Genomic DNA, 61466 nt, shown 5'->3' on the forward strand with positions numbered 1-61466 from the left:
GAGTTCAAACTCCTCATAATGATACTATTTTCATCTCCATGATAATAGTAAAATATGATATAAAAAAATATTAGTTGATAATGAAAGCTCCACTGATGTGTTGTTCTATGATGCATTCCAAAAAGTGAATATAGTAGATTAGCTAAAATAGGTCGGCACCCCCTAATTGGATTCTCTAAAAATTTTGTAGCTGTGAAAGGGGAGGTCGCTTTGCCCATCACTGTAAGGGTGGAACCGCGTCAGTCAACCATAAGACTCACTTTTCTGATTGTCAAAATACGATCAACTTACAATGCTATTCTAGGCCGACCTGGGCTCAATGCCTTTAAGGATGTAGTTTCCACTTATCACTTATTAGTCTGATTTCTAACTAAGTATGGAGTCAGAGAAATGTGGAGAGATCAAATGCTTGCTAAGTAGTATTTTTTAGTAGCCACAAAAATGAAAAGACTTATGAAAGCTTTACCAATTGAAACGCCTGATCAAGAAATAAAGTTGACATCAACAAAAATTGAGGGGAACCAGCCGAGCAACACATTACTATTTCTTTGGGTGAAGATCTAGAGAAGACTGTCCAAATTGGATCCTAGCTAAAGCTTGACTTGAGAAAAAAATTAATATCTTTTCTTCGAGCCAACACTGATGTTTTTGCCTGATCAGCTTCAAATATACCGGGTATTCCAGCTGATGTCATTGTGCATAAACTAAATATTGATTCGAAGCATAAACCAGTGCAACAGAAGAAGAGAAGCTTCATCCCAGAGAGATAGAAAGCAATAGATGAGGAAGTCGATAAGCTCCTAAAAGCCGAATTCATTAGAAAAGTACAATACTTGAAGTGGATTGCAAATGTTGTCATGGTCAAAAAAGTCAATGAAAAATTGAGGATCTATATTGATTATATCAATCTCAACAAGTCTACCTAAAAGATATCTTTTCTCTCCCAAGAATCGATCAACTTGTTTATGCTACTTGGGAACATAAATTACTAAGCTTCATGGATGCTTTCTCTGACTATAATAAGATCAAAATGGTATTTGAGGATGAAGAAAACATGACCTTCATCATTGAAAGAGGTTTGTATTATTATAAAATAATATCTTTTGATCTAAAAAATATAGATGCTACATACCAATGCTTGGTCAATAAAATCTTCAAGCAATAAATTGGCTGCAATAAGAAGGTTTATGTTGATGATATGTTGGTGAAAGTACTGAGTCAGATCGGCTTATTGTCGATCTGAAGGAAGTCTTTGGAGAACTACGAAAATATCAAATGAAGCTCAACCCCAACAAATGTGCTTTTGAAGTAACTTTGAAAAAAATTTTGGATTTTTTTATAACTCAAACACTACAAGAAAAAGGAGCTTTAGCAACAGCTATTAGCGACGGTAATTTTACCGTCACTAGTAACACTTTTTATTGATGGCAAATGGCGATCAATATTTATTTTGTTGTAAAAAAAATTATTAGCAATGGAATTTATGACTTTAGCAATGGCAAGTTGCATCATTAATAAAAAATAATTTTATTTTTTTTATTTGATTGAAGGATTATTAGTGATGGAAGATTCTTATTACCATCGGAATATTCTTATTAGCGACGGCCTTTAACCTTAAATTTTTTCTCCTCCTGATTTTCTCCTTCCGCCCCTCATTTTCCCCCACCCCCCTTCTCGGTTCCCTGTGCGCCCTCATTTTCCCCCACCCCCTCTCAATTTTTAGGTTGGCTCTCCCACTGGCGACCAACTCCTTCTTTCCCCCATCATCGGATCCTACTGCCCCAAGCTACTGGCTGCCTCCCTGAGCCCTTGACTACTGAATCCTACTTCCTTGAGCCTCTGGCCGCCTCTTCGAGCCCTCATCCATCGGATCCTGAGCCCCTCAACTACCTTTCGCCTCCCCGAGCTCTCCAACAGCCTCCCACCTCCCTGAGCCTCGGCCGTCTCTGGTCCTCCTCTTTTGCCGCTACCAGATCGGGCTTCCCTAAGCCCCCGACCGCCTCCCCGAGCCTTAATTTCTTAGTCGCCTCCCCGAGTATCTGGCCTGCCTCCCTCCGACCGCCTTTTCGAGCCCCCATCCGTTGGATCTCAAGCTCCTAGGCCGCCTTCCGCCTCTCCAAGCCCCCAGCTACCTTCGGTTTCTCTCTTTCCTCTCCACCCTCTCGTTCTCCCCTTACATCCCCCCACCTTGATTTTAATCTCCCCCTCCGACGATCGACGACCCCCCTCTCCCCCTCTTCTGGTTTCCCAGCTCATGCGCACCACCATCCCCACCGGCATCCCTATGCCACTTCTCGGTTGTCGCCATCCATCTGTCAGATTTCTTGCACCGCATCCCCTCTTGGTTTCCCAACTCACACCCTCTCCATCCACATGCCGCCGCCTCTCCCTTTGCCATCTTCACACCGTCAGAGTCCCTGTGCCACCATTCCCTTACCAGATCCATTCTCGTGCTCACAGCTTGATGGTCATTTCAGCTCTGTTTTTGGTCAAGTCTTAGTTTTTACCTATTGCTTCTTTGAACCTTCTCTCGCTAGTAGATTTTAGATCTGGAAACTCATTTTTACTAGAATCTGGATGTATTTATATCCAAATTTTAGATCTAATTATATATATGTTTAGAGTAATGAAGTGGGTAAGCATTGATCCCTTGATAATTTAATTTGGTGTAAGGTTTGATATCTAATGATGTTTTTGATAGATCATTCTAATGAATATCATGCTATCTTTAGAATCTATAGTTTTTTTTATTGATCAATAGGGTATTTATTCTTGATTTCTGAAATCATGTTGGCATTATTTTATCTTTGCAAATGTTCGTTAGTATTATCATTATGAATGTAGTTCCCTAGCACTATGATGGTGGCTATAAAATTTCTGATCATATATTCTCAAGTTTGTCCAATTATCTTCTGAAAAATCATAGATAGTTGCTATGATCTTATCGAGGGGCTAGTTAAGCAAATATTAAGCATAGCTCTGATGCTAGTAGTGGTGTTGCAGTGGGTACTAGATAGTATTACTTTCAAGATGTTAGTATGTTACTGAAACATCTGCATCAGCTTTTTAATTCTGATGGATTGTTCTTTTCATGGTTTTTGTTAACATGAGAAAGTTAATATATAAAGGGTGTTAGGCTTTAATTTTAGTTTCCATAATGATAAAGATTGTGTCATCTTTTGCATCAGACATAGATTGCTCGATTGTCTATTTATGAATCTTCACTTCACTTCAAGGCATTTGAAGTCTTATGATTGCTTTAAATCATTATATTATTCTCAAAACTAAAACTACTTATCAAATATTTTCATTATAGGCTCATGATGTCAAGTATATTTTAAAAAAAAATTTAAATCTGGGTTTCCTACTCTGCAAGTTGTATATTTAAATTTTTAACGTCAGTCAGAAATCAAGATCTTCTTCGATGCTATTATTATAAGTTATGAAATTCAAGATAAGATATCTACATAAATTCAACAATATACTATTTGATATTATCGTATTATGATTGTGAATCATACTGTCCACCTACGGATTCCCTACGCTGCACCCCACCCGATTCCCCAGCTCACGGCCCCATCTTCTCCTCTTCTTTATATGCCTCCTTCTCCTCCTCTATTGATAAAGTGAGGCAGCTTTGGGAGGTTTGTTGTTCCACAGACAACCGGTATGTAGCCATCGTTAGATGGAAATTAAGGAGAAGAAGACAATGTGGGAGGGATCTTTTCCCTAGGTTGGCTTCTAAATTTCTTTCTCAAGATTGGCTGGGTTCTCTTTCTCATTCTTCTTCTTGTCCTAGGTCTTCCAGGTGGGTAATGTAGGTGATGTTGTGCTTCCTATGATCTTTTATATTTTATCCTTAATACAGCTTAATATTTTATTTTGTGATTTTTTTTTCATGTAAAACATGCCCTATTATTCTTTTCAAAGCTACTTGAGTCCGAAAAAAATATCTAGGAGATAAAAATTCAATTTAACAACCTAATCAATAGGTTGGGAGTGTCTATAGCTCTGTATCATCAAATGAAATGTGTAGAAATAATCTGTTCAAAAATTGAAGTAGTATATCAAAATATACATCTTCGTATAGACATATATGCTTTCATATCGAAATTTATTAATAATATTTTATTTTTCTTCATTACAAGATGTTGGGATATCCAACTCTCATCCATCAGCTGCTGGAGAAGAGTACAGAAGCAGGATAAGGATGAAGAGGATGATAGTAGGGGTTCGAGATCGGGCCACTGTCGGACTGGCTCTGGTTCGGTGGTGCCAGAATTAGATGTTCTAAGCCACACGCATGCTACACTGATGTTCGAATGATGTGGGGTCACAAGTGACCCCACAGTCACATAGGGCAGTATCCGACTCTCAGAGCAGATAAGTCTATTAATAATTTTCTTTATTTATTTTAAATTTTTATATTTAGAAGCTTCACATGTTTAGACTTGAGTTTGAAAAAAAGATATAGGAGATAAAAATTTAATCTAACCATCCAAATAATAGGTCGGAGGTGTTTATAGCTTGATATTATCGAATGAAATGTGTAAGAATAATTTATTCAAGAATCAAAGTAGTATATCGAAATATACATCTCCATATCAATATATATACTTTCATATTAAAATTTATTAATAATATTTTATTTTTTTTTATTACAGGATGTTGGGACATCCGACTCTCATCCACCAGTATTGAAGAGGACATACAGGAGTAGGAGAAGGATGAGGAGGATCTTACATGATTTTTTTTGATATGTATGTAATTTTGATACCTATAAAATAGTATAAATTTATAAAATTATATAATTTATATTTTTAATATAATATAATTAATTTTATATTTATAATTATATTAAATAATTATTATTTTATTTATAATAAATTTTAAAAAATATTATTGCTTGTTAATATGATTAAAATAGATTTTAAAATATTTAATTATAAATTTTTTAAAAAAATTAAAAATTATTAGCGATGGCATCTGTCGTTACTAATAATTTTTTAAAATTTTTATTAAAAAATTATTAGTGATGACAGTAGTTATGATAATGGCCGTCACTAATAATTTTTTAATAATTTAATTAAAAAAAATTTAAAATTATTAGCGATGACTTTTTACCACTAATTATCATTATTAGTGATGACGAATTTATCATTATTAATAATGATAATTAGTGATGAGATTATTTTCATCAAATTTTTAGCGATGGCAAAATGACTATTAACGATGATAATTAATCATTGCTAATAATCTATTTTTTTATAGTGAAAGAAGAATTAAAGTTAATCCCGAGAAAATTTGAACTCTACTTGAAATGAAGCATCTGAGCTCTATTACAGAAGTACCGCAACTTACTGGATAAGTGGCATCACTCAGTCGATTTATTTTCAAGTCAACTAAAAAATATCTCTCTTTCTTTAAAATTTTAAGATAGATCAAAGATGAATGCCAAGCTATCTTTGACGATCTCAAGAAATATCTCAGTGCAGCTCTATTACTATCAAAGCTGGTTGAAGGTAAAAAATTATTCATATATCTGTTTGTTTCAGTTAATGCTGTTAGTTTGATTTTAGTTTGAGATGATGCAGGGATACAAAGAACCTATTTATTATACAAGCAAATTACTTAGAGATGTTGAAACTTGGTATTCTAAAATTGAGAAAATGATTTATGCTCTCATTACATTGGCAAGATGACTTCAATCTTATTTTCAAGCTCAATATGTTGTTATCTTAATCGATCAATCTTTAAAATCAGTTTTACAATGGCTTGATACTTTGAGTTGGATTGCCAAGTGGACCATTGAATTAAGTGAGTTCAATATTCACTATCAACCTCGATCTTCATTAAAAATCAAGTATTAGCCAATTTTATTGTGGAATATTCTATTCTTAATGAAGAAACAATCTAATTGGAAGGCTTGAAAAATATTGAGAAAGATTCTTACTGGATACTGCACGTCGATGGAGCCTCAAATTCAAAGAAAAGCGAAGCTAGATTAATTCTGGATAGTCCAGAAGGCGTTGTTACCAAACGTGCTTTAAGATTTAATTTTGACACCTCAAATAATGGAGCATAATATGTGCACTAATTATAAGACTTGAAATGGATAAAGAGCTCGATGTTAAGAAACTTAAATTTTTTACCTATTCTCAACTTGTCGTCGGTCAGGTACGAGATTAATTTAAAGTTAAAGATTATATAATATTTCAATATTTGCATAATGTGAAAGAATTATTAAAAATCTTTGAAGATCTAAAGATCATGCAAATATTGAGGTCGAAAAATACCCGAGCTGATGCTCTATCTCATTCGACCACATCGGGTTTCTTTGAACTTAATCAAAGAGTTTTTATTGAAATTCTTGAAAAGCCTAATATTGAGGTTTTGTCGATTATCCAAATTGAACAGGAGCCAAGCTGGATTGATCTATTAATAGAGTATATTACTAAAGAAACTCTATTAGCTAATCTGATCGAAACAAGGAGAATTAAAAAATAGACCCCATGGTATGTTGTTTAAGACAATCAATTATATAAGAGGTCGTATTCACTCCCGCTACTTCGGTGCCTAAGGCCGTCGGAAGCTGATTACGTCATTCAAGAAGTTCATGAAGAAATCTATAGCAATCACTTGGAGAGCAGATCTTTAGCTTATAAAGTAATCCGATAAGATTATTATTAGCCCACTATCTAAAAAGATTCAGCTGATCTTGTTAACAGGTGTGATCAGTGTCAAAGGTATGCCAACATTCAATATCAACCTGTGGCTGAACTCATTTCTATTATGGTGCCATGGTCTTTTGCTGTATGGAGAATGAATATTCTGGGATCCTTCCCAAGGGCTATGGGGCAAAGAAAATTTTTAGTTGTGGTTATTGATTATTTTATCAAATGATAGAAGTTGAATCTTTAACATAAATCACTAAAAAAAATATAGAATTTTGTGTAGAAATCAATTATTAATCATTTCGATTTGTCTCGAGTTGTAATCACTGATAATGAGTGACAATTTGACAATCAAAAGTTTAAAGAATTTTGTTCTGAGCTCCACATAGATCATAGGTTTACTTTGATTGGACATCCGTAATTAAATAGAGAAGTCGAAGTCACTAATAGAACTATCCTTCAAGATTTGAAGATAAGACTCACTGAGGCTAAAGATCTTTGGACAGAAGAACTTCATAATGTTCTCTGGGCATATAGAACAACACATCGGAGGCCAACTAAAAAAATATCTTTTAAACTCACTTTTGGAATAGAGGCTGTAATACTAGTCGAGATCGGTCTATCTATGATCAAAATAGAAAATTTTCATGAAGAAAGTAATTCAGATCGGCTGAGGACCAATCTCGATTTACTTAAGAAATTAAAGAAAGAGCCCAGATTCGCATAATAATTTATAAACAGAAAGTGGCTAGACATTACAACTCTCGGATAAGACCTAAAATTTTTCATAAGGGTGATTTGGTTCTCCGATGAGCTAAAATCTTGAAACCCATGGAACAAGGGATCGATTCAGGAGCTTATCAAATTAAAATTTAGATGGTACGATCATTCCACGAACATAGAATACTGAAAATCTTAGAATATACTATCAATAAAATTTTTTAATAAAAATCTTAGATTTTTATCTCAATGAAGATAAAGTTCTGGTCAAAGATTCTATCGAAGAATTCTTCTTCATCCAAACTAGATCGGTGAAAATCGATCAAATGAGGATGGTGATAAATGAAAATCTTATTTGACAATATCATATCGATCGAAAGAGAAAAATATCTATCCCTAACAAAGCCTTCGTGTCTGGCCGAATGAGGATAGAAATTCTTGTCCAAACAAGGTCAATGCATCTGACCAAATGAGGATGAAAGAAAGATCTAAGTATCCAAATGAGATCAAAAAAAGCCAAAATAAAGCTACAATAATCTCAACCAAATCAGCATAACTTGAAGTGGGACATCCAATTTTTGGATTGGATCTCACAATATGATGTAAGACACCCAATCTTCAAATTAGACCTCATAAGATGGTATAAGATATCCGATCTTTAGATTGGACCTCACAATACAATGTGAGACATCCGATCTTCAAATTGGATCTCATAAGATGGTGTGAGATATTCGATCTTCGGGTTGGATCTTATAATATGATGTGAGACATCCGATCTCTGGATTACATCTCACAAGATGTGTAAGACATCCGATCTTTGGATTGGACCTCAAAAGATAATATGAGATACCCAATCTCCATATTGAACCTCATAATATGGTGTAAGACAACCGGTCTTCTGATTGGGTTTCAAAAATGAAAAATCTGAAACATCTAATTTTCAAATCGGATTCCATAGATAATGAAATAGACTCAATCTGATGAAAAAGCACTCAGATCTATAAAATTGGGCTTCCATATATTGGCTTAAAGTGATTAATAACGAAGATTGTGGAAAGGCAGCATGGGTCGCAAATCCACAGATAAAAAGAATCCGACCTGTCGCTTCGAACTCAAATAAAGGTATTTTCGAGACCTTTATGGTGAATCTCTAGTTAGCTGATATAATTCAATTTATTTTAATGACAACCTTACATGTTAAAGTTAATCACATCAACTTCATTATTAGCTTAATTGAGAACAGTTAGTATTTGGTTACTTACCCAACTAAGGTTGGATTATACATATTTATAATTATCTAACTGAAGTTAAAAAATAACCATCTGTTGTGAATGATGATGTTTTTCGAGACATCAAAACCTAGATCGAGTCAATCAAGATCGGTATTATCTGAAGTAAAGAGAAAAAAATATTGACATTGAAAACTTCATTTCATTGATGTAAAAAATATTTACAGAAGTCCACATTAGGCTAATACAAAAGTTTGAAAGAGTCAAAAAGAAGATAGTTCAGGCTTTAGCCTGGGAGTTATTTGCTGGAAGAGCTGGGGTAGGATCTTTATCAACTGAAGCTGCTCGATGGGGACCTCAGTCGAACTGGCAGGAACTTCGATCGGAGGAACTTTAATGAAAAGAGTGGCAGGAAGCTCCGTAATACAGATCCTAGAGGTTGTCTCGGAAGTCACCTCGGCTGCTGCTGCTAGAGCTACTTTCATATTGACCTTGTTGAGATCAAGGGTTGGAAAGAGCTCGATGATCAAGCTCCTGTAGCTCAGAAAACCATAATCAAAAGCTCCTTTCAAAGCCTCCATGACCTCATCTTGAAGATCATCTGATTTTTTATAATCTTTGATGACCCTTGACATCTGCTCTTTATCTTTATCAAGCTGTCTCCAATATGAGAGGAGGGCTTCATTATGCTTTTCGATCATAAATTCGGCCTCCTTCAATTTGGCCTCCAATTTCGAGATCTTCTCTATCTGTTTTTGCAGCTTATCATCTCGATTGTTCATTTGACGCTGGTTGTCTAGAAGCTGCTTATTTTTTTCCTTGATGGAGTCCATTTTCTCTTGAAGCTGCTTCTTCAAGCCCTTTGCTATTTCATTTTTTTTGGCAGCCTTTTTCTCTGCTGCCTTTCCTATCTCTTTGGCTGCTTTCTTGGCCTCTCTCTCGATCTTGAGCTCCACTTCCAAGGACTTCTTATTTTCAAAGAACCATGTCAGGTGCTTATTGAGCAACCTGAAAAATATGATCGACTGCAAAAAAAAGAATATAGTCAGGTCGGTGAATAGCCGATGTGGAAAGAAGAAGAAGAGAATAGAAGAGAATAAAAACTTACATCCATGATACAATTGAATCCATAATTTATTATTTGCTCTAGGGAAAGGTCCCTCCTTCGAGCATCCAGATCTTTCTGGGGCATCATTGTACAAAGTAGGTCCTTACCAAGTCTAGGCATCTCCATAAGTGATGCCTTCACGAAATCAATTTTTTTCGATGAGAAAGATGGCGGGTTAACATCAGGAGTCTGGGACTTCAGTCGTTGGTCAGTTGGTTGAGCTGACTTGGCCGATGTTGGAGGAGGTGCTAGGGAAGATGCCTACCTTGGATGTGCAAACTCTTTTGGAGATGGATGAGCCACCTCAGCAGGTTGGCAAGTCGACTTCATCAGTGGTGCGATGGAGATTGGGGCAGCATATGCATCAATTAGTATTGCCCCAGGTGATGATCAGAGGGCAGCTGATCTCGAAGAAGTAGCAGTCTCCATACTCCTCTTTGGAGTAGGCTGGACAGTTGGATCCTACTTCCTTTTCTTTACATTTGCCATCCTTTTTAGGTCGAACTTCATTATCACTATTGTGCAAGAAAAAAGAATGTTAAAAAAGAAAAATAATAAAAATAATGAAGTAACAGAGAAAAAAAATTAATGTTGGACTTACTCTGGAGAGAAATCTGACTGATGCCAGCATCAAATAAGAATTGATCGGACATTAATAGGCTCAACTTGGATACTTTCATATCTAGAAGTTCTGTAAAAACCTCCTCGTCCTTAGGTAATACTTCATTATTTGAGTTTCATTTAGTTTTAAGCTTATGCCATTTACAGCTAAAATCCCATGGAACATCAGAAAAAATAAAGAAAAAAATGATTTTTTTATTTGTGTATTGAAGAAGAAAGAGCAGGATCAAATTTACATTTAGGCAGAGATGAAAAATACCATCAGCTTTTTTCATAAGGGTGTTTCTTTAGGATGACCAACACCCTAAAGAGAGAGATCCTAAATTCTATAGTAAAAAATTTACAACAGATGATGAATACTATGATCATCCTAATGGCATTAGGAGTAACTTGGATTGGATGGAGTTTATAAAAATCTAAAACATTACTAAAGAAAGGATGTAAAGAAAATCGAAGTTCAAACTGAAGTGCCTTATCGTAAAATGCGACACAACCTTCTGAAGATTCACTAACCCTATCATTCTGATCTAGAGCTATAAGCTAAAATTCTTTAGAAATCAAATATTTTTCTCTAAGTTTCTGAAGAACGAGATCAGTCAAGACAGATTGTTCGGTACTTGGACTGAAGTAATCCAAAAAATCTTTTATAGAAGATTCTGGATCCTCCCGATCTGAAGCACTGGCCTCAGCTATTGTTCGAGGTGAACTTTCCACCTCAAACTTGAGCAACAATTGAATCAATTGAGGTATCGGATTATCCTGACTTATTTCATTACTGCTATCAGAAGATATTCTTTGAAAAGAAAGAAGAAAGCAGAGGTGAATGGAAAATGCAAAGTGAATGAAAAAAAAGAGAGAACGATCTAAGAGAAGAAAATAAGGATTGCAGAAACCTAAAATCTTGGGTTTATACAAAAAAAAAAAGTTGAAGACGAAAGAGTCTACTTAGTAGGCAAAGAGGAGGATCTGAGGAAGCTTTTAAAAAACTTCTTTGCTTCATTCTTCTCTGGCTCTGGTGATTTTTGGGGGTCTCTTCTCCGATACCGATGATGTTGAAGAAACTCTGAAAAGATTTCAGTAGGGCTTCCGCATAAAGAAAATAGTAAAGTAATTTTTAAACGGAGTACAGATCTATTTATAGAACTTATCGACGATCTGAATTGAGTTGATATACCATTGGATCAATGCCACTTGTCAGTAATCTGACGATTTTGCAGAAAGCCATTTCGACGCACCTCTTTCTAATCGAGCCACACGGGCAGGATCCATGTGATAGCTAAAGCCACCAATTATGATATAACACTTGGCGCATGCACATCAGGGAGTAGCTATCCAAATAATAATGAGCATCTAATTTTTTAAATGCTTATAATTACTAAATCTGATGGATCATTTTTGAGAAATGGCATAGCGCTTTGAATGACTAAAAAATTAATACTTTTAATCATCAACAGTACAACACAATTATGGTGACAATACAAGTTAGATGAAATCTCGTGAATGGACTTTCTATATTCAATGTGAAGAAAGAACTTCACTTCGATCTGAAAAGTGGGAGGTATGTGTTGGTACATATAATCTGACCTCATCATCTAGACAGATGGCGACAGATATTATCTGAATCATAAATATCTTTTCAGGTCACATCTATCGTTTACCAATCTACTTCTTTAGTTTAATGTTTGGTCGGCCTAACTCGGTCAGAGCTGATCTGTTCTTAAAGTATAATACCCATCTTAGCCTTTTGCTGATCTATGGTAAATTACATTGGTCTTTGGCCGATATGATTATAAGATGCTAAAGGGGAATGTGGTACTCAGTTCAGTCAATTACTGTTCTAATCTATGTCACATTGGTAAGATGCCGATATACTTCTAAAATAAAGATGATTATCTTGCAACTATTATCCAGCTCAGCATCAGCTGTCTTCCAACTATATTACAGCCAATTAACACATAGACAAATGCCCCACGATCTCTACATAGTTGGTCATTTTGTTATAACAAACTAACGATCTAACAAACTCTCTTAATGGCCTAACAACTTGAGCAGACCTCCTCACACCCTCTATATAAAGAGGAGTAGAGTACCCTCTACAAGGTAAGTTAGAATTGATAGAATTAAGACTCTGCCGAATCATTTTCAGCTCCTCTACTAAAGAAAATAAGAGTTTTCTCTCTTTTTGTCCACAATTTCCTCTTTCATTCTGTTATTCTCCTATTTTCGTAATCTGTTCTCAAGGCTCTATCTGACTTAATCATCGTAGGATCTTAAACTGAAGGGTATTCTGTTACTTTTGGGATTTTCTTTGCAGGATTCGTTGTAGACTTTGTCGAATTCAAATAAGGAGCAGTGCAGTTTAGTCCAATACCAATCTCATCATCTATCTTCCAAAGCCTTGTAGCAATAAGTGTGACAAGAACTGCGATAAGCTAATTGATTTGAATCTTTTAAAGTTAGATATTTAAGCTTCTAATTAAAAAGAGATTAAGCAAACTTTGTGCTCGCACAGCAGTTATGCGTGATGACAAGTTGTGGTTGGATCAGGCTCTTGATTCTTGGAGATGAGATCTCAAGGTTGTATTTTCTTCATTGAAGAGTTGAAAAATCGAGATCTTCCATGCCCTGGATCCCTATGCCGATGAGAGATACGAGATATTCACTTGGTTGCATTAAATGAGGATAAACTTTTGACAGTGGCGAACAAGGAAGAGAGAATGTCTCATGGTCAGAACTGTGTGTTATGTTCACAACTACCGATATTTTCCTCCAATGCACGTTTACTAGATCCTTATGGCTCTCACTTAAATTTAAATGCAAAGGGTGAAATATATTGTTTTAGAGCTCATGATGTGCATAATGGGATTCTATCTTTATATATGCGGATAGAAATATGAGAATGCAATGCAAGCACATCATTTATTGTAATTAAAATAAATAAATGGAAGTAAAGCTCGGCACCTACTAATAGGTAGGCATGGAAAATTATTTTATGTAAATAATTGCATGATGAAGATCGGCAAATTCATTATCTAAATAATATTAAAAAAATTATTTACAAAATTAATATATTTTTTAATTTATTTATCAAATTAATGTAAATCTGTAAAACGTCATTTGAAATAGCATTTTACAATGTCACATCATCTGCCACGTGGATCCAAAAAAAAAAAAATCATGTGAAAATGCCATTTGGAATGACATTTTCAAAAACGCCGTTCCAAATGATATTTTCTGATTTTTTTTAATAAAAATTTTTTTTAAAAAAATCCCAAAAAAGAAAAAAAATGCCATAGAAAATGGCGTTTTCAAAAATACCATTTATTCTGACGTTTTCTTTGTTTAAGAAGCACAAAAAAATAAAAATAAAAAATAAAACCAGAACTCACCTCATAGAGAACCAGAACTCACCTTGGCGGCGAGCTCCAACATTCCCTCCAGCGTCTTCCTTCTCCTCTCCGATGGCACGGTGGCGAGCTCCGACGGTGGTGAGCTCCTTCTCGCTTTTCTCCTCCTCTCTCTGCCTCTTCTCTCCTTCTCCTTGGCTCGCCGACGACGGCCGGCCGGCGGCGGTCCCGCGCGCCCCCCACACGTCGTTGGCCCGCCGATGGCCCTGCGGCGGCCGCCCCGCCCCTCCCCTTCTCTTGGCCGGCCGCCCCATCCCTTTGCTCGGCCGCCCATCCCCGCGCCCTTTCCCCTTGCTCGGCCAGCGGCGGCTGGCCAACGGCGTGTCGGCGGCTGCCCCTTGGCGGTGGCACCGCACGCCACCCCCCCTTCATGTCCTTGGCTCGGCGGTGGCCGCCCCTCCCCACCCGCCCCCCTTCTTTGGCCCTCCCCCCTTGTCGGCAGGCGGCGGCCCCCCAGCGGCGACCTCCCGACAGTGGCCCCGCGCAGCCCTGAGCAGCCGACCAGCGACGGCCCCCGACGGCGGCTCATGTGGCCTTGTAGCGGGCGACTGACGGCAGCCCCACGAGGCCCTGTGGTGGCCAACCGACAGCTGCCCTGCGGTGGCCCCCCGACGGTGGCCCTGCGTGTCCCCTCCCTTCTCCTTGGCCGATAGCAGTGCGGCGGTCGGCCAACGACAGCCCTGCGGCGGTCGGTCGGCGGCGGCCTTGCACCCCACCCAATGTCCTTGGCACGTTGGCAGCGCGGCGGTGGCCACCCCCTCCCACCCCCCTTCCTTGGCCCGATGCGGCCCTGCGGTGGCTGGTCGGCCCCCTCCCACTGTAGCGAAAATTTAGTGCAGGGGCAAAATGATAATTTTAAAATTTTTTTAAAATTACTATTTTACAGTAAAATTATTAATTAATCTCATTAATTAATACTAATTAATCTTACACTAGGATCTAAATATGATACAACAGCATGCATTTAAATTTGAAATTCAAATTTGAATCAGTAAACCTTTTACAGTACTGTGTTCAGAACACATCACCTTTTGCGGGTAGTCGATCACCGCAATCTGATCACCGTCGGGGGGCTCTGATCGTCACATCACAGCCACACAAATGTCTGGCCTCTGCGGATCATCCACACGAAGCTCCCTTCTGATCAGCTCCTCACGAATGCTAGTTCGTGATTTCACCCTTTGATGGCAGATGTTGATCGAACTCCTTCGATCGATATGTGCTGACTTCTCGGATGCTCTGGATTGTCTGCATAGTTGCTTGAGAGGCTGATGGATTTCTCCCTGAAATTTGGTGGACTCACGACACTCGTGGCACACCAATCTCACTTCCCGAACCCTAGGCAGAAACCCTAGGGTACACACCAAAAACCCTGCGCCCAATTTTCTCTCTTTTCTTTCTTTTTCTCTCGAAAGGTTTTGGACCTTCACCTCACACACAAGCCTTCCTCACGCCCCAAAGTTTCTCTCCTAAAATTTTTACACACGTCCCACATTTCTTCTCTTTTTAAAACAACGTCGAACGTATCTTATCCGCGTGAGAGGATAAAGATAAGTGGTTGCACATTTGAATTCAAATCAAATTTGAATTCAAATAAAAACCAACTTATCCCTATCCTTTTGGGTGTGAGAAGAGAAGGGGTGTGGCTCTTTGTGCGTGAAAAATGTTTCACGAGAAACCTTTTCTCGTGTAAGTAATGTGGCGCACAAAATGGATAAGGATGAAGGGGCAAGTGATAAGTTATCCATTCAAATTCAAACATGCTTTGAATTTGAATGGCTAACTAATTATTTTATCCATCCATATGGCGCACAAATGAGGGCGTGGGGAAGGGTTTTGCATGAGAAAAATTTCACGAGAAGTTTCTTCTCGTGAATTCAAATGGGTGCAAGGAAGTTGGGTGTCGTAGGGAATTTAAAACAAGGTGGTTTGATTCAAATTGAGCCAACCTAGTTTAAAATAGGTTAAGCATAATTAGACCAGATTAAACCCAACATAATGAGGCTTAATTAGGCTCAATAAAATCTTAATCAAATTAGGAATTAACTAAACCTAACTCCTGATCAAATCAGGGACTAAACTACCTTAGCGATTAGGTCAACATTTAACCTAATCGGGTCAATTCAAACTGAATCCAATTCAATTGAACTTGATCCAAAAATAATTACTCAATCAAATTGAGTTAATTAGTGATTAAATTACTAATTAAACCTCTCATAAATATTGAGTCCAAATCCGATGGGCAATCAGGCATCAGAGACCATCGATATGAAACCCTGATCAAAGAGTTCAAATTTCAAATTCAAAATTTGAAATTCAAAATTTTTGACCCCGGTATCCAAAATGTGTGGAACTCAGGATCAGAGAATCTTAATTCTCAATCATAGAGTCCCAGATAGATAAGACTCATAATCAGCCATCAGATCAGAAAGGAACCTCTAATGTGTGTGACCCCGTAGGTTCGAACCTAAGCCGGTAGCACAGGAACCAATTCCTGTACTAATCGAAGTGACCATCTAGCAATGGTACCCGACGATCGGATAGGTCGAATAATCGTAATTGCAACATTCAGAACCTACGTGAATATGGTTACCATATAATTCATCCCTTTTGACCCCTGTGTTTAGGACGACTCAGGATTAAACTGTCAACCCTGATGATATCATCCGAATCGTGCTCAACTCAATTAGTCCTGTGACTCCTCACTAGGACTACCCTGACCAAGGTTTTGCTAAATTGAAACACGACTGTACACAGCTCCTAAACTGGAGTGGTCAATCTCATCTTGACACACGCACCGACAAGTCAAGTACTTGACTACACCTAGTAGCCTTCCGTCATTGAATTAGAAATTCAGATAGTCCAGTGCCTAAGTACAATGAGTTGCTTGCAAGTCACCATGGCGGTCTCAGGTCGGAGGGACATTTATACCCATATCCCATCGGAGCAAATCTTGACAGCAGAAATAGCTCCGGAGTTGGTCACGTTCAGTGCAGATGTACCATTACATCTCACCTGTATGCCATACCAGTGTCTTCACACTCTTTGGTTATGAGGACAACCAACCCATATGGCACACAACGACCTATGCTCGATAAACGTTATCATCCTTGGTAATAACGTATCATTTGGTCACGAACATGTTTAAGGACTAAGCGACAAATCCTCCTTTGTCGAGTCTAAATAGTCCTAAGGACTTCACCACAACACAGGAGTTCATTAGAAGATGAAACATTTGTGATGAAAAAAATATCAAAATAACTTTTATTTATTTATAATTCATATACTAATACAAAAGGAGCACAACCGTCAACAGGCTGACGATTGGCTTTGGGACACTATTCCCAACAATCTTCCACTTGGCCTAAAACCTATCGGTGCAGTATCTAATACCCATCTTCGACTTGTAGTCGTTGAACTCCTTCACCACAATGGCTTTAGTGAATGGGTCGGCCAGGTTCTCCTTTCCGTCGATCTTTTGAAGGTCGACGTCACCTCGATCCACGTTCTCCCGGATGAGATGGTAGCGGCGCAGAATATGCTTCGTCCGCTAGTGTGCCTTTGGTTCCTTCGCCTGAGCAATGGCTCCAGAGCTGTTGCAGTAGAGCAGAACTGGACCAACAAGGGAGGGTGCTACTCCGAGCTCGGTGATGAATTTTCTTAGCCACACCGCTTCTTTGGCAGCATCTGATGCAGCAATATACTCCGCCTCGCATACTGAATCAGCCACAGTGTGCTGCTTGAAACTCTTCCAGCAGACAGCCCCACCATTAAGGGTAAAAATAAATCCTGACACACTCTTGCTATCATCGCGATCAGACTGGAAACTAGAGTCTGTAAACCCTATAAGTCTCAAGTCTGATTCACTATATATAAGCCACTGGTTTTTAGTATTTCTTAAATACTTCAGGATGGTTTTAACAACCTTCCAGTGATTCTCTCCTGGATCAGATTGGTATCTACTCACTACCCCTAGTGAGTATGCCACATCTGGTCGTGTACATGTCATGGCGTACATGATAGATCCCACTGCCGAAGCATATAGAATCCTACCCATACGCTCTCTCTCTTGAGGTGTTGTCTGACAATCCCTCTTCGAGAGAGAATTTCCATGGCCTATCGGTAGATAACCTTTCTTGGAATTTTTCATGCTGAACCTTTTCAGCATAGTATCAATGTACGTGGACTGGGATAAGCCAAGCAACTTTTTGGATCTATCTCTATAGATCCTCATCCCTAGGATGTAGGAAGCTTCTCCCAGATCCTTCATGGAGAACTGTGACGATAGCCAAATCTTTATTCCCTGTAATGCAGGGACATCATTCTCGATTAAGAGAATGTCATCCACATACAATACAAGAAATACTACTACTGGACCATTAGCCCACTTATAAATGCAGGGCTCTTCTCCGTTCTTAACGAAGCCATACGTTTTGATCGTCCTATCAAAACATATGTTCCAACTTCGAGATGCCTGCTTAAGTCCATAAATGGACCTCTGTAGCTTGCACACCTTAGACTCATCTGTGGATGTGAACCCTTCAGGTTGTATCATATACACCTCTTCGTCCAGCTCTTCGTTTAGGAAAGCTTCTTCACATCCATCTGCCAGATTTCATAGTCCAGATGGGCAGCTATCGCAAGCATAATCTGAATGAATTTGAGCATTGCCACAGGAGAAAACGTCTCGTCATAGTCTATACCATAACGTTGACGATATCCCTTGGCAACCAGATGGGCTTTATAGGTCTCCACCTTTCCGTCTGCGCCCCTCTTCCTTTTGAAGACCCACTTACACCCTATGGGTTTTACTCCTTCGGGTGAGTCAACCAATGTCCACACATCGTTGACCTTCATGGACTCCATTTCGAATTTCATGGCCTCTAGCCATTTCTCAGAGTCAGGTCTCTGCATTGCATCCATGTAGGTGATCGGATCCTCATCATTTTTATCAAGTTCGACAGGATCACCATCCTGGACCAAGAAACCATAGTATCTATCCGGTTGATGTGGTACTCTACCAGACCACCTTAAGGGTGCATAATCAATGGGCTCCGGATCTGATCTAATCAAATTTGGTTCAGGTTCAGTAACATGTGTCGGTCTTTCCACCTGTCGAACTTCGTCAAGTTCGACCTTAGAGGCAACAATTTTTTCACTAAGAAACTCCTTTTCTAAAAAAATTGCCTTAAGGCTGACAAACACCTTTTGCTCATCAGCAAGGTAGAAATAATATCCTTTGGTCTCTTTTGGGTACCCAATAAAATTACACTTGTCAGACCTAGGTCCAAGCTTGTCTGTAATTAAACGTTTAACATAAGTCGGACACCCCCAAACCCTAAGGTGCGAGAGTACTGGCTTACGTCCTATCCATATCTCATATGGCGTTTTGGCTACAGACTTACTCGGAACTCTATTTAGAAGGTAACAAGCTGATTCGAGCGCATATCCCCAGAGGGAGATCGACAGACCAGACTCCATCATGGATCGAACCATGTCTAACAGGGTTCGATTCCTCCTTTCAGACACACCATTATGCTGTGGTGTTCCAGGAGGAGTCCACTGAGAGAGAATCCCATTCTCCCCTAGATACGTCAGAAACTCATTGGAAAGGTATTCACCTCCTCGATCAGATCGAAGAGTTTTAGTACACTTCCCAGTTTGTTTTTCTACTTCATTTCGGAATAGTTTGAACATTTCAAATGATTCCGACTTATGCTTCATTAAATAGACATACCCATACCTAGATAGGTCGTCTATGAAGGTTATGAAGTAAAAAAATCTACCTCTTGCACTTGAGCTCATGGGTCCACATACATCAGAATGTACCAGACCTAAAAGTTCACTGGCTCGCTCACCTTTTTCAGTAAAAGATGACTTGGTCATCTTTCCAAGAAGACAGGACTCACAGGTTGGAAGTGATTCACAATTACTAACTTCAAGAATTCTTTCTTGAGCCAACCTGTTTATCCTGTTCTTATTGATATGACCTAGCCTACAGTGCCAAAGGTAGACTTCTGACACATTATCTATTCTAGAGCGTTTACCGAAGTTTTGAACCACATTAACAGACTGTGATAGTAAGTAAATTTTATTATTTAATTGTCCAACAAATATTGTAACACCATTCAAAATGATATTGCAAATATTTTTTTTTATTAAAAAATCATAACCGTACATGGCCAAAAGGCCTACAGAAATAATATTTAATAAAAAACTTGGACAATAGTGACATTCACTCAGAATTACATTATGAGAATTGATTACAAGACTCATGATTCCTAAAGCTAGAACTGGAACTTTGCTTCCATCTCCAACGTTCAGGAACCTCTCACCTTCATCAAATCTCCTACTGACCTGCAGACCCTGCATCGAATTACAAATATGATAAGGGCTTCCGGTATCCAATACCCAGGCAGTAGTATCACAAATCGAAAAGTTGCAAGGAGTTATCATATAATTACCTTGCTTCTTCTTTGGCCTGTTCGGGTCCCGGGAGGCAATGTATTGAGGACAGTTCCTCTTCCAATGCCCCTGCTTCTTGTAAAAGAAGCACTCCGCCTGGCTCTGGTCGTGCTTGCGCTTCTTGGTCTGACCCTGTGCTACTATCCCAGCATAAGATTGCACCTTCTTATTTTTCTTCTTCTTGTTCTTCTTCTCCTTCCCAAAGGATTGACGACGAGAAGAAGACCCTCCCACTACATTCACCGACTCCTTATGGAGTTGGTGATCCTTCTCAAAGTTCTGCAGCAACCCCAACAATCCGTGGTAGTTTACTGCAGGCTTTGTCATTCGAAAATGAGTAAGGAATGGGAGGAAGGACTTGGGCAAGGAATTAAGGATCGCATCCTTACCGAGCTGCTCGTGTAGAGGAAAGCCCAATTTGCTTAGGCGCTCAATCATCTCGATCATGTACAGTACATGATCAGTGACTGAGGCCCCATCCCTCATCCGAGCATTGAAAATGGCACAACTAGTTTTGTGCCTTTCAACGTCGTCAGGCGTGCCAAAGGAGTCGTTCAACATTTGAAGCATCTCCTGTGGCTGGGCGTTCTCAAACCTTCGACTGAACTCGTCATTCATTACTGCCAGCATAATACATCGAACGGTGGTGCGGTCATTGAGCCACTTCAAGTAAGTGTCTCGGATCGCCTTACTAGCGTTCGGAGCTGGCTCCTCAGGTGCTGGATCCGTTACTACATAAAGGATCCGCTCATGCTCAAGGACGATTTTTAATTTCGATACCAGCTATCGAAATTGGGTCCCATGAGCTTGTCATTATCTAATAATGACCGAAGCGATAGGGTAGTGGCCATAGCTGCTTAAAGAAAAATGAGACCTCTATTAGTACATAAATTAATACTAAAGACTTGGATTTTAGTCTAAAGTTTTTCTCAATATTTTTACGAACTGGTAGCCTCATCCTCCGATTCGAGGAATTACTTTAATTCCTTAATAGGTACTAGAATCCACACAGACTACACATGAGCCCAACTTTGGTTGGTCAACCCATGTGCATCTATGGGTAGGTTCTTAACCAGTTGTTTCTCTAAACAACTTCTAGTAATTGATTTTGCCCCAGAACCTAATCAGTAGGCTTTGGCCTCCACTGAAAAGATCTGGTTAGGTCCAACCATTAACATGACTTAATTTAGTGAATCGGACCAATAAATGATCAGGCCCGATTTTGGCCGGCCAACCTAACCACCATCAGAAAGACTCAATCAAATTATCATATTATGAATAATAATTCTATTAGCCAATGAGCACCAGGCCTTTGGGCCTCCAATGATCATTGAACTAATAGACTCATTATCATTCACTTAATGGGAGGCTATGACTTAGTTATCATTATAACTTAATCATTTTAGGGACCTAATAATTTTGAGAATTTTATTAAAGAATAATAGAGAAGAAATCATCCAGCCAATTTCAATCCTCCCACTAACTTCACCAAGTCAGATTAAAAAAAAAATTTAATTAAAACTGGCATTAGGAGCACCTAAATCAGTCACACTGATTTACCTAATGACATGGGTAAGCTCTAATCACCAAATGATCTAATCAAAATCTAACTTACCAGATTGGCCAGGTAAGTGAGATCAGTGGTGGGGATTTGCCATTAACTCGTCAATGATCAAATCAATGCGAGTAGCTCCCGCTTAAGAACCACTGGTCAAAACTGCCGAACTTACCTTAGACACCAATCGGTTCATTAGTTTTAATTTTGATCAACTTAGTAAATAGGGCTCCACCGCGTAGCCATGAATTAAGTCCATCTTGGTCTAGTTAAAGACATGGACCCATTCAACTACAACTATTGAAGTTGAGTCTAGAGTATCCTTGACCTAATCTAATTCAACTTTTGATTAGATTTGATCAATTACTCCATTTAGTCTATTTTTTAAGCTAACCTTAGGTCTAACCCAATTATGGACCTAATTCATCTAACCCATTGACCCACAAGTTTATGCAATTGTCTTAGGTCTTAATTCATAATTCTAGACCTACTAGACAATACTTAATTCTTTTAATTAAGTACTTGGGCTGATGGGTCAGGATTTGGCATTTCGAAAATAATTTTCAAATTTTGAAAGATTTTATTTTCTGTTCACCAAATGTGTTGACTCATTTCACAAACGGATCAGCACATTTTATAAACAACAATTCTATTTCTCATTTCATAACAGAAAATAACTCAAAATAAATCATAAATTTTCTTTTAGATCTAATCTGACACATTCATGATAAATTTCTTAATTAAGTCCTTTCACTGCTTCATCGGTATGGGATATAATTACATCGGCATCCCTACCGTCATAGGAGACCCCATCGAATGGAAAGAGAGGGCCTTTAAATCCTACTTTTCTCCTATGACCGGACGGCCATGGCAACCAACCCAATTAGATTACTTGCTACTTGGATCAAGTATATCTAAATATACCAATTTCAAAATTTAAATTTTAAATTTTAAATTTCAAATTTTAAATTTTAAATTTTAAATTTTAAATTTCAAATTTGAGATTTCAACCAAATTTCAAATTTCGAATTTCCAATCTTTAAATTTTAAATTTTAAATTTTGAATTTCAAATTTCAAATTTCGAATTTCAAATTTGAGATTTCAACCAAATTTCAAAATTTGAATTTCAAATTTTAAATTTCAAATTTTAAATTTCAAATTTGAGAATTCAATCAAATTTCAAATTTTGAATTTCCAATCTTTGAATTTTAAATTTTTGAATTTTTGAATTTGAAACTTCTAACAAATTTTAAATTTTAAATTTCAAATTTAAACTTATAAATTACATCTTAATCTACGCATGCATATGTATATCATATTCTAGAACCATGCTCTGATACTATTTGTAGCGAAAATTTAGTGCAGAGGCAAAATGGTAATTTTAAAATTTTTTCAAAATTATTATTTTACAGCAGAATTATTAATTAATCTCATTAATTAATACTAATTAATCCTACACTAGGATCTAAATATGATACAACAGCATGCATTTAAATTTGAAATTCAAATTTGAATCAGTAAACCTTTTACACTACTGTGTTCAGAACACATCACCTTTTGCGGGTAGTCGATCACCGCAATCTGATCACCGTCGGGGGGCTCTGATCGTCACATCGCAGCCACATAAATGTCTGGCCTCTGCGGATCGTCCACACGAAGCTCCCTTCTGATCAGCTCCTCATGAATGCTAGTTCGTGATTTCACCCTTTGATGGCAGATGTTGATCGAACTCCTTCGATCGATGTGTGCCGACTTCTCAGATGCTCTGGATCATCTGTACAATTGCTTGAGAGGCTGATGGATTTCTTCTTGAAATTTGATAGACTCACGACACTCGTGGCACACCAATCTCTCTTCTCGAACCCTAGGCAGAAACCCTAGGGTACACACCAAAAACCCTGCGCCCAATTTTCTCTCTTTTCTTTCTTTTTCTCTCGAAAGGTTTTGGACCTTCACCTTGCACACAAGCCTTCCTCATGCCCCAAATTTTCTCTCCTAAAATTTGTATGCACGTCCCACCTTTCTCCTCTTTTTAAAACAACGTCGAACGTGTCTTATCCGCGTGAGAGGATAAAGATAAGTGGTTGCACATTTGTATTCAAATCAAATTTGAATTCAAACGAAAACCAACTTATCCCTATCCTTTTGGGCGTGAGAAGAGAAGGGGTGTGGCTCTTTGTGCGTGGAAAATATTTCACGAGAAACCTTTTCTCGTGTAAGTAATGTGGCGCACAAAATGGATAAGGATGAAGGGGCAAGTGATAAGTTATCCATTCAAATTCAAACATGCTTCGAATTTGAATGGCTAACTAATTATTTTATCCATCCATATGGCGCACAAATGAGGGCGTGGGGAAGGGTTTTGCATGAGAAAAATTTCATGAGAAGTTTCTTCTCGTGAATTCAAATGGGTGCAAGGAAGTTGGGTGTCGTAGGGAATTTAAAACAAGGTGGTTTGATTCAAATTGAGCCAACCTAGTTTAAAATAGGTTAAGCACAATTAGACCAGATTAAACCCAACATAATTAGGCTTAATTAGGCTCAATAAAATCTTAATCAAATCAGGAATTAATTAAACCTAACCCCTGATCAAATCAGGGACTAAACCACCTTAGCGATTAGGTCAACATTTAACCTAATCGGGTCAATCCAAACTGAATCCAATTCAATTGGACTTGATCCAAAAATAATTATTCAATCAAATTGAGTTAATTAGCAATTAAATCACTAATTAAACATCTCATAAATATTGAGTCCAAATCTGATGGGCAATCAGGCATCAGAGACCATCGATATGAAACCCTGATCAAAGAGTTCAAATTTCAAATTCAAAATTTGAAATTCAAAATTTTTGACCCCGATACCCAAAATGTGTGGAACTCAGGATCAGAGAATCCTAATTCTCAATCATAGAGTCTCAGATAGATAAGACTCATAATCAGCCATCAGATCAGAAAGGAACCTCTAATGTGTGTGACCCCGCAGGTTCGAACCTAAGCCGGTAGCACAGGAACCAATTCCTGTACTAATCGAAGTGACCATCTAGCAATGGTACCCGATGACTGGATAGGTTGAATAATCGCAATCGCAATATTCAGAACCTACGTGAATATGGTTACCGTATAATTCATCCCTTTTGACCCCTGTGTTTAGGACAACTCAGGGTTAAACTGTCAACCCTGATGATATCATCCGAATCGTGCTCAACTCAATTAGTCCTGTGACTCCTCACTAGGACTACCCTGGTCAAGGTTTTGCTAAATTGAAATACGACTGTACACAGCTCCTAAACTAGAGTGGTCAATCCTATCTTGACACACGCACCGACAAGTCAAGTACTTGACTACACCCAGCAGCCTTCCGTCATTGAATTAAAAATTTAGGTAGTCCAGTGCCTAAGTGCAGTGAGTTGCTTGCAAGTCACCGTGGCGGTCTCAGGTCGGAGGGACATTTATACCCATATCCCATCGGAGCAAATCTTGACAGCAAAAATAGCTCCAGAGTTGGTCACGTTTAGTGCAGATGTACCATTACATCTCACCTGTATGCCATACCAGTGTCTCCACACTCTTTGGTTATGAGGATAACCAACCCATATGGCACACAATGACCTATGCTCGATAAACATTGTCGTCCTTGGTAACAACGTATCATTTGGTCGCGAACATGTTTAAGGACTAAGCGACAAATCCTCCTTTGTCGAGTCTAAATAGTCCTAAGGACTTCACCACAACACAGGAGTTCATTAGAAGATGAAACATTTGTGATGAAAAAAATATCAAAATAATTTTTATTTATTTATAATTTATGTACTAATATAAAAGGAGCACAACCGTCAACAGGCTGACGATTGGCTTTGGGATACTATTCCCAACACCCACCCCCTACCTCATATTTCAGTCTTTTTGTTTTTTATTTTTATCTCATTATTTTTTATTTTTTATTTTTATCTCATTAGATTCAAATTTTATTTAAAATTCGATTTGATCCTAATTTAAGAATTTTAAAATATATTGCATTTCATGGAACCGTAGACCCGTCAGTTGATCAATATAGGATATTCTACGGTATCCATATAAAATATATATTTAATTATATATTTTTGTATGGACATCATAAAATATATACATTGGTCAATTGATTGTCCAGTTTGGATAGTTTAAAAATTATATTTAATTCTGTAGGTAATTACATTATTCGAATGATATGCAGAGAGTTCGAGAGAAATTTCGGACAGTATTTTTCTTTAGTTCTCCTCACACATTTTCAGTCGTGTGGAGAGAACTAAGAAAAAATACTGTCGAAATTTTTTTCGATCCCTATTGCGTATCGTTTGATTAATATAATTAACCTATAAAATTAATACAATTTTCGAATGGGATAAGACCTATCTATACCTATTAGTTGATGATATGATGCATTTATCATGTAAATCTTTTGAAACGATAAAATAATTACTAATACTAAATTTTTTTATTTGGATTTGATCATAGATTTCTTTGAGAAAATGGCCAGTACTCAGGTTCGTCTACTATTGTATTATGATGGTATAATACAGAATGATGAAACTAACATACAGTACAGTCACTCTGCAAATTGGATGATTAGAATATCTTCATCATTATCACGTCAAGAATTATTGGATTATTTATATAGTAGTATTCCTGTAGACAAAGAAAAATATGAAATAAAATTGAAATGGAGATCTCCTAATCTGTCGGGATAGTTAATGCAGAGCAAGTATATCTTAGTTCCAATTGATGACGACCAAAATATCAAAGAAATGCTGATCTTTCCTTTGAAATATTCAAAATATCAATTTTTAAAATTATATATTAAAAAAAAAGATGTACCGAGCTTTGGATACTATAATCGGTTTTTAACCCAAGCGAACAATACTGTTAGGCCTTCCTCGCCTTTCGTAACTCCTATAATGCAAACCGATAGTGTTGAGGCCATATTTACAAAATAATATACTACTACTACCGATCCTAGTTGTCCAATTATTCAAAGTCCTATAATGACTTCTCCTATGTCTTCTGCAATGGTGACTTCTCCTTTGGTAGAAGTAATAGTAAGTATGGAATACGATACTCATATAGGGGACGATGACTGGATAGGCGGTGGAATAAATTCTAATAATCTAGGCTTTGAGTCAGATGAAAGCGAGAATGAAGACTATTAGATGGATGAGGACAGTAGCAGTCATGATGATGATGGTGAAGATGAGGATGATGATGAAGATGTTCAGCCTAATATTAATATGGAAGAATCTCAACCTCGTTTGCACGAACTTTCATAATTTTTTAACGATATAAATTTAGATGATGGTGGTTGTGTTAGTGCTAGTCAAAGATTGAACTCTGACTATCAGTTTTGAGACTCCTCGATGATTGAATTTTCTAAAGATCTAATGTTTGAGAGTAAAGATTATCTAAGGAGAGCTGTTAATCTTTATCACATTATGAAGTATCGGACATACAATATAATTCAGTCACATTCAAAATTGTGATCCGTACAATGTGCATCATCAGATAATGTTCAAAATTATAAATGAAAGCTTCGTGCTGCATTATTGAAAAAATATAGATATTTTCAAATTACAAAATATAAGGGTCATGATCACTGCCGCTGTCCTAGGATTCTTCAACACACTTCAACTTCAAGTAGTGGAAGAAATTAAAGGCTCCGAAGATATATTTTCACCATTGTTTTATGTATTTCTGTGGGATTATATTTTTAATGTTGTTTAATATCCAGAGATGAACTGAATTGTGTGTTTAAGTTGTATTATGTGACAATATTATTATGTTTAAAATATATTTCTCATAAAATGAATGGCTATCATATTTCTTATTTTTTAATATATTTATGATAATATCATTATTTTAGATTCATTAGCGTATTATGGCTTACGATCCACGGCATCCCGACCCTCGAGACAGCAGTATTCTTACATTGTAGGAGCACCATCGATCATAAACTATTTTAGATGGCGGCGTAAGCATTCCAATCCTACTCTTACTATTTAAATTTTTTTTGAAAAGTCATATACGTTATCTAATTATTATATCTTATTGCAGGAGCCCAGACACCTTCGTCTACGATGATCAGATGCTGACTTCTGGAGGACAGAGGACATCCCACATAAAATGCTAGATTATTTACGATATCTTGGATTCTAGGGAGTGTATCGGATTGGTCATATACAGATGGATATTGATCTTATTACTGCTTTGCTTGAGAGATGGCGTCCAGAGACACACATATTTTATTTTCCATTTGGTGAGACGACCATCACGTTACAGGATGTCAGTATTCTTACCGGACTATCAGTTGATGGTGATCCAGTTACCGGAGTTGATCCCACGCTTACCATTTTGGAGTGGCAGGCTTTGTGCTTACGATTGCTAGGGTTTGAGTCCGATGTCCAGTTTTTCAATTATTCATGACTTAGGATAGAGCATTTGGATGATCGTTATCGATATTTTCATATTGGAGATGATGCATCAAAGAAAATGGTGCAGCAGTATGTTAGGGGTCAGGTGCTGCGGTTGCTAGATGGTGTTCTATTATCCGATACTTCATCGAATAAGATGAAGTTGATATTTTTATCATTATTAGAGGATTTAGACTTCGCTTATAGGCTCGATTGGGGCAGTGCAGCACTAGCTTGCTTATATAGAGCTATGTGTCGGGGTTCTTATGCTGATCAGAGCGAGATTGATGGTTATCTTATATTATTACAGATATGTGAATTTAAAATTTTTATCGTTATCGATATTCTATTCTGTATATCATATATGATTTTTTTTAAAATTTACAGATTTGGATATGAGAGCGTATGTCGACTATCAGTCCATTACGACGACAGTTGCTCGAGATGTCACCAGAGCAACATGATCCTGATGTTCCATTCAGACTAGATGGACTATTGAGATATAGGTATAAAAATATTACTTTCTTTATTTAAAATTTAATATTATTTTAAATTTGATAAAATTTATTTAACATGAGTAGACTATGAAGCAGATGGAATGTTACATTCAACGTCATCACGTATCGACGAGAGTGGCACGGATTTATAGGTGCCAGCTGGATACATTAGTTGATACATATAGATGGATAAATTTGATTTATTTATAAATATTATTTTATAGTATTCATAATCTATTAAAATTTTAGCTTACTAATTTTTTTTATTTTAACTCTATCAATTTTTGTGGGAGACATATACAGATGAGATATTGGCTATATTACCGCAGATGTGTACAGTTGGACATGATATATGGACTGCTAGGGTGTCACTTATTTATTTTGATGTGGTAGAGTGACATCTTTTTGATCGTGTCATACGGTAGTTTAGCCAGATTTAGAGCATCCCAGAGCAGTTTGATACTAGTCAGAGACTTCATCGTATTGATCGACGTGAGAAAGCTTGTATTGACTAGCGTATCAGACATGTAGAGTACATCACTATTTGAGATGCACATCGAGATCACATAGTTCATGGTGATCCCATTTTGAGAGGCCGTCCATATATCAAGAACTACATGGCTTGATTTCTTAGCATTACAGTGCGAGTCATTGGACAACCTCGGTATGCAGTTCTAGGGATGAGGGTGAGAGTTCTGCTGTGCGTCTTTTGGTAAGACCACAAAAATTATACTTTATATCAATATCTTTATTTCTAATAATTTAAATTAAAAAATATTTTATGTACTTCTGTTATATTTTTATTTTATATTTTATAATATATTGTTAATTTTATTTTTATTATGTAGACTGATTCTATATCAGGTCTTATGTTGGATGCTTGTCGTGCTTTATCTATGGTTGATAAGGACGAGTGGATCCGCATACTGCGTGAGATAGAGAGAACAAATTCGAAAATATTGATGGTGATTGACGTTGATCCAGATAGCTATGCGTCTTGGTATGGGACAGCCGATGCACCACATATGAGATATACGCCGTCATCATATGTTTCACATATGCCATCACCGCATATTCTGCAGATGTCATCACTTGATCTACAGATGGCAGGGCCTTCTTCTTCCTATATGGCCCGGATGACATTATCGGATACCAGTTGGTCACATAAGTATGACACTTTCTTTTTAGGGCCATCCGTATATCCAGATGAGGAAATTGAGGGTGTCACTCAGTCCGCAGATGCTCTGACAGCACAGCAGACCATTCCTGAGAAGATTGAGGAGGTTATTCCTGAGCAGCATGACTAGTAGACCTCCACTGATATGGAGGAGGAGCCATCACAGCAGATACAGGAGCAAGAGCGGCTGTTGAGGACCTTCCTTAGAAGGTCCAAGCAATCATGGGTCCCACAATGTCCTTGTGGAACTTAGTATTTTTTAGATTTATACTTAGTATTTTTGAAACTTTTATTATACTATTTTTTTATAATTGATATTTTTTATTCTATTTTATATTATTAATTATTATTTTTATTAAAGATTATTTTAATTTTAAGTGATTGGATGTTATGCTTTGTGAATATGGATATACATAGTCTCATGTGTCTCAGAAGATTAGGAGAGAAAAAGTTATGCTAAAAAGGCTATAGAAATTATAATGCAAATAATAATAATATGTCGAGTAATTTAATTATATTTTTTAAAATATTAAAAAATAAATTAAATCAGATAAGTCAGTAGGGCATGAACCGCTACATACAGTACAGTATGGGTCGGTACAAGTCGATAAGGCATCGGTACGATATGGTATTTTTACCAACCGCTCGATACGATGCGGTTTGGATTAGTACATTTTCACTTGGTACTTCATGATTTTTCTCTTTCTTAAAGTATTTTCCATGTAAAAGTTTGTTGTTCCTATTCTCTTAGTTGTTTGATTTTTTTACATTTATTGGGTTGTTATTTGCCATTGTACATTGTGCTTGTGAAATATTATCAATACCTTACCTAAGAAGGGAAAAAAGCACTCCTTCCCAACAAGTAGTATCAGAGCTATAATTGGTGCGTATAAGGTATTTTATAAAATTTTTAAGTTAGTAATGGAGATAAATACAAATAGAATGGTGAGCCTAAATGGTGATAACTGAAGACATGAAAGGGCGAGATGCTAGACTTACTTTATTGTAAGGAGATGCATGCTCCTTTGGAAGGTGATGATACCAAGCCTAAAGATATGACCAATGAGAAGTAAAAATTTTTGAACTGGTAATGTGTTGGCTTTATTCGATAACGGTTGGATAACAATATTTACCATTATGTAGACAATGAAACATTGGCTACCATACTTTGGAAGAAGCTTAAAGATTTGTTTGAGAGAAAAACTATTAATAATAAGATTTATGTGTTTAAAAAACTTGTTAATATTATTATAATATTATATTATATTGATATATTACTATATTATAAATATATTATATTATTTTATTATTATATATTATTATATTAAAAATATTATATTACATTAATATTTTATTTTAATATAATATAATATAATATATATTTTATAATATGATTATATATTAATATAGTATAATATATTATATTAGTATATATTATTATATATAAAATCTTATATTATACAAATATTATGATATAATTATATTGTAATATATTATTATAATAATATAATATATTATATTATATTAATATCTTACATTTTATAATAAAATATATATTATATTATTATTATATTTTAATATCATATAATATTTTTTATAATATTATAATATAATATTCTATTTTATTTTATAATATATTATATTAAAATATAGTATAATAATTATATTATATTATAATATAATATATTAAAATATAATATAGTACATTATATTGTAATAATGTATTATAATATCTGATATAAATATTATTATATATTATATTATATTATTATTATGATATATTATATTATATTTTATATATTATTGTATTATATTATTATTAAATGGTGACTTTAATTTTTTTATTTTTATTTTTATTTTTTTGTGGTGGTCACCGCAGGTATGTTTTTTTATTTTTTTTGAGTATTTAATAGATGAAAATGCCAAAAGAAATGGCGTTTTTAAAAATGCTATTTCGAATGGCATTTTCAAAAACACCATTTCCTATGATATTTTTTTTTAAATATTTTTTTGAGATATTTTTTTATTAAAAAAATTAAAAACACCATTTGAAATGACGTTTTCATCATATGAAATTTTTTTTTTTTGTCCATATGGTAGGTGACGTGACATTAGTTTGATAAATAAGTTAGAAAATATATTAATTTTGTAAATAATTTTTTTTAATATTATTTAAGTAATGAACTCGAAGATTGGCCTTGTGGCAAGTATGAATGTAAAAAATAAAAAATAAAAATAAACTTTTTAATTATATAGGTGATCCAACGAAGAAGAAAGATAATGGCCATACATAGCTAGGGTAATCTAAACGTGTTAAGTGGTGGATGAGATTTGTCCAGCTGTGTTGTGGTATTTACGCCGTGCGGAAGATAGGAGGCCTGAACAGCTGGACCGCGCTAGATGGTACGATGGCTCATGTTGGGTCCCCCCAGCCCCCCCGTTAGATTTGGGCCAGGTATGTCTGTGCCTCTGTCTCCCACCTCATCCTTCTTTTCCCTTCTTCTTTGGTTAAAAATAAAGACCATGAACAACTAAAGCATGATCTGTTAACCCTCCGAAAAAAGAAAGCTACAAAATTGACCAAATGTGAGATCACTGTTCTTAGGCTAAAAAATTGACCAGTGTAGTTCAAACCTCCCTTTTGCCCTTGTACGGAAAAGAAAAATTGAATAAGGAGGCATATATTCATTCTTGGACTAAAACATCTTATAATTTTGGTGGCCTTTTGTATCTGGGAGGCCACCCATAACTATATTGCAATATTTGGTGTCCGTGGGGTAGTCCCCGAGTGTGGCCAAAATGGTCAAAAACAAGATAGGAAACAATGTCACCAATGGATTATGATTCCATTTCCTTGGAACCCAGAAGAAATCTTGGTAGTTATGGTCTCTAACTCTTCGTACAGCTGTTCGAGCATCCTTGATAGCAAGCTTCTCAACATCAAAACCTTCAAGGCAGATGGAACATATTTCTTGGTAGGTTGGCCAACTCTCGACAACTTTGTTCTTATTCTAGAGTCAGGTGATCTTATGTTACTTGCTCTCATGCGTAAAGTGAAATCTTAAATTTGTTTATGAGCACTTAGTATTTAGGTACCAATCGTTTCAGTTGGCGTGGTCTATATATAATCCCTTTTTTGACAAAATGGCCCTATGATATTTTGTAGCTAATTTTTTTTATAATCTCTCTCTCTGTATATATTGTAATAATTAAATATTATATAAAAATTGATCAATTTTTTAATTAACTAATTTATCTAGTTTCTATCTAAATATTATGTAAAAAATATTTATCTAAAAAAATATAATTTTTTTTATAAATTTTTTATTCATAAAAAAATAAAAGGAATAATGCATTAGAGAAATACATTTTCTTTTGGATAATTTTTTAGAAAAAAGAGCGCCCCAACAGCCGCCCCCCGCGGGCCCTCACACACACGCGCACACAAAGAGAGAGAGAGAGAGAGAGAGAGAGAGAGAGAGAGCTGGTTTAGGTGGTGGCAGTTTGAACACGTCCTGTAGCACTTTTCCATGGAGTATGTTGATGCATTCCGTAGTCCACACGGCCGACACACAAGTTGGTGGAAGGGGAAGGGAAGGCCGCATTAAAAGAAAGTCATGCATTCCGGTTAAAAGGAAGCCGCTTTGTTGTGGGACGCAGAATGTGACACCTCACCGATTCCATCCTACCGTATTCCGTCCGCATTTTGGAATCTTGCCCATCGGTCTGGCCTTTATTTTTGCAGTACTAATCGCCAGCCGTCGAACTAGACTTTAAGTCCAAAAGCTTGCTCCTTGTACTTACTGTTGTTGTTATCGATCTTGCTTGTTTCCATTCGTTCTCGTTCCTTCACCCTACCACAAAAAGGGAAGGCTTTGAAGCCCCCCCTTAATTTCTCTTCTTTAGTTTCCACTCTATTCGTCCAAACCCGCTCTTTACATACCACGATGATACAGAGGTGGAAGTGAGCGGAAGAAGATCTCTTTGGAGCTGGTAGGTGTAAACTTTATTCCTGCTTCTCATGGGTTATCCGGAACAAAGGGTTGCCCCTAGATTGCCTTTTGTCGGTGAAATTACGCTTTTTTTTTTTTTTTTTTTTTTTTAATGGTCTGGGATTCTTCAGTCTTATGATCATATCTGGTCCCAAACATTGGTCCAAGTTGGCGCTCCCGAGACTTTTCTGTAAACCAGAGCTGGAAGGGGAGGCAATCGTACTGGTAGGATGTAAAATTTCGATTGTTTTCGATCGAATTTTGACTGTTTACGATATCAAAGTGGACAGCTCTTGCACCGAGATTGGTTTTTGTCGGAAAACTCTGCTCAAAATTAGATTTTGGATCTGAGTGTTTGGTTTTGGTGGCAATTCTCGATGCTTGCGATTTTTGCTAATGGGGCACAGATGTCGGTAAAGAGAACTAACTCCTTGTGTATTTGATTTCACCAAATTTCGTATATTTGTGATGCATCTCTGATCGCTTTGATGGTGCTTTCAGCTGGATGCTCTGTGGTGAATGTTGGTATGCCCTACTAGTTATTTTTATAGATTTACTACTCTGTGTAGAGGACTCTAATGTTTTATATAGATTTTAGTGGGATGGGAGCTGGGGTGGATGGTTAAAGTTTCCATGTGATGTGGGGGGACAGTGATAGCCTCAAGACAGCTATTTTGTCGGTTAATCTGGCATTGGAATCTGAAGGTTTTGGATCGAGATAAATACTTTGGTGGCAAATATACAAGTAAAGGTGCTCGGAAATATGTGCAGGAATACTATATAGAGAATTCTCTAGATCAGATCTGATTATTCTCTGCAGTCTGTGTAGATGATATCCGCGGATGGTTTCCTTTGGACTTGGATGTCCTGAATTGAGTGGACAAAGGATATGGGCAAGTGATCCTCTCGCTCTTTATTTTCTTCTTTAAATTTGCTAGTGGTGTTGATGGATTTGATAAATTCTTTTGGTTTTCTGTTCTTACAGAAGAAGTGAGTGGTTCCACAGGAGGTTTTGATAGTCCCAAAATGAATTCTTGATTTTTTTTTAGTTTTTCTTTTTAATTTTTAAGGTTTTGGGAATACAGCAATGAGTTCTGTTAGCGTCTATAGCTCTGACATGATGACGGAGGCCAGTGATAGTCCAGAGAAAAAGCTTTTCTTTATTAGCAAATTAGATTGTTTAGATTTTGGATTTGAATCAATATTTGACTGGTTTTTCTGTTGCATGAGATGTGTGAGAAGAGGTGCTGGTCTATGAAGAGACTTCTGTGGATGGAACTTGATTTGATGTAGGTTCGTTGATTTTGTTGGTTTTTCCAGTAAGATGTGACATGAGTGCAAAGCTGTTGACCCTGCCGATTTTCATATGTATATTCTGATTCTTAGTGAGTGGGTGACATCCGTGTCCTGTTTCTATGAGATACAAGAAAAGGTATTTAGAATGCTTATTAAAGGTATAATTTGATCACTTTGATTAGAGTTTCAGCATAGCTTCATGCACTTTGTTGATGCTTTTGGACTATCCACTGACTGAGAAAACAATAGGATATAGAAAAGTTCATGCAGGCAACCACTGGGTAAAAGTGTGGTGGTTGAAGATAGGCAACTTCCTTTTAGTGCTGCTGTTTGTTCACTAATATGAGGGATAGCATAATCTCTAATGGCATGTTGTGTTTAAGAACCTTTTCACTCATTGGAGGTGCTTTGATGAGTTTTTCTTGTGTTTGTTGTTTTTGTGATCAGGGAAAACAGTAGTTAGAAAGAACCATACTTTTTGAAAAGATAGAAGTATGTCATGTTAATGCATCAGTTACAGCCTCGCTAAAGAACATTGACAATAGAAATAATGTCTATGATGAGTGAGTTGTTACCATTCTTCCATTAATAAAAATGAAAGGATAGAGAAAGTTTATTTTGAGTCACATATGATGAGCTTTACTTGGTGGATTTTATGTATGTAACATTGTGTATTTTTCTTATGTCTATGGGTACTCCAGTTAGGAGATGAATTAAGATTCTTTTGTATTGGATATGTTAATACCAGAAAGGATAATGGCTTAGAAACTTTGTAAAGCAGAATTCTTGTACTTTCTTTACTACCACCCACGTTTACAATTCTTATGAATTTGTGCATATTGTGGGACCCTCTTGAAAGGGTCTTTAGATTTGCCTTCGTTCTTTGAGCGGCCAAGGTAATAGAGCTTGGATAGCTTTTGCTAACTGTTAGTTTTTCCAATCGTTTGACTATGTGTTCTTTTTCTTGTACATGGGCATGCACGTTTGACATTTCAGCCATTCATGAGAAACTATCAGGATAAACTTTTATTTTTACGTTAATTCTTTTTTTTGGGTTAAAAAGAATGGTAATGCCTTCACCATTTCATTAAGAGAATGAAGTGGAACATCAGAAACAGTGAGAAAGAAACGGAAGGCAAAACAAAAGGCATCCCCTGAAGCGAACCTACATAGGGGGAACTTGAATTATTAGTTTAATTCTTTCATGCAATTTTTCCTATTTAAAATTTCAAAAGCTTCTAGCTTGTTGGATTGTAGTTTTTATACTTTGATCTGCCTATCTACTCTATTTGGTAATTTATGAATTGCACTTAGTTCTCAACTGTTTCCTTTGCAGAAGTTGGGACTTTGTAGTTTTATTTACCATAAAAAGATAATCAGAAAACCTTTTGCTTTCAGAAGATGTAATATTTCCACCAGTACCTTAACCTGCACGTCGTTCTCCATCTAAATATAATCAGGATCTTCTTAATAGGTAATTTATTTTGAATCCAAGGAAAATATCCATATAATATTTCTAATGATCTTGGTGATTCATTTGGATTCATCTCTAACATATCCTTTTATATTGTCCAACAGTAGCATATGGTTAAGACATAATTGGCTGGAGGTAAAAGATATTTGATAGCTGTATGGAGGCTAAAATGGAGAAGAAAAAGAAAGTTCTAGAACTACGAGAAAGACTGGACCAGACTCTTGCTTTGCCTGATCTTGCAAATGAAGAGTTAATCAAGTCACTCGTCAAAAATCAACTTCTACGCTCCTCGTTTTCTGGCATGAAAGGTTGGGATTTTATTCAATGCACCTTCGAACTGCAACCAATTGTGATAGAATTTCTGTAATAGATTTACAATTTTATTTTAGTTTTTATTGCTTGTGTATGGTTCCTTATTTTCCATCTTTCTGGGCTAGCAAGAATATTGTCACTCAGACTTTCAAGTAAAGACCATAATGTTATCCAACTGGTTACAGATAGATTTTCACTTATGTTTTCTGTGAAATCCATAGAAGCAATATTATATTACCTCTGGTGAGTATTGTCTTCATAGATCAGCTAAGATTTGATATGGAGTAGCAGTAGTAATACAAATTCTGAATTTAAATATATGATTTTTATGTTGATCTGTTCCATATTGAGGTTTCTCCTTCAGATGGCTGTAGTTGCTAAGTGTTACATATCTATCTCATGAAATTGTCTGATGCACTAATTTCTTTTCATATGGAGGCTGTAGTGCTTAGCAACATTATTCCCTCATGATGTTATATATTTTTGGCATTCTTTAAATTTCTTTAACTTTGTGCTGGACAGGAGACATGGGACCCGTTGTAGAAAAGCGGGCAAGAGAGGTTTCCAATTTTCTTGAGATGTTGAGAAGTGCTTCAGGTGGAATGGAGCCTTTTAAGACTCGTGGGACATCACAGAGTGATTGGAAGGTACCAGTCTTATTTTGTATTCGTTCTTTCTACAAAACATGAATATTGAATTCTTGCAAAATTTTAAATTTAGATTATTTGTTTCATTTTAATTCTTCATTATCAGCAGCATCAGATGTGAAGTCCTTCTACATGATCCAATGAAATGGTAGTATTAGTGCATCTGCTTTGATGCATATAAGAAATAATTTGATGATTTAGACTATAACTATGGAAGATTTAAACCCAGTGTACTCCTAGAAAGTTGATCATATATTCATTTAGAATCTGTTTTTCTTATCTATGAGTCCCGATGACCCCCACTGAGTCCAAATATTTAGAACCATTGCAGACTTACCAAAAGAATCATCTCCAAGACATGACAAAAAGACTAATTCTGTTAAACAATGACCAACAATACCCGTATATGACTATGTTAAGGAAGGAAATAAGTCAACGGCATTCATCCAGCTGCTGCAAAATTGTTTATCCTGGAAACCTGGAGAATTCTTTTTTCACACTAGCAATAAACTGTGTTTTTCCATTATAGCTTTTGGCACTTCATCTTCCACTTAGGCTCCCTCCTAAATTAGTTATCTAGGAAAAATTGTCATTTTCCTCATTGTCCTAATCTTCCCATTATGTTACGTCACTCTTCATTCCTATAGTTCACCTTCTTCTCTAACTATAGCCTGTTTATAGCTCCATGAAATAAAGCAATACCCTTTTGTGCATGTGGAAAAGCCTCTCATCCTCTCCTATATGTTCTACCTTATCCCCCTTCCGTTCTTCCATTTCCTTTAAGATTTGCATATCTAAGTTCCTGTTAGCAACTCTTCTTCTGATATCTAGTCGTTGTGATATGCTCCTGAACTGTTACATTTTTCATCGTTCATACCGGCATGATTGTATCTGATATTCATGAGAGTCTGTGGAGGATGCATACATGAATGTTTTCAAGTCATGAACTTGTTTTCTGTCCATTGGTCATCTGGTACTATCATTATTAGCATGGAAGTGTCACTATTCTTTTTTGTTCTTTTCATCATTCCAAGTTACATGCTGACATTATTTATTGGTGATTTTGACGCCTTCCAGATAAAGCAAGATACAGATCATTTTCGTGTGATGTATCGTGAAGGTCCCCATGGCACTCCATTTCATACTCTTCTCACTGAAGGTTATGTTGATGGACCTATTGATGTCTGTAAGTTGAAGCTTCAGTCTTATGAGACTATTGTTCTTTGGCATTTAGTTGCCAAATAAAGCTGACACTAAAGGATATATAATCCTAATGCTCTTTGTTTCTCATAGGTTTATGCGTTTCATGGGAGTCTACTCTCTATAAAAAATGGTGAGTGGATGGTTTAACATGGCTGGCATATTATTGATTATTTATATATTTTTTTGCCTTATGTATAATGTTGCATTTTCATGTTTTTGCTATTCATTTGCTTTTCTCTTGTAGTTTTCTTTAATTAAATAAAAGACTAGAGTTCTTTGAGATGACACATAATATTAAAATTTTAATTGGGTGTTCTTGGTTATCAGCCTTTGAGCAACGTCAACTGTAGCTTGCTTATTTTTTGGTTTTAAATTTTATTTAGAACGAATATTATCTTTATGCCAGCAGCTCTTGTCCTAGAGGACTTGAATAGGGGTCAAGCAAATTGCTTTTCTAGATCTCAACAGTTCAACAGATTAGTCTTATTGAGAGCCATATTGAATCATTGAAAACGAGCAAAAAAATTAGCTGACTCCAGATTTTACTATGATATTGGAACTTTATTTGTATATTTTTAAATTAGGGTTTTTAGAGTCCTTTCTTAAGTAGGACTTGTCACAAGAGTCCTACTTTAGATACATGTTGTGTTGGGTAAGTCATAAAATCATTAGGATTTGGTTTTTGGGTATTTTAGGTGTATTTTCATATAGAATTTTGTGTGGTTCCACTTTTTTCCTTTTAGGAAAGCTTTTGGGGTTTAGTGACTGGATTATTACGAGCCCTAGTTTACTTGTTGGTCATAAAAACGATAGAGTGGTCCTTGGCTGTCAGCTGGAAGGTGCTCTATTTGAAATAATTGGTTGAATGAAAGAGTTATGTTTGCCAGGTTTGGCCCTTCCTGTCCCCCCTAATCTCTCTCTCCTCTCTCTCTTCTTTATCTCTCATTTGTTATCTTCAATCTCTGCTAATATTATGTGCCTTTTACTCTTACAGATCTCACTTTACTCTTGTTTTTGCGATTACCAGAAACCACCTTTTCTGAGTTGTTTTTTTTAACAGGACAGTAGGCTGTTTTCTTTCTTTTACCTAAACCCTTTCTGATCCTCTGATTAGGTCCACCTGGCCCTCATAGGCCATCCTTAATTGTTCCTATATTACATATTCTTATTTGTCAAATGAGGAGCCTTAGAACAGTTTATGTGGATAATACTAGTGAATCTTGGAATATCCCCCAAATATTTCTATCCTTTAGGCCTTGTGGCACATTCTAGCAAATCTGTGTAGATATTCTATTTGTATCATTGTGTTAGCAGCAAATTTAGCAGGCATAGTTAAAAAATAAAAATTAAAAAAAAATTAAAAAAAATGAAAACAGCTTGGCGTGCATATTCTGATCTAGTTCATGGCCTATTAGAAAGTAAACCAGACATGGAGATGGAGACTAGGGTTGCTGTTGATGCAAACAAATTTGATGCTGTGGTCCTAGGTGAAGCCAAGATTTGTGGGTTTTTTTAAGGTCCAATCAAACCCTCCTAGAATTGGCTAAGGATTAATCTATGTAAGTCATCCTGTTACCTATTTTAACTTGAATCAGTTGATTAGTTGATTCATGTTTTTGTTCTTCAGTTTTTTATTGGGTGAAGCATAAATTGTACATCTTAATCATCATTCCATGCTATTCTATCCAGAATAGGCTAATATTTCATACCACTCACAAAACCTATAGAACAATTACACAAGGTGGAACCACATTGTGCAGATCAGAGTTTATTTCAATATATTTAGGGGAGTGGAGTCAAATCCTGTTTTGTTCTGCCCCTCTACATATTTGTAATTACTTGTCTTTAATTGGTGCAACTCCTAGTCCTCCTTCCATGTACTTGTTCCTCATCCTACTCTTCCTTGTTTTACCATGCATCGATTGTTTGACATGTTCATCTTGGACCTTCTTTATCACCGAACAATTTAAACTCCAGGTCCAGACACTTCACACTACTTCCAAGATCTAATTGATATCTGAATTTTCATTTCCTTATGCAATAGTTCATTTTTAGACTTCAAGATACTTCGGTTGGGCTTTCATAAGCATATGTTTGTGTGCCTCATGCTGAGGTGATGCAAGAAGTTCTTGCACTTTTTGAGCCAGCAATGCTCCCAGCACATAAGTTTCTCACAACTGTATTTATATTTCCTATAAACATTAAGAGAGCTAAACCCATGTGAAAGAGATCCAGCAATAGATTTGTACCCTAGTCATCATAATATAGTAATCTTTTTCTTTTCTCTTTGAAGCAACCATGTAGTGCAACATGGATATTTCGAACCAAAGGCAAATAACTTCATATTAGATGTCAAACCTTTCTTAACCCCTCCACATGATGATCTGGTTTTTAACAATACTATAGGAAAAGATTATAAATAACTGCATATTGAGATGCCAGCAGTGCTTGAAGGGTGATATGCCCTCAGTTAATTCACTTGTTTTGATAACTGGAACATTATTACAGCACTTGGGAGCAGTTTGGGCATTAAGCTGACTATTGACTAAAGATCATAGCTTCCCAGCCCATATGCTGAACAAGTATCTCCTTTTTCAGGTGGCCACAGTACAACATACCGACATTCAAAATTATCATGTCCACCTGTTTGCAAAAAGTCAGAATTGGTGAAGAAATATCTTTAGTAAGGTTAGTTATGCTTTTTGTTGGTGAATAATTTTGGAGTCTTTCCTTGTGCTTGGTTCATCTCAAAATTTGATGTATTAATTTTTGTTCTTTCACTATTTGGAAGAAAGAGTGAAGGTTGCCTGGCCAGTTTCTGATAGGGAGGCTCTTCTGCACTATTTTGAAATTGAATACTTGAAGGAAGATCTCATTCTTGTGCTAATCAACACGGTAAAATCCCAACATTTTGCTCATAGTATTTTTGAACCAATTCATTGATTCTCATGTACTTTAAAGCTTAACAGTCTAAGCTAGAAAACGATATGCTCATGTTGTCTATTCTCTTGTAGATTTCAGAATCGGAACATATAGATATAAGCACTCATGGGTTCAGTATAGATGGAATTCCTGAAGCAAAAGATATAGTGCGGGTGGATTTAGTTGGAGGCTTCATTTTGCAAAAAGCTAGTGCCAACAGAAGCTATTTCAGGCAAGTTGCATTACTAGATTGTCTCACCATCTAACCACATTCTCTCAGAAGATGGGATATGCTTGTAAGGTTATACCGAGATAAATCTTTGGTGAGGCTTACTATGGTTTCCAGTTTCATCACTCAATCTACATCATTTTTAACCTGAGGAAATTGCAATTTACTGTCACTGTTTTTTCTCCATATTGCTTTCAGAGTAACCATACTTGAGGACCCCCCTGTTGTGTGCATTATTCAGGTGGCATGATGAAACAACCATTTGCAAGTCAAAATAGCTAACCATCTCAACTATCTAAGACTAGGTATCTAGAGACAAACGCTATATTTATCTATGATAATTCTGCAAAAACTAAGCTGAATATTAATTACCAATAATAAAATTGTCATATCTAATTGGCTTACAGGGTCTCGGACAAAGATCCAGCCATGACTGAAGTTTGGAAGATTTTATATTGCTTAATTAGGGACCATCAGTTAATGTTTTTGTCTAGCTTCCTTTCTGCCAATGATGGAAGAGTAGAATAAACACTAACCTATTGCTTAATGCTGTGAATTGCTAAAACCATTTAGCACTTTTTTTTACCAGCATGCATATATTTCTTCAAGAGTTTGTGTTTATTTGGAGTCCTTATTTTTGTATTTAAGGTTTTTGTAAAAGTTAGATAGCCATCTGGTAAAAGTCAGGGATTCACAGTAACAAAAGAAACTCTTAATTTAACAAAAAATTTAGATGCAGTTTTGGAATTTTTACTGGAAAAATGAGATACAATAATATATGAAAATCATGTATGGTGGGTTCCATTTCTTTTATCAAATAGAGAACAAAAGGCACTTGTTTTCTGTATCATTTGCATTTCAGGAAGTCATTAGCAAACCCTGAATAATTGAGACCCTATTTGTGGTTAATTATAGTAAAATACGTCAAAGCCCTGTTATCAAGTAAAGGGAAAAAACTTTAGTCAACAATTCTGAGAAAATTCTTGATTCAAAAGAAAATTATGTAAGGAATACCATGTATTACCTAAATAAGAAAACTAAGCAATAGATTGCAAACTTTTCCTCACTTGTTGCTCTAGGCAAGCATCGATGGCAAAATATGAAATTTGTTATAATGGTACATATATTGTTGAAATATGCATTCAAATGTTTCCTCCACCAAAAAAAAAAGAAAAAAGAAACATGCATTCAAATGTTCTACATCCTGATAGACATAAGGTCGAAGTCAAGTACATGACGCACAATATGGAGGCATTGGTTTAAGTGATTGATATGCTTTTACTTGTTTGCTTGGAGGGGTTTCTAAACTGCACAATATTGTAATATAGACGCCCTTTTCACTTTATATTTTTATGCCATATGGGGGAAATAGGGCTCATTTGTGTGCTGCAACCACACTAGAACCTCTCTCCAATTCTGTTAATGGCTATAAAGCTTCCACCCTATCTTAGATCCATTGTCATTGCTGCTGCTTTTATATCCATCCTAATAGTAGTATAATAAAATACAATAATTTAATGGATAGAAACAAACTATTCTAGAATATTTTAGTACTACTGTCATAGGATCTTCCATACCCAAAACCGATCCAAATATCCCCTTTCCTAATCCCATGGTTGCTCCTGATTGTAGGAATTTGATGGGATATTCACAAGAATGCAACAAGGATCTTCTCTCTCTCTCTCCCTCCCCCACCCCAGCACCCCCCCCGCTCTCTTGTTCTTTTCTTTTGGGGGTGAACATGGATACTTTTCAATGACCAACTGTACCTGCTTGAGTATACATTCCAGCTTCAATATCTTGCTTGCACTCTTGCACTTGTTGACACCTCTGCCTTCTCCACCAAGTATCATAAACTGTTACTGTTATTAGTTAAATGGTTATGTTGTATTACTATTTCTGATTCTTTTCATCTTATGTTGCTAAATGTGCAGCCATTGGAAATGTAGTTTTCTTTTTTTCCAATTGTATGTCAAAAAGTAGTACTTTCGAAAATTGCTTAGTTACCATATTCTCTATCTACACATTGAAGCAAAAGAAACAGTCAGATTAACAGAAGAATCTGCTCTCAAATTTCTGTGTTCTCATGATATTGTTCTCATATCTACTTATGCTTGAGTCTTCTAACCTCTCTATTTTACTCCATAAGTTTTATGTTCTCTATTTAATAGTTGTTATGGCCAATGAGACAATATTTAACCTTGCTGAAAGATGATAACTGTGTGATAGCAAAGTTATATGGAAAAACAGCAGTCATTTACTTTTCAAGTGTATAGAACACTGAACTCTCAGCAATGGTAAACTTAACATATTAAGATGCATGCTGGTTTGTCATTTATTTATTTCCTGCTATTAGATTTTTTTTTTTTTTAAATAAAAGCAACTTCAAAGTGAAACTAGTTAGCAGCTGTACTTCCTTGATGATCTTTTATAATATTACAAATCAACAGCCATACCCTAGTTTTAATATTTAGTTTTTTCTTTTTAATCTTCTCTTTAATTTAGATCTTCTAGTTGTCCAGGGCTATAGCAAATATGGACATCAAACTGGATTTTGTGCCTCCATCACTTATCAACTTCATATCAAGGCAGCTACTGGGCAGTGGATACAAGCTATATCAAAAGGTCTTATTTTCATTTGTTTAATGTACAGCTAGGGTACATTTATTATTGTTATCTTGTATTATATGTTCCACGTTTCAAAAGAGAAGAAGGGGGGTGGGGGGGGGGTAACAGTTCATCTTCCAAAAATAAAATAAAGCCAAAGACACGGTTGTACCCCATAAAGAATATTATGCCACACAATGATAACTAAGTTTTTTTTTTTTTTTTTTTGTATATATATATTACAATTCAATATTGTTATCATGAATTTCAAGTCAGCACAGGTATATTTTTTCAATGCTTACCTCAAGGGTGGGTATGGTTGCAAAGAAAATTAAGTGGAAATCTTTTTTTGGGGGGAAAAATTAGTTTTTCATTTGTTTGTTCAACGGTAAATTGACAGATTCTTGAGAACTTCATTAGTATGTCTTCTGAAAAAATCTTTCTACGACATGGAAAAATTTTCCTTTTCCTTCTCCATATTTTTCACCTATAGCAGAGGCATAATCTAGTAATCAATAACTGTCAATATTGCAGGCTTTTGCTACCAATATTTGGCATACATTCACTTTTTCAGTGTTAATCATTTGATGCTGGAGTCGAGATCATTGAGAAATAAGCTAGTAAAAATATGAACATCCTTTGCAGGCTGTTGGATCTGTGGCCACCAGTGATGATGATTACCGCAGGGCGTTAGAAGGACCAATGTATACTCAGGTTCGTGAAGGCCTGGATTTACACAACAAATTCAAGACAGGTTTGGTGGGAACAATTGGGGACAAACCTACAGGCCTCATCCCTGCAGAACATACGGTAAAAACCACTGTAGAAAGGACACCAGTAACAGAGAGTTCATTTGTCTCTGAGATTGTAGAAGAGGAGGCAGAACAGCATCAATGTTTGGAATTGGATCAAGCCACTAGTGCCCCTGCAACCAATACGATCACTGATCAGGAACATCCTGTTAAAGAAGAAGCTTCTATCAGTCCTGAGGTGGAACATGCTCTAGGCATATTGGATAGTGCAATTGCTATTATTCGAAACAAAGGTTCTAATATCCAGACCAACTGCTCATCCTCTGGTCAGCAGTTGCTAGCTTCTGAAACAGCCGCACAGGCTGCAGCTGGTTCTGCCAGTGATGAAGATGCAATTGAAATCAGTAGCAACATGGATAAACCATCAGCCAGTTCTGAAGCCAGGTCAGATGCCAAAGGTTCCAGGTCAGTTTAAGTAATACAATGATACCTAAAACCCAAGTTGGATGCTAGAATTTTACATTCTTTATCATTTAGTACTTCTCCATAGTCATATGTTGCGAAGTATCTATATCAAATGGAATTACATCTATTGTAGTACTGATATCGATGTTCTCTCATGAATGCCTATAATCCTTGCATAAACAGCAGCGTGGAGTCTGCCCCATTGTCGAGGGAGAGATTTGCGATTTTGGGCAACACACAAGCAGTTGATTTTAGGATTTCTTCCCATAACAAGTTGATGGAATCTAAAGTCACTATGACACAGCCACCAGTGTTGGAGAGCATGAGAAGAGTGTGTGACGAAGGTAGCCTCAAGGCCGATGGTTTTCACCAGAACGAGAATGGTCTTTGTGAAGGAACGTTGCGGCAAAACAAGAAAAAGAAAAATTGGTTCTGTTGCTTCAGTTCAAGTTGAGAGAAGACAGCTAATTGATACAGTAAACTGTGATAGAGTCGCACTGCAGAATACAAATGGGAGGTTATGGGATAGGTTAGAATTTGCCGTGTTGTTCGAAAACTTTCATCTGTAATTTCTCGAAAATAAAAGATACAGCTGTATACAAATAAAGATGTAATGTCATTGTCTTTGTGGGGGAAGAACTCAAAATGATAAATCATTGAGTGCGGTTCTGTTGATCTCTGAACTTCTCCTGGGCGTACATCAAGTCTCCATGTTTGATCGCGCATGAGGATTTAGTGTCCAGGTTTAGTCTTTACGATTTATGGAAGCATCAGTCTTACGTGGAGCATGTCTTTATGGCTACGTAAACTAATTTTAATTCAAGCTGCTTGATCAGGAATTAGTTTTAAAGTAGAAGCTAGTTTCAACTTGATGATCCATGTTAAATCATTATTGTGTAAAGATCCCTCAGCAAAGTCAATGGGGTAGCCTCGAACCTTGTTTAACTCTCAAGATTTTAGTGGTACAAAAATATATTAATTCTTACATGAAATATATATATATATATTCTCTTAAATCATTAATGTGTACAGATCCCTTGCTGTCACTGATCACCATAACGCTCTCATATGACCTGTGAAAGTTTTAGATTTTCGCTACCATGCGACAAAACACATGTCGACTATCGTCTTATGTTTTTGCAAAAATAATAATAATAATAAAGCAATACTCTGGTGTAGTTTATATGAGAAAAAAGAATTAAAAAAGAAAAAGAAATGATCAATAAATTAAACGGTAGCTGGGGAGGAGGAAACCACTCTCGATCGCTTCAACATCATCTTGAATAAATACTATCGTTCCGGTTCCTCGATCGAAAGAATATGGGCACTATATAATCAAAAGAATGGAGTATAAGAAGAATAAAGCGAGGAAATCTTGATCTAAATATATCTCATCTCTCATACTTCCCTTCCCCGATGTAGATAACCTCGGCATGGCACAAGAGATTGATCAAACGGGAAAGACGAAACGACTCTCGATGGCTCGAGCATCATCTTCAATGAGCGGCAGGGTTCCTCGGCAGAGGGGACATGAATTATTGCGCTGCAGCCAGGGCGAGATGCAATGCAAGTGGAAGATATGACGGCAGGGCAGCTCGATGCTTCGGCGGGCTGGAACAGATAGGATCTTCCTTGCTCCGGCGAGGGCACCGCCTGGCGTCTCGTATGAACCTCCACTACCATGCCAGCATCGTCGTCCTCGCCGCCGCCGCAATGAGATGACTCCGACCGGAGGTCAACTGTCAACTGGGACCGGCCGTCTTCCTGGTAGAAGCGAAGCAGCAAATTCGAAGTGGTAGGCTCGTGACCGTGCGGGCAGCAGGCCATCGCCATCGACCGATCCAACACGGGAACAATAGGAAATATTATCTATCAGTCTGATTCAAAATTATTTTTAGATTTTTAATTAAAATAAAATATTTTTGAACTGCTAATGATTTATTTCTGCATCCCTACCGTCTACTGTTGTCATCTGCTGCTCTTTAGACCCATTTAAATGATCGAAATGATCTTGATGATTTTAGAGAAAAAGATTAATCCCGAAGAGACTTACTTAGTGATAGATTTTTGATTTATTTGCAAATACTGTCCCTCTAACTCCCTCAAGTGGAACACTTTCTTAACGCCACATATTCAATCTCATACCACCGCCGCAGTTACCTACTCTCCTTTTTCACTCCATCTCTACCAACAGTCAAGATGGTAATATCTCTTTTACACCCTCTATTTTTCGCTCTCTCTTCCCCTTTTTGTTTTTCTTCTTTTTCCTCCGATCTCTCCCTCATTCCTATGATTCTTTGAATCTGTGGCACGGCCTCAACTGATCCATCTTTATTCCTATTTTGTTGGTTCCAAAATACTATCACTCAGTTTTAAACCAAAAAAAAAAAAAATATGATCTCCATTATTTTATTTATAGTATTTTTTATTTATTATATAAGTAAATAGTTAAATATAAATATTTATTTATTATGTTATTTAATAGTTTGATACGTACATGGATTACTGATATCTGTTTCATATTCTCTTTATCAATATGTTATACTACACATTACTCATAAAGTAAGTAATTGTAGATGGATTATTATATGGTGGTGGCAAAATACAGACAAAAAGAGAATATATTGAGGGTAAACCGAGAGAGTTGTTGGCTATTACACTCTCCAAAGCATTACTACAGAGCTGAAAATAGAGAAAACAATATGAGGAACTCTCTATCACAAAAAATGAACGGAAAGAAGACTACTTCATTCTCTAAACATTGCCATTTTTATAGGCATTACAAGAGCTATAATGTTTTTTGGAACCAACATGCTGAAATAGTTATAACAGAACAGAGCAAAATAAGGAACATGGGACACCTAAGCTTGTCTCATTCAACACAAGAGAGCATGATACATAACTCCTAAACTTTTGCATCAATATTCAACATCCCCCTTTTGATGCAAAATCACATACACCAAGATGCTTTCTAAAATATAAAAATTTTGCTGGAGGGAGGGCCTTTGTCAGGATGTCTGCTGTTTGTTCACTTGTTGGACAACTCTTCATCTCAATCAACCCTTTATTAATAGCTTCTCGTAGGAAGTAATGGCGTATATCTATGTGCTTTGCCCGTCTATGATGACAAGGATTTTTCACCATTAAGATAGCTCCCATGTTGTTGCAAAAGATCTTGGTGGCTTCCTGTTGAGGCTGGTGAAGGTCTTCAAGTATTTGTCGCATCCAAATAGCTTGACAAGCCGAAGAAGCTGCTGCAACATATTCAGCCTCAGGTGATGACAATGCAATGGTAGTTTGCTTCTTTGAAGTCTAAGTGATTGCTCTAGAACCAAGAGTGAAGAGAAAGCCTGTGGTACTCTTTCGATCATCTAAAGAGCCTACCCAACCACTGTCACAAAAGCCAGATAAATTGAAGTTAGTAGCATGAGAATACCAAATACCATAATGACTAGTTCCGTGAACATAGCATAGGATTCTTTTTGCTGCACCAGCATGCTGCTTTGTTGGCTTTTGCATGAATCTTGATACTATACTAACTGCAAATATAATATCAAGACGAGTGTGTGTTAGATACATTAGTCATCCAACAAGGCTTCGAAAAAACTTTGCATCTGCTAATTCTGTATCATTCTCAAGAGTTAGCTTCTCATTTGTGTTCATAGGTGTCTCTACCTTCTTACATTCTGTCATTCTGAACTTTTTTAGCAAATCCAAAGCATACTTTTCTTGTGAAACAAAGATACCTTGTTTGTTTGATTTTCAGACCAAGAAAGTAATGGAGAGCCCCTAAATCTGACATCTCAAACTCAAGCATCATTTTCTCCCTAAATTCTTTGATAAGTGATGCAGAAGAGCCTGTGTATATGATGTCATCAATATACAAACATACAACAAGCATTTGATCTTTACCTTCCATCTTGATATATAATGTGGGCTCACTTGCACTCCTTTGAAAACCATTTTCACAAAAATAAGCATTGATTCTACTGTACCAAGCTCGTGGAGCTTGTTTCAGTCTGTAGAGAGCTTTCTTAAGTTTATAGACCTTCTCCTCCTTTCCTTCAATTATAAATCTCTGCGACTGTGAAACATACACATCTTCTAACAAATTATCATTTAAAAATACAGATTTAATATCAAATTGATAGACTAACCAGTTATAATGTGCAGCCATAGATAAAACAATTCGAATAGTTTCCATTCGTGCCACAGGAAAGAAAGTCTCTGAAAAATCTATACCTGACTGTTGAGTATACCCTTTTGTAACAAGTCTTGCTTTATGTTTCTGCACACTTCTATCAGCATTGAACTTTGTTCGGAAGATCCACTTCAGGCCTATAGCTTCTTTTCCTTCTGGTAAGTCAACTAGTTTCCAGGTTTGGTTTCTTTCTATTGCTGAAATTTCCTCCCCCACAGATTGTTTCCATTCTTCCTTTTCTATAGCTTCCTCAAAACATGATGGTTCTGCAGCAAAGAGAGCAAAGTTGCAGAAATTGTATATGTCTATTAATGACCTCACCTTTCTTGTTGCACAATCACTTGAGAAACTAGGTTCATGTGATCTATCAGAATCTTCACTTAACGGTGTACTACTTTGTGAACTATTTGATGAAGAGCTTGAAGAATTCTCCAGATTTTCCACTCTAGGTTGTTGAGCAAATTCCAAGCCTGCTATAGTTCTCACCTGCTCATTCTCATTCTAATTCCAACATGCATCTTCATCGAAAATGACATCCCTATTTATATGCAACTGGCGAGTAACACGATCATACACTCTGTAACCTTTGGTTAGATCACTATAGCCAATAAATATGCATTTGATACTTTTGCTATCCAACTTTTGATGCTTTTCAGTGCTAACATGAGCATATGCTATTGAACCAAATACTCTTAAACCACTTACCTTGGGTTTCACACCACACCAAGCCTCATATGGAGTCCGATCCCAAACTGCTTTTGTAGGAGATATATTAAGAAGGTGGACGGCAGTGGCTACTACTTCAGCCCAAAAGGAGTTAGGTAGATTTTTTGCTTTTAGCATGCTTCTGGCCATTTCGACAATTATCCTATTTTTTCGCTCTGCTACTCCATTTTGCTCCAGCATGTAACCTGATGTGAGCTGCCTTTTAATTCCATTTAACTAACAATACTCATTAAATTCATTAGAACAAAATTCACCTCCTCTATCAGTCCAAAGAATATGAATAGGATAGCCACATTGTTTCTCAACAAGAGCTTTAAAAACTAAAAACTTGGAGAAAGCCTTAGATTTCTGCTTTAGAAAATATACCCAGCACATTCTACTATAGCCATCAATGAACAAAAGAAAATACTTACAATTGTTCAATGATGGTGTTTGCATTGGTCCACAAATATCAGTATGTATTAGCTATAGAGGTTTCTTTGCTCTCCATGACTTTTCAATTGGAAATGATGCCCGCTGATGCTTCCCATAGATGCATCCTTCACACACTCCATCTTCATGTTCAATTGAAGGTAACCCTTCCATCATTTTCTTCTCATGTAGTAACTTAAGACCAAGAAAATTTAAGTGCCCATAGCGCCTATGCCATAGCCAAGAATCTGTTTTCATGTTAGCAATCAAAGTATGATCTAACTGACACTTTAAAAGGAAACATCTTGTTTGCAGTCATACAAACTTCCATAAGAGGCACATCAAAATTTTTACTGCTAATGACACACTTATTGTCATGAAATGAAATTAAATACCCTTTTTGTACTAGCTGTCCAATACTAATCAGATTATGCGCTAAACCAGAAATGTATAATACATCATGAATGAACTTCTCTTTTCTTGATTTAGTTTTAATCTTAATCATATCTTTACCTTCAGCTTGAACTTGCTTGTTGTTACCAAGGCATACCTGCAACTTTATAGAATCATCAATTTTTTAAAAAATTTCCTTCACACCAGACATGTGGTTGCTGCAACCACTGTCTAGAAACCAAACATCAGCATTGCTTTGTTCTCCATTAAGAAAAGTAAAGAATAAATTACTTTTCACTTTCTTTTCTGGAACAAAATTAGCTTGATGTCTTGCTTTTTCCCAACAAAACTTTTCAATATGCCCATTCTTTTTGCAAAAATGGCATGGAACATGTGAGCAACGATTACCTCCTTGCTTAGTAGAGTTATCTTGATATGCATCAAATCTTCCTCAACTACGGCCTCGACCCCTACCACGGCCTCGACCATCATATCCACCTCTGCCTCGACCTTTAGTTGTAGGTTTGCTAGTCATTTGTTCCACTTTTTCTGAGGAAACTTCCAGCTTTGCTTGAAAAGCTTGCTCAATGTTCTTCTCCTGTAACTTGTTAAGTCACTATTCATGTGCTAGCATAGATCCGATCAGTTCATTAAAAGAATAAGAACTTAAATCTTTAGATTCCTCAATAGCAGCAACAATATAGTCAAATTTAGATGGTAAACTACTCAATACTTTTTCAACTATTCTCTGATCAGACAAGTTTTCTCCTAGAGCTCGAATTTGGTTAACAATAGTGAAAACTCTAGAGAAAAGCTCTTGTACAGATTCTGAATTCTTCATTAAAAGAGTCTCAAAATCACGATGAAGACTTTGAAGTTTAATAGTAATCACCTTGTTTGATCCTTGGTATTCATTCTTCAAAATGGTCCATGCCTCTTTGGATTTTGTAGCTTCTGCTATCCTTGAAAATATGGATTCATGAACTGCCTGCTGTATCAGCAATAGTGCCTTTGAGTCCTTCCGATTTTCCTTCAATTCATTTCTCTGTTGTGCAAAAAGATGAGCTCCTTCACCTGGTTCTTCGTAGCCATTCTCAACAAGATCCCATGTCTTGAGATAAGAAGAGAGTCTTCATTTTAATTTTTCAAAACTCATAACATTCACCATTAAAAATAGGAATCAAAGACTGAGAAAGGTTCAGACTATTAACATTGGCTGCTGCCATAACAAACCTCTTAGAGAACTTTTGTCAAATAACTGTAGAGCACAGAATTTACCTTTTCAGTTCACTTCAATATGCTTACTTGCACTTCAGCCTGTAACTTTAAATCACCTTCTACTACTGTAGAAACACACCAGCAAAGTTTTCTTCTCATACCACGAATGTAACTTGGCTCTGATACCAAAAACTTGTTGGCTATTACACTCTCCAAAGCATTACTACAGAGCTGAAAACAGAGAAAACAATATGAGGAACTCGCTATCACAAAAAATGAATGAAAAGAAGACTACTTCATTCTCTAAACATTGCCATTTTTATAGGCATTACAAGACCTATAATATTTTTTGGAACCAACGTGCTGAAACAGTTATAACAGAACAGAGCAAAATAAGGAACATGAGACACCTAAGCTTAACTCATGCAACACAAGAGAGCATGACACATAACTCCTAAACATTTGCATCAATATTCAACAAGAGCACATTTGATGAAATTATAGATGGGATATGCAGTAGGTGGGCATAGATAAAAATATTTTGATACTGAAATATCAACTTTCCACTCTAGAAAACTCTATGTTTAAACTCAAGAATGATGAGGATGTCCAACGCATACTTGATTTTCACAGTGCATTGAAGTCTCCATCAATAGAGATCAAAATGGAGATCAACCTTAATAATAGATCAGAATCAACTTGTCTAATTGAGTCAGAGTAAAATTTTTTCTTTAAATTATTTTATTATTAATTGATTCATCCAAAGTTCATTATCCACTGTAATTATTTCATATTTTTGACAGCATACTTGATCCACAAGATGTTAGGAGTATGGCTCTCACGGTCACAGCTTCATCCCAAGGTTCTACATCTACATTCGACCTTCGATTAGCTAGATCATGGAAGAATGTCATAACAGGCATTGGTCAGTTATTTAAAAATGCAACTCATTTTAAGGAGGTACTAAGAAATTATTCAATTGCCCGTAACAAAGATTATCAATTCATCAAGAATGATAAACTAAGAATTACTATCAAATGCACCAATGAAAGTTATCCATGGAGATTGCATGCATCAAAGGTTGGACAGCAGGAGACTTTCAAAATCAAAACATTCAGTAACACGCATACTTATGGCAGTGGTGTTGTGAGGGTCGGACATCCAAAGGCATCAAAAACATTGGTTGTCGATATAGTGCTTTAGAAAGTTAGAGACAGACCATTGTATAGACCAAAAGATTTTAAAAGATTTTAGCATTTATCTTTCTTACAAACAAGCTTGGCTTGGTAAAGAGGTTGCTAGAGTTGTATTACATAGTGAATATTATACATCATTTGATCTCTTACAATGGTATAGTGAAGCAGTGGCTGAGACTAATCCAGAAAATTTATTTGTACTTGAGTATCCAGATGGACATTTTGAGAGGATGTTTATATGTTTTCATGTATGTTTAGTTAGATTCAAGAGTGGATGCCGCCCTTTATTGTTCATGGATGGAATCCATATCTTTAATAGATATGGTGGTGTAATGCTCTCAGCAGTAGCACTTGACGCTGAGAATGGGATGTTTCTACTAGCTTTTGCTATTGTTAGTGTAGAGAATAATACCAATTGGATTTGATTTTGTGAAAAACTTCATGATATAATTTATAACAATGAAGATCCTTACTATCATCAATTATGTTTTATTTCAGACAGAGCAAAAGGCTTGACAAAGAGTGTGAGGACTTTATTTCCTGATGCTACCCATGGTTATTATTTGCGGCATCTAAAGAAGAATTTCAAAAAAAAGCTTGGTGGATTGTTGGCAGCACAAGAGAAAAGATGTTGAGCCTACCTGATAGCGCAGCTTATGCATTATAGATATTACAATTCATTGGTTATATTAGGGACATAAGAGAGATTTCACCGAAGGCATGTGAATGGATTGAACGTGGCTCAGATATTGATCACTGGCCAAATGCTCTATTTAAGGAAGAGCGATATGGGGGATGTACTCTAATGTTGTGGAGTCATTTAACAATTGGATGAAAGAGGCACGACAGCTTCCAATAACTCTTATGGTAGACATGCTATGGTATAAGATGATGGAGTTGATGCATGAGAGACGTGATCGCTCCCATAAATGGCAGACATATCTAGATCCTAAGATTGAGGAGCTGATAAATACGAACATTGAAGATGAAAGGGGTCTTACAGTCCGATATTCGGATGGCGAGCAGTTTGAAGTAGTCACAGATTACCTATACGAAGTTAATCTTAACATCCGTACTTGTTCATATAGGTATTAGCAGGTCTATGGTCACCCTTGCTCCCATGCATGTGCAACGATAATTAGGAAGCATGAGTCAGTGTATACATATGTATCTGAATTTTTCACAGTGGATGCTTACTGGAGAATGTATGAGCATGCCATCTTTCCTATCACGGATATTTCTAAACCTACAGAGGTAAAGCGTGAGGATCTGATTATAAAACCACCTATAACTAAACCAAAGGCAGAAAAGCCTAAAAAGAAGCACATTGAATCCCAACCAAAGGAACGCTTAAATGTGGGAGATATCATAATGTTGGGCATAATCGGAAGATATGCAATGCTCCAATAGCTAAAGAACAAGTATATCTTGAAGCCTGTATGGTTATGTTCTGTTGACACTCATATGTACGGAAAAGATAAAGTTATAAAAGTTAGTTTTTTATGAAGTTAATTGATTATTTTTTATTTGTTTCAGATTTATTCTCTTTTGGATGCAGCTCAACAGTTGTCCAAACAAAGAAGGATTTCAATGTATCAAGAATCTATATTTTTGCTGTCTTTTTGATTCTTGAAACTTGTATGGTTATGTTCTGTTGACACTCATATGTATGGAGAAGATGAAATTATAAAAGTTTATTTTTTATGAAGCTAATTGATTGTTTCTTATTTGTTACAGATTGACTCTCTTTAGGATGCACCTCAACAATTGTCCAAACAAAAAAGGGTTTTAATGTATCAAGAATCTATATTTTTGCTGCCTTCTTGATTTTTGAAGCTTGTATGGTTATGTTCTGTTGACACTCATATGTATGAGAAAGATGAAGTTATAAAAATTATTTTTTTATGAAGCTAATTGATTATTTCTTATTTGTTACAGATTTACTCTCTTTTAGATGTACCTCAATAGTTGTCCAAACATAGAAGGGTTTCAATGTATCAAGAATCCATATTTTTGCTGTCTTCTTAATTCTTGAAGCTTGTATAGTTATGTTCTGTTGACACTCATATGTACGAAGAAGATGAAGTTATAAAAGTTAGTTTTTTATGAAGCTAATTGATTATTTTTTATTTGTTACAGATTTACTCTCTTTTAGATGCACCTCAATAGGGATCCAAACAAAGAAGGATTTCAAAATATCAAAAATCTATATTTTTGCTGCCTTCTTGATTTTTGAAGTCTGAGTGCAAATGTTCTGTTGAGACTCATATATTTATGAAAAAAATATAATGTATATACAATTACTTTGTTGAGACTGTAAATTTTATCTTTTATCCAAATGTAACCAAATTGCATATGGTTTATTGATATTTTTGTATTTTATTCACTTTTATCGATGAATTGTAGTAGTTTATTGAACCTATAGGTAGATTATACATATAAATAATAGTCAGCTACTACGCAACCAGAGATGAAAATCTGAAAATTGAACCTGCAGGTGAACTGGGTTCATATAATCAGAAAATAAAATTGGATAACTAGACATCAAAATTAGATAACCAGAAATCAAAACTGGATAACCAGACCACCAACTTTGGTACGAAGAGCAACTGGCATGTTGACCCGACACATAATCTGAACATAAACCTGTATAACCTGCAGGTGAACTAGGTAGATTGTACATGTAAATAGCTTGAATAATAGTCAACTATTATGTAACCAGAGATGAAAATCTAAAAACTGAACCTACAGGTGAACTGGGTTCGTATAATCAAACCATGTATCCATATAATTGAAAATTATATTGTGTAACCAGAAAAAAAATCGGATAATCAGAGCACCGACTCCGATATGAAGAGCAACTAGCATGTTGGCTCGGCACATAACCTGAGCATAAACCTGTGTAACCAAAATGGAGACCTGTATAACATAAATATAAACTTGTGTAACCAAATTACTACTTGTGTAATTAGTGTAATCAGAAATCAAAAATAGATAACCAGATAACTGACTGGCACATAATCAGACAACCGACTGGCACGAAGAGCAGCTCAACAATTGACACATAACCAGAGCATAAACCTATGTAACCTGAATATAAATTTATATAACTTTAATACTACTTGTGTAACCTAAATATGAAAATGCGTAACCAATTTACCTAACCATAAAAACTGTCTTAATATGAATCTGTGTAATCAGAAATAAAAAATGGATAATCAGATAACCGACTGGCACATAACCTGTAGATCAATAGTTGGCCCGACACATAACCGATAACTGACTGGCATGAAGAGTAGCTCAACAGTTGGTCCGGCACATAACCTGAGCATAAACCTATGTAATCTAAATATAAACTTGTGTAACTTTAATACAAATCTGTGTAACCTGAACATAGACCTGCATAATCAATTATTAAATTTACATAACCATAAAAACTATCTTAATATAAATCTTTATAACCTAAACCGCTTTCAATAAATTCTTTTAAAAGTAATCTATAATTAAAAATAAATATTAGTTACATAATTATATCTCAATTATTCATCCACAAGTAAAAGTTACATTAAGATTGCCCATCCATAAGTAAAAATTATAATTGATCCGTCATTGTACTAGGCCCATCTCCATTAGCTGCAGTCTCCTCACCCTCTCCATGCTAATTAGCAGCTTCATGATCTTTCTCCACTTCATCTGCAGCAGACTTTTCAAACTATTCTTCATCATTGACAGGCTTTTCCTTCACTGAAAATAAACAATATGTGCATAAACACAATCATATAACTGAACAATGAAAATATGTAATTGGACCAAATATACGTATAACTAAACATACGAATCAGATAAGCATACTTACTGTCACTTTAAAACTATACTTCAGCATCACTTTTGGCTGCATGCCCTCGATCTATTGTTTTCTCATAGACAATCCCTCATTTTGAACCTTCGTGAATAAGGAGTGCACTATATTCAGCTCATAGCCTTATAACATCACTCGGTCCTATGTCCAATTGTACCCCACATTGCAATAGTTCCATATAGCGTATCACAAAAACTCCGCAATCAACGCTCCTAAAATTAAAATAGTGATCGAATACAAAATTAAAATTTATAACAAGTACAAATGAGCTTGTTTAATATTAAACTGATATCCACATAGGGTCTTGCTGATGACAATCATCAATTTGTCGAATCAATCAATCTGAAGCTTGGGGTAGATTATGATGCTTAACCAAATATTAAAAAATTTAATTTTTCTGTTACAATTAATTAATAATTTATCAGTAATTTATATCATAAAAATATGTACAGGGTTAAGGAAGCATACCAAATTAAGTGCATCAGGATAGTAGGTAGATGGAAAGAGAGAGGAGTAATGCTTGAAGCATTTCTCCTCTATATCCATCACTAGTAGGTGCCAGTGGCAATTTGTACACAAGGACGTAAAGGCCAATTTCATCATATTAATTTCAAATTCAAAACCTATAAGAACATTATCCGAAAATTTTCAGAGTCTCTATTGTGCATGTTGCTATAGGAAACACCAAAAATATAAGATCAATAATAACATACATGATTATTTCAAAGTAAAGAAACTCCAACCAAAAACTCACCAGCAGCCACGGCCTGATGAATACATAAGGAAGATGCTTATTTGGTTCAGATTCTTGGTGCTTCCGAAAGAATGTTATGAATGATCGATAACCTGCATAACAGTTCAATGAATTTAAAAATATTAGTCAATCATTTTTGTCCTAAATAATTTTTATATATTAATTTACATCATCTTCCAATATCTGGTTGAATAGTAGCTCATGAACTTGCATTCGTAAAACAAGACTACTTCTATTGGACCAAACTACTGTCCTGTAACCACATAGAAAACTCATGTAACCACAGATTATCACTGTATAATCAATATTGAAGAAGTGTAACCAAAGGCAAAAACATGTAGCCGATGACATTTTTAGTATAACTAAAAATATATTACCGGTCCATTATCAATGGGAGGAATCTCGCTATTGTCTCCCTTTCTTCCTCTGGAATATATTTTGACTCTGGATAATCCAGTCGTTTCTTATGGTACACCTGAATATCATCAAAAGTAAAATTGAGCTTATGAGCATCGTTGTATGCTTTTGAAAAAATAAGAGTCTAGTTATTTATGTACCAAACGGAATTGAGTAGTCACGCTATCTGCATCAATGACAGATATAATGGTGGGGGGCAGAGTGTCTGGCATGTAGGCTTCTTCAACTATTTTATTTCTTCTTGATCGACAGGTAGATAGGATTGTACAAGAACTTTTTATCTTTACAGATTTCTCTCTATTGCCCCTACTCTTCACCAACCTAACTATTGAACTTGGTTTTTTTATCAACCTGCCTATGTGCCTCCTCTTTCTAGCACCACCCTCCTCTTTCTGTTCATATTTCTTTCTCCCCATAATTTCAGCACCTGCTGGAAGAAGATCAAAACAATCACTAAAAAATTTGGATGGAGCTCCATTATCTCCAACCTAAGCTTCTTTGTCATCCTTTAGAGGCACAAGGCTTCCTTCATCATCTCCAATCTCAGCTTCTTCCTCATCTTTTGGAGGCACAAGGCTTCCTTCAAGCTCAATAATTCTCTGCTTTAGAATTTTGTTTTCCTTTCGTAGTCCATAAATTATCCATCTCAACTTTCGATGCTTTTTCTTATAGCGTGAGATGATCTCTTTTATTTCTCTTAACCCTCTACCCTTATCCACTCTCTTCTCTTTTATTTTTTTTTACCTCATCTTTATCTCAGATTTTATCTTCTTGGACAGTCCACTTCTCATCTTGACTATAGCATGGATGTGTGAGTGCTGTCCTTCACTTAATTGGAAGAGCCACTTCTCTTCCTCTTCCTCTATAAAATGTTGTATCTGCAAAATTAAATATTAGATTAAATAATCCATTGTACATAAATTTTAAGATTAAAAATATATGGATTCCAGCAATCCTATCAAATGAAAGCACATATCCTCTATTCTAAAAAAAAGTATATTTCCAAACTTAAAAATACTTACATTATTGGGTGACACTTTAGCAATCTTAGATTGTAGCTTCCTCCGAATTGAAAATCTTTTTATACTATAGTCCAAAATACGAAGAAAAAATCCATAGTGGGCACGATCAACCAAACCTGTAACCTTATATAACCATACCTATATCATATGAAAAATAAAAACTACGTTGCAGCAAAATATATGCAAAATTATAAAAAACATCATAGAGATGATGGGCACTTACACTAAGAGTGGTTACACAACCCCTTAAGTACCCAATATTCACCTTCTCACCTGTATTTAATTTTTGTACCAATAAGGTCTTCTCTTTGATAATGCTATGTATGAAATCATATATAGCATGACCCCATGCAAAGTTAAAAAGTGAAGAGGGATCCTCCATATATCTACACAATAAACAAGACTGTAAGTATTTCTAACATATCAGTTTATAAATAAATCAAAATTATAAAAATTAGAATATCTACCTAAAGATCCATCTAGGAACTTTCATGTTATTTATCAGGAATAAAAATATCTCCATGATGTATAAACATATGAGGTGGATAAAATCTTCAAAATCCTCCATCCCTTCTCTTTACACCAAGGATAGTATAAGGCCCTCCAATCTTTTTTGCTTAAATATCTCATTGTCATGTATCCTCTGGTCAAAGTACTTCCTAATTATATCAATCTTTTTTCAAGCACCCACTTAGAAACTGACACGAACGCAATATATCAGGAGACCCAAAATCAAGCCAACATCCCTTGTACTCCATCTCAACAAGTGACTATCTATTCTAAAATAATCAAAATCTATATCATACGCTGCAAGTAGATCATCAATAACTACTCTCTCTTGTTTGATAGAGGATACATCAAGCAACGCATGAAATGAAGTCATGCCTATGCGGCTCAAGTGGTGTTGGCTCATTTTATTTTTAACTTTCAACATGAAGAGATAATATGATGTAATATACGGTAATTAATTAGAAGGTCCTTATCACTTCTCTCCTCTCCCTTATCACTACCCTCACCTCTCTCGACTTCTTTCTCTTTCCCATCCTCACTGATGTCATCCTTTGACTCCAACTTATTTGTAACCTATATAAAACAAAAACCTTAAACATAAAAACTCATCAAATCTGCAAAGAGACAACATCAATTATGTAACCAAAGTTAATTTAAAAGTAAACACTTAGAAAGTATATATAATCAGGACTTTATGCAACCAAACTTAATAAGTGAATTCTGTAATCAAAGTATAAATACAGGTGACTATAACCGATATATGTGTAACCAAATAAATACTTACATAACTAAATCAGCAACCCATATAACTCTCCTATTAAATATGCAGGTAATTCAATCTAATACATTATCTCCCTGCTCTTCTCTTTTTTCTCCTTGGATCTCCTTCTTCTAGCAGTATTTCGAGTCGATACAGTCATTTCCTGCCACAAAATAAATACATCAAATAACTAAATAAGATGTTTGT

General features: G+C 36.1%; 1 protein-coding gene and 1 long non-coding RNA gene across 13 annotated transcripts; one reads left to right on the top strand and one right to left on the bottom strand.

Moving 5' to 3' along the window:
• The first annotated feature begins 33585 nt into the window (after positions 1-33585).
• LOC105042429 (uncharacterized) lies at positions 33586-46467 on the top strand. 6 transcript variants are annotated; one of them, XM_019849550.3, is made up of 12 exons: positions 33586-33886; positions 36580-36655; positions 36760-36963; positions 37490-37614; positions 38692-38800; positions 38908-38947; positions 41416-41505; positions 41613-41712; positions 41832-41971; positions 44491-44593; positions 45221-45792; positions 45979-46467. In XM_019849550.3, the coding sequence occupies exons 3-12, from the start codon at positions 36813-36815 to the stop codon at positions 46244-46246; spliced, it is 1698 nt and encodes a 565-aa protein (XP_019705109.1). In that variant the 5' UTR covers positions 33586-33886; positions 36580-36655; positions 36760-36812; the 3' UTR covers positions 46247-46467. The 6 variants fall into 6 exon arrangements, with proteins under 6 accessions (XP_019705109.1, XP_010917933.1, XP_019705107.1 ...); XM_019849548.3 differs by having other exon boundaries at positions 33598-33886; positions 36518-36655; positions 45976-46467; XM_010919629.4 differs by having other exon boundaries at positions 33598-33886; positions 45976-46467.
• Positions 46468-48459: 1992 nt separating this feature from the next.
• LOC140856372 (uncharacterized) lies at positions 48460-53285 on the bottom strand. 7 transcript variants are annotated; one of them, XR_012139526.1, is made up of 4 exons: positions 53079-53285; positions 52416-52972; positions 51133-52121; positions 48460-50904 (listed from the first exon to the last, which is right to left on the bottom strand). It is a non-coding gene; the product is annotated as an uncharacterized lncRNA (long non-coding RNA). The 7 variants fall into 7 exon arrangements; XR_012139528.1 differs by having other exon boundaries at positions 52416-52634; positions 52802-53282; XR_012139525.1 differs by having other exon boundaries at positions 52416-52634; positions 52757-53282.
• Positions 53286-61466: the final 8181 nt, after the last annotated feature.

Source organism: Elaeis guineensis, chromosome 3 (genome assembly GCF_000442705.2).
Source record: "Elaeis guineensis isolate ETL-2024a chromosome 3, EG11, whole genome shotgun sequence".
NCBI lineage: Eukaryota > Viridiplantae > Streptophyta > Magnoliopsida > Arecales > Arecaceae > Elaeis > Elaeis guineensis.

Excerpts from the sequence above, each read along its gene's own strand:
- LOC105042429 (XM_010919631.4), top strand. The coding sequence starts at position 36,813 with ATGGAGGCTAAAATGGAGAAGAAAAAGAAAGTTCTAGAACTACGAGAA. Across the intron at positions 36,964-37,489 it reads CTCGTTTTCTGGCATGAAAG|GAGACATGGGACCCGTTGTA; the intron begins GTTGGGATTTTA and ends TGTGCTGGACAG. Across the intron at positions 41,713-41,831 it reads TTCTTGTGCTAATCAACACG|ATTTCAGAATCGGAACATAT; the intron begins GTAAAATCCCAA and ends ATTCTCTTGTAG.